General features: G+C 32.3%; 3 protein-coding genes across 5 annotated transcripts; 1 reads left to right on the forward strand and 2 right to left on the reverse strand.

Annotated features, from left to right (window-relative positions):
• Positions 1-14,469: 14,469 nt before the first annotated feature.
• LOC129908770 (serine/arginine repetitive matrix protein 2) lies at positions 14,470-33,594 on the forward strand. 3 transcript variants are annotated; one of them, XM_055985522.1, is made up of 7 exons: positions 14,470-14,743; positions 14,809-15,248; positions 19,067-19,490; positions 19,550-19,636; positions 26,118-29,584; positions 30,874-31,828; positions 31,901-33,594. In XM_055985522.1, the coding sequence occupies exons 2-7, from the start codon at positions 14,822-14,824 to the stop codon at positions 33,360-33,362; spliced, it is 6,822 nt and encodes a 2,273-aa protein (XP_055841497.1). In that variant the 5' UTR covers positions 14,470-14,743; positions 14,809-14,821; the 3' UTR covers positions 33,363-33,594. The 3 variants fall into 3 exon arrangements, with proteins under 3 accessions (XP_055841497.1, XP_055841499.1, XP_055841498.1); XM_055985524.1 differs by lacking the exons at positions 14,470-14,743; positions 14,809-15,248; positions 19,067-19,490; positions 19,550-19,636 and adding an exon at positions 25,710-25,741; XM_055985523.1 differs by lacking the exons at positions 14,470-14,743; positions 14,809-15,248; positions 19,067-19,490; positions 19,550-19,636 and adding an exon at positions 25,941-25,978.
• Positions 33,595-36,609: 3,015 nt separating this feature from the next.
• Positions 36,610-44,469, reverse strand: LOC129908425 (transmembrane 9 superfamily member 3). The gene is made up of 8 exons (XM_055984887.1): positions 44,174-44,469; positions 43,888-44,083; positions 43,474-43,835; positions 43,284-43,415; positions 37,675-37,841; positions 37,173-37,607; positions 36,877-37,107; positions 36,610-36,818 (listed from the first exon to the last, which is right to left on the reverse strand). Exons 1-8 carry the CDS (start codon positions 44,243-44,245, stop codon positions 36,674-36,676), a joined length of 1,740 nt encoding a protein of 579 aa, XP_055840862.1. The 5' UTR covers positions 44,246-44,469; the 3' UTR covers positions 36,610-36,673.
• Positions 44,470-48,546: 4,077 nt separating this feature from the next.
• LOC129908424 (multidrug resistance protein homolog 65-like) lies at positions 48,547-60,668 on the reverse strand. The gene is made up of 14 exons (XM_055984886.1): positions 60,472-60,668; positions 54,468-54,722; positions 54,167-54,412; positions 53,939-54,110; positions 53,571-53,885; positions 53,057-53,513; positions 52,903-53,003; positions 51,747-52,125; positions 51,271-51,694; positions 50,949-51,212; positions 50,121-50,417; positions 49,699-50,059; positions 49,287-49,643; positions 48,547-48,886 (listed from the first exon to the last, which is right to left on the reverse strand). Coding segments are annotated over exons 1-14 (3,831 nt in total). The 5' UTR covers positions 60,474-60,668; the 3' UTR covers positions 48,547-48,685.
• Positions 60,669-61,827: the final 1,159 nt, after the last annotated feature.

The raw sequence follows: 61,827 nt of genomic DNA on the forward strand, positions 1-61,827 counted from the left end.
GTTTTTATACTTATCTGAGTATATGGGAAAGAGGCAACGGGAACCACCAATATTTTAAACTGTTACTTATACTCTTCAAATTGCCTCCGTGGTTGAAATGCTTTACACTGTTTATAATAAATATTGTCTTTTATTCACAAACTTTTATAACTTGTTTCGGCAACAACCGTCCACTTTGAATATCAGATTTTAAATGAAATCCTCAAAGAAATCTTTCTGAGGCATAGATTCAGAACAACAGTTATTATTTTATAGATTGATGAAAAAGTACATAGACTTTAAGAAAATATACTTAAACAGTCAAAACGTAAGAATTTTTTCATAAATTATGTGTATACTTTCATAATATTTAATGAATTAATTCTTAAATTTTGGAAAAATATGAATTTCGAACTTAAAAAGTATGAACAGATTCTTAAATTTTAAGAATAAATTCTTAATACCGAATACAGGATAACGGTAAAATATTCGTTATTTTTCTATTAATGAAAAAATACATTCATTTTAAGAAAAAGTACTTAAAAACACAAAATTAATGAACTTCTTACAACACTGTAATTTTGAAAATTGATTTTATCACTTTAAGAACTGAAAAAAAGTCAATTTTAAAAATTATCTTAACTCGAAATACAACTGAATGGAAAATAATAGTGAATTTCGTTCATAAAAGTATGTCCAGATTCTAAGATTCAGTAAAATATTCTTTCGAATTGGGGCTAGAAGTTTATGAATTTATTCATTAACCTTCGTATTTGTTCTTAAAAAAATTCATACAAATATTTTCCATAGGAAGTTTTTTATGAAAACTTATTCTTAAATTTTATGAATTGTTCTTAAAAATAATTTTTTTTTTAAGAATTCGTACTTAAATTCAATGAATATTTCTTAAAAATTTATGAATTTCGGTTTATGAACGAGATTCATAGTTTTTAAGAATAGGTAATAATGTTTTCAGTGTAGGTTAGGTTAGGTTAGGTTAAATGGGCTGTAAGTTGATGTTGTTACCGTCACACTTAGATCAATGTAGATCCCTTGTGATACCCTGAAGTATTTATAACCTCATTAAAAAAGTGTAATCCTATGAATCCTATGGTTTTTCGAGCCACTTGTTAGACTTGACAAAGTTCAGTAGGCTATTGCCTGACAGTTCTGATAGTTCTTCTAATTCATTAAAGTAGTTCCCAAAAAATGTTTTTCTAGTGCGGCAGAGTGCTGGACAGTGACAGAGGAAGTGAGTAGTATATTCCTGTTCGTCCTCATTGCCGCAGCCATCTGTATAAGGGATCTTAAGGAAGGTTTACTGAGTAGTAAGATCTTATTAGATTTTTTCTCGTCATAATTCGGCCAAAGTTTTGCTGGTGTGACCGCCTTTCCATCTTTCCATCTGTGAGTGAATAAATTGGACACTAGTGTTTCTTTTTTTTTAAGATAAGTCAAATTGGAGTCTAATATCCCCGGTCTCCACTACTTTGGAACCCCTTTACTCAGACAAATGATAATTTTCTTTATTAATACTGATAGTAGAAGGTACGTTAGGATGTTAATTTTCAGACGAAATGTACATTCTTTGTAACTACGTTTGAAAAATCAAATATTATTAATTTTTAGAGGCTGTTCATTTTTTCTTGCCCATGATAAGTTTTTACTTTTAAGGGAAATTATCTTTGTGAAATATGTGTAATAAGCATGTTTTATTAATTTATTTTTATGCAACTATAATGGACATAGAAAGTCAGTTAAAAGTTTAACAGAAAACTCATACATTTTATGATAGGTACTTCAGAAAAAAACTTGCACCAGGTAAAAATTAAAAAAGAAAAAGTTGTTTATTTTGCTCCCGTACAAATTATCGAAAAAATTTTGCCGAACTAAAATTTATCCCATACAAATGTATCGATAACTTGTACCTATGGGAATTTTATCTCGGCTAAAATTTAGCTCGATCTGCGTACCAGGCTTTAAGTCTTAAAAGGTAAAGATCATTTTGATCAACATCCATAAGAAAGGATTTGGCTTTTATTTTAAGTTAAAATATTATGAGGATATGTTGCTACTAAAAGAAATTCTATAAAAAAAATGTCCCGTGAAAAATGCAATTAAATACTTTTCCCAATTTCCCAACGCTATTAGCCATTGTTGGCATTTTCGTTAAATTTTGTATCTTATTTTTTTCTGAATATTTTTAAAATGTTAATGTTTAATTAGTTTTATTGAAAATTGAATTTCGAAAACAATTGATAAGGTAAATAAATAAAATCTAGTGTAGGAATTAAATTCAGTACCTTTAGATTTCGTATGATTGCATTTGAATTCAATGTTTTTAGAAAACATAAATAACGTTTGTTTTTATTAATGTTTTTTTAAATTCCTCCTCTACAACGTGTTAAAAACAACTTGAAAAAGAATTTTATTCATTCAAATTTCTCAGTACAAGTATTTTATTTATGTACATTTAAAAAAAAAAAAATATTTTGAATTCCATAAAATAGTGTGTTGTAAATCTGACAGAGTTGAAACTTTTTTAAATTTATTTCGTTGTAAGCTCATTTTAAATCATCATCACACACACAGAGTGGTGATGCAAATTTATAACTTGTCCGACCATTAAAAGGAATTCATTTAAATATCATTAAATCTATAGTGGCGAGAATTAATCCAATACGATTTATATTATATTAACGTGAGAATATGTATATTAAGTTGCATCAGTGTCTGCCGGTGCCGTGTCTGTGCGGTGAGTTCTTTTCATATTATATATACATTATTACACTCTGAACGTGTTCTTTATTGTTTGGAACGATGATGATGGGATGGATAGAGAGCACGGTGGTCTTGAAAACGCGGCAGGTTTTACAAAAATGGACCAAAAAGTAATGATGCAGATTTGTTCGAAATGATCTCAGGATTCAAAATTTGTAAATTTCAAAATCGTACCTGATCCCTTTTTTGAGTTACAGGCATTATACATATATATATGTACATACATTTGACTTAGAATGGGAAAAAAATTAAACAAAAGCACATTACAATGTCCTATACCTTTTTTGAAAGCTAAAATATACTCCTTGAATTTGATGTTTATTTGAAGTTAATTGAGTAACTAACTTTTGAGAAATTTAATTTCAAAGTCAAAATTTTTAAAAAAAATAATTTTTTGTATATTTAAGTTCATTTTTAAATTTGAATTACAAGGTATACATTTTTTTTTCAAAACTGAATGATCTATTTAGTTCTTAGTCAAATCCTTAAAAATAGATGCAAAGAACTATTCTCTAGTTTTTCAAAAATGGAAAAAAAAGATTTGTACTTTTATTTGTGTTTTATTTGTTCCCAAGGAAAAATTTGTGTAATGGTTATTTACTCAACAGATTTGTAAGTTCTAATCACACCTAGCGCGACTTGGATTCAACCCCAAGAACGTAGTGCTATTTTGGCTCCTTTTTTGGGGTTTTTTGTTCAATTTTGGTGTTTTTTTTTTTGCCATTTTTAGAGTTTTGTATTTTTTTTTTTTAATTTTTATATATTTTTTAAATTATTTTTATTACGTTCTGAATATTTCAGGACTATTTTTGAAATGTAAGAGTTATAATGCTACGTATAACAGAAAAATATCCCACATTACATAGGTTTCAGTACAGCTGGGGTCCTCAGGGACCACAAAACCTTTTCTCGATTTTCATCGTGAGAGCCATTTTTCATGAATCCATGTTGACTTTTCGCGTTAATTTAAAAAAAGAAGACGTCCTGATCAGCAGCGGGCTACCGTGACCTTTTTTCCATTTGATTTGAGGCTAATTTGTTTTTTTTTTTATTTAAAAAAAAAATTAGGAAAAAGCTAAAAAAAAAATTTGGGAAAAAAGATATGTACATCTTTCCTTGAATCTCAAAAACTAAGATACTTTTATACATCCGGTTTTTGTTTTTGACTTAAAATCAATGAGAGCATTGGTTTGTGTAAAAAAAACTATGCCCTTTATTAAAAACAATTGAATAAAATAAACTTAAAAAAAAAATATTTTTTTCTAAAATAAATACTTTAAAATTAAATTTCTCAAAAGCTATTTACTTAATCAACTTCAAATAAACATCAAATTCAAGGAGTATATTTTAGCTTTCCAAAAAGGTATAGGACATTATAATGTGCATTTGTTTTTTCTTAAATTTTGTTTTTCCTATTCTAAGTCAAATGTATTTATACGTATAATGCCTGTAACTCAAAAAAGGGATCAGGTGCGATTTGGCATCCTGAGATCATTTCGAACAAATCTGCATCATTACTTTTGAGGTCCATTTTTTTAAAACCTGCCGCGTTTTTGAGACCACCGTGAGAGAGGATATACATGAACACTGGACAGGCCGGTGGACGATATACCCCTACTTGGACATCATATTTAAACAGGACGAGTCACTATCCTGGAGTTTGTGTCTGAATCTGAACTATGGACGTTACGTTGTTCAAGTATTACCACGCCGACCACGCCGTTGATGATGTTAATCAGATGTAGTGTTTAATTATCGTAAAAATATTTTTACATCAAAAAACAACATGTACACAGACAAACACACAAACATTGTACATATCTAAAGGATAGACTTTTGTTAAATGTCATGTAGTTTGTGAAGGTTAAACATTGCATGCCCATCAATGTTGAATATAATCAGAGCTTATTTATTATATACACCAATTTATACAAATACAAACCTTTCCTTTTTTGCATATGACTATATAAAGGTCTCTCGTATACAATCAGTCTGTCTGTTTATTCAGTTGTGAATCAAAATCGAAATCAAAAATTATTCTAAATTTACCTATTTTAAGGATTAAATTTTGTCTAACTAAAAAAAAAAAACAAAAACAACAACAAATTCGACAAATGAAATGTTTGGTTGATGTATTTACCGTTGTTGTGGTCTTATAGTTGTAAATTTGTTTTTAATGAGATTAATTTAAATGGATTGGTTGTATGCCATTTACCAATAGGTTTATGCACTCACATGAATAGGTCTAAATTAACTTGGAATAATGATGAAAAAATAATTCTCTAATTTTTTTATCATTTTCATTTTCGTCTATTAGAGTCCATCCAACCGAAGTAGACATAATAAAAAACATATTCAAAAAATACTAGTACTAGTACTTTTCTATTTGTAAAGATATTTGCTTTGTTTCCATTGCCAATCCGAGTCCGCACCACCGCCGTTTGGCGGAAAATTTCAAAGTAACAACCGCCGCACCACGACTGCACCACGTCCGCACCATTTCATTTTGAATGAAAAATTCTGTGTACCACCGCAGCACCACGACTGCACCACGTCCGCACCATTTCATTTGAATGAAAAATTCTGTGTACTATTGCAGCACCACGACTGCACCACGTCCGCAACATTTCATTTTGTATGAAAAATTCGCTGCATCATGATAAATTTTTTTTGGAGTATTGAAAAATAAAAAAAAAACAACCAACGAGAAGGAGATTCGAGCGCGAGTATCCAGAGCACTTTCAATTAGAAGTCCAACGGTGGTGCAGCGGTTTGGAAATTTTTAAAATGGTGCAGATGTGGGGCAGCGGTGGTGCGGCGGTTTAGATTTTTTTATAATGGCGTGGACGTAGAAATTTCTGATAATGGTGCGGACGTGGTGCAGCGGAATTCCATTTTTACTCGGAAAATGCACTGGAAATAAAACCTATGACGGCCAAACTCACAATGTTGCTTCAATTAAGTCTTACAGGAGATGCAGTTCAATCTGCGAAGCTTTATAGAAGCAAAATTGTTAATCGGTGTATTTTCTGAGATACCGAATTTAGGTGTGACAAGCTTTAGTAGTGCTATTTTATATACAAACATTTCTCTCTAGTACACTTATGAGAACAAAAAACACTATCAGCTCTTGATAACAATATTTATCAGAGTATTAGAGTGTACTCCCTTAAAGGGCAAAAGGAGTGAAAAAAGGTTATATTTTGGACCTTTTAGAGTTTTATATCGTGTAAAATTAATCATTCAAAGAAGCTTTTCTGGATCATTATATGAGCATAATTTTGTTAGCTGTTAGTAACCAGCTTCGAAAACTTTACTTAACTTGCGCTTCAGCTTTCACTTCACCATTGTGTTCACAGCCAGTTAATCAGCATTAAGAAGAATACTTCATAGTTTAAATTTTTTTTTGTAAAGGCTATCGCTTTGTCATTTTTTGATGCAAAAACAACTATTGATACGAAAAACATTCAACTATTGATACAAAAAAAAATTGCTTCTTGACTCCTGTCAAAAAATTTAAACTTTTCATACAATTTCACACTTCACCCCCAACAGTTCACATTCACTTTCTGATGTGTATGAGTGAGAGGTTAAATTACACTCTTAAATGTTTATCTTGGCATCAATAAAACTACGGCTCGAATCGGTAAAACCCCTATTTTGTCCAAATAAAATAATAAATTAGCTACAGTTGATCAATCCTTCCATGATATTCCTCAAAATTAAATAAGTTTCTAACATTTGCTTAAAAATCAAAAATTTAACCCTTGAAAAAAGTTTTCAGATTGAATATTCAATACTTTTGGCTTCGTAAAAATCGATAAACCTATCTCTTACACTCCACAAGCATAATAGATCACCAACATCTACATACAAAACATCCTCAAACACATCAACTCTATGTTGTTCAGTTGTCTCAATCAAATTCATATTATAAACAATCAATCCTCAAACCATCTGCGAATTATGGACTTGAAAGTCCACAGTACCTACCACCTAAATTTGCGCTATACGCACCCTTGTCCAAATATCATATTATACTTAAGCAACATATACAAACCTGGTCATTCATTGGAAAATTTATCCTTCATTTCAAATGCAGGTCTTTAACCATCTTCATAAACCTAACCTATACTCCTTCAATTGAGTCTCAATCAGCAGAGTAGATATCTATACTAAACATTTACCAACAATATACCATTACCCACCCACTGACAAGCAAAAATATCTGCAATCATCCAATTGGGTTAAATATTGGTTCACAAATTGTTCTTGAACACAAGGATAGTAGCTTCGTATAGAAGACCTTCTTCCTTATAAACCCAACTCAAATAAATCCGTTTATTGTATATCCTGTCAATATCATTTGCAGGTGACCCCCATTATGAGAATGTTCTCCAGTTTGTTGTCCTACAAAAGCTTCTTCTTCATCGCTTCACTTCGATTAGAATTGAATTCAAAACCCAATTGAGCATTTAGTTTCGAAATCCATAATGTATTCATGGTTAATCATGGACATTATAATTTCACAATGAACTTCATCTTCATCTTTCTCAAGAAAATGTCATTACTAGCATGCAGAGCTATTGAAATTGAAACTTTTTGTTCTTATTCATTTTGAGAAATGATGAGAAGGACATTTTAAGCTCGAGTAAAAGCTTTTGATGTACCTAAACATGTTTATGTCATAGAAGAACTAGGAAATGGGTACTTTTGGAATGCAGAAGTTGTTGTTAAAGTACTACTTCATTCAATAAGATTTATGCCGAGGTATTAACTAACTAAGTATTAAATTAATTAACTTTACAGAAATCAATATGAACTCATGACTGAGTAAGTTTGATAGAAAACATAACTTTGCAATTTATCTGTCGTCTAGACTAAATAGGAAGATTAAATTAAGATTAATTGATATTTCTTTGAGAAAGAGAGTTCCAGAATGAGTTTAAGTCCAGTGCATTTATAATTTGACCCAGCAGTTTGTAGCACACCCAACTTTTTTTGCTCATACGATAAAAGGTTGGGTGAATATCATAACCCTGATTTTTGGCACTCGTGAAATTCACCTTTTGGCCGCCATCTTGTCTTGGATATTAGTTTTTATTAAATATCTCTCTCTGAATATTAAAAAAGTAACAAAAGCCAAAATAGTAAAAACGAAAAAAAAATGATAATTTTTTTAGGTTTTGAGCACTTTTTATTAGAGCTGTGTAAATCGATAATTTCAAAAGATTCAATCGTTCAGTTCAATGCTTCGTTCTTTTCAATCGTTCATTTTTCCGATCATTTTGGTTTATTTTCTTTTTGGTTTAATGTTAGCCTTGTTCCATTGGAGGTAAGGTTCCCAACCGTACTATAATATATAGTACTATATTTGGGCTTTACGTACTATATACTAGGTGTGTTTTTTATTACCACCGGTCTTAACTGGTTAAAAAAAACGCCTCGGGGCTTAGCGAGAAAAATTGGCAGCACTGCATACTAAATGTTCCGAAATCAGCTGAAACAAAAAAATATAAAGTTGTCGTATTTTTCGCTTTTGGGGTTTCTTGTGTGTTTTTGAAAAAAAAGTTTAACTAACTGTTAAATAAATATTTAAAATAATAATTGTCATTCCAAACATCAGTTTTGATGTTTTTAAACAAATTCTAAACAATTTACGAACAAGTTAATTTGGTAGCACAGATTTAAATCTGTTGAAAAAGTTAAGCCCAGAGAATTCTCCGGGCTAAACAACTAAGCCCAAGGGGCTAAAATGTTGTTGCATTTAACATGTAAATTGCTTAGCCCCAACTGTGTTTTTTTTGTCCAGTTAAGACCGGTGGTAATAAAAAACACACCTACTGTTAAAGAAATATATAGTACGCAAAAATACTATATTTTAATGAGGTGAACGAAATCAAAAACAAAAATATTTCTTATGTTGATTGAACTTTATTGCTTTATATTGTCCATGTACATATCTGAACTCGCCTAAACCTAGCCTACTAAGGCCGTGTGTTGATTGAGTTAATTTTTAAGTTAAAGTTTTCATCTTCGGTAAAATTTTAGCCTTCTCTACAGGAGGATACATTTAAACCTATTTTATTCACAACGCTAGTGTCAAAATTAAACCTAGGTTAAAATTGTCACCTAAATTTTAACGCAATTAAAACACCTCCTAAATGTTTTTAAGATATTTTATATTCCATTTCTGCTAGTGAAGAGTTCACAAAAAGTATTTTTTCAATCATGATTCATGAACTCAAAACGGCGAAAATTGAAATGTTGAATATGAAAAACCTTATGATAATTTTTTGTCTACAAAAAAATTTTGAATAATATCTACAAGAAGTGCAAAAAATAAAGGTTTTACAAACAATAATATGCAACAACTTTAACAAAAATTCCTTGACTTCTTTATTTACTTATAAATACTATATTTGTGTGGAAAGTACTATATTTTTTTACAGTTTTTCCTCAAAATACAATAATCGGTTCCGAAAATGTTGGGAACCCTAATTGGAGGTGGTATTATACTAGCCCCGTTCCATTGGAGGTGGTACCTAGTTTACTCATGAGTAGATCTAGTACTAGAATTAACACATGATCTTCTACTCGAGGAGATAGGAATCATTGTATATATATTTCCATAGTACTATCATAAAGTGAAACGATCTTAGGAACTCTAGTGGTGACTTGAAAAAGCAGAATTTGTATGAAAAAAACACACTGAGCTCCGCCTCAAAAAAGTGGCGACATGAACTAACACTAAATTCTACTTCATGATAGTACTATAGAAATGTATTTACAATGATAGGAATGTGTAGTTGTTGTACTAGATTACTACTCACGAGTAAACTACCACCTCCAATGGAACAGGGCTAAATAGTAGATGTATTGGTTAATCTAGTACTATCTATCATCTACTCATGCTCTTCTTCCCGAGTAGATACGATTTGTATTGAATTCGATGAAAGTGCGTTCTATTGGAAATCGCTAGTAAACTACTAGTAGTACTTTGCCAACTCTCAAAGGAACAGGGCTTTTGTTTTCAATGCTATGAAGCGTAGATTTTTGAAGTTATACTTCTTTTGCGGCGATGAGCCATATAAATTTTCATTTTTGATAAGAATGTCAAAGGGATTATTATACACGATCGTCATCTCCGAAACTAACAATTGGGCAGCAGGGCTGTCGTTTCACCTTTAGAGTTGGCGGTACTTTAATATTTAAAAATGCAGTACACCGCAGTACGGCAAAACAAACACGTGGCAAGATGCATGTTTTATGTCGCAAGTCGCATGTGGCATGTGGCAAGTACCATGTACCATGGATATGTCTGGGACTCTTAATTGTTGTTGTTCCTATCATGCAGGTGATATCCCCGACAGCGTTTTTCGTCCGTGAGCTTGAAAAAAAAAAAAAAAAAAATCTATTGATGGTCCCAGTTTCTTGAGCACATTGAACATGAATTTAACTCCGCTTCGGTTTAAAGCTTTTTTTAACAGAAAGAAAAAATATATTTCAGTACCTACAACTTATATGGGTAATGTAATAGCAACTGTACTTCTATTAGGTACAAGAAATCCAATAGAATTGAAGGACCTGCAGCAAATAGTGTCAGTAAGTCAAATGACTTGATAAATTTGATTGTTATATGTATTTATGGCGGATATCATTCCATTAAAGTGATTTATCCAACTGTGTTCTACTAATAAATTTCACTCAGTCACTCCTAGGTCCTAGGACATAAAAACAAAACAATAAAACAGAAAAAAAAAGTACACAGAAAAAGAAGAACATTATTCGAGTTAAATGGCTTCAACCGTTTCCCCAGTTAAACTAGATCCTAGGACCAAAAGCATCCGCCATCAACATATAACATCTATATATACATACTGCCTGGAAAAACCTCAGACAAATTCATATGCCAAAAGAGATTTCACGAAGGAAATTTATTATGATTGTCTTCTGCAGGATGCCATTTGGTGAACTGCTGGACACGGGCAGTACATATACCCTCGCTCGTAATAGTTCAAGAACTCTCATGGTTGCAGTTCCATGTAACAAAAAAATACTATGACCTGGCATGCGTTATAATTGATTGATTCATATTTTTGTGTAGATTTTTTTTTTTGTTTCTACTCTCTTGTGTCCTTGTAACTATGAAAGTTAATAAAATCTAAAACATTCCCATGAGATGTAGTTTGGTCACAGACATGACATTTAATACAACACCATCAATCTCGAAATAAAGTCCATGTCACAGAAACCAAAAAAGAAACATGCATATCATACCAAGAGTTTATGATTTGACCAGCTTTATGGTAAAGGTTAAAGAAAAAATGATTCCTGTATTAAAAGCTGATTTTCGGACTAAATAACTAAAAAAAGAAAACTATTTTTAAAGTTCGCTCGTATAAAGTTGGAATGTGAATGTGCTTAATATGTTAATTTGGGGGGTTAACAAAGTACTTTTAGTTAGTTTGCTAGCGATTTTCAATGGAGCGTATCTGCTGTAAACGAAATCAATGAAATTCCCATCTACTCGGGCATAAGAGCATGAAGTTTTAGTAGTTAACTTACTGAAATTAAATTTGTGTTTAAAAATTTTATTAGTAAATCAGCAATTGCAAAAAGTGAATGTGAACTATTCAATGTGAAACGTAAAATCGTATGAGAATTTTTAGTATTTTCTTTCAAAGGTTTGAGAATCAGATCCTGCAATACATCAACCTCTCCTTACAGTCACAAAACAAAATTTTGCAGTGTGCAATAATTTTTTGTGCCGAAATAAATAAAAAAAAGGTGCTAGGGTTACCATTTGTTATGTTTTATCTTTATCAAGTTTGAATATACTAGAGCCTAAGTGAAATAATTTCGTAAATTAGGTCATTCAAAAAAATTCTATAGGTACGATTTAACATTCGAAATGAGATAATTTGCGAAAACAGGCTTTAAATTGTACGCACAAATGCAAGTTATATTATATTGCATCAAAAATTAGCATAGGGTAACCTTAACAAAAATTTACATGTAGAATACTGTTGCTGCGATTTTTAACTTCTTTTTTTCTTCATGTTGATTAAACTGCAAGAAATAAAAGGAAAGGATATTTTTTGTATGTGAATGTTCGCATATTTGAAAAATTTACGGAGAAAGAGGACTAGTTTTGTTTTTGAAACTAACTTTTTACATACAAAAAAAATCCATACTAAATTTAGAACTCTGAAAAAAACAGTTTTTTTTAGTTATGACAGTGTTCAAGTAAATGAGCGATATATTCACATTTTTGACCCTTCAAAAGTGAAAGATGTTTACTAACTAATGTAAACAGAGCACAGTTATTATACTATGTTTCCACCTACGCTAAATCCAAGATTTAGCTAAGTAGATTTAAAATATCTCGAGATTTATTTTAAATCTAAGATGTTCACCTACTTTTAATCCGAGATTTAGAATAAAACTCTAGATTTATGCTAAATCTACTTAGCCAAATCTCGGATTTAGAGTAGGTAGAAACGTAGTATTACCAATAAAACACGACAATTGATTAATTTCAACTCTCAATGATTTCATGACTATTCATTTTTGTATTATGTTGTATGTTAAACCCATTTAAAATTAACGGTCACAGACACAAAATCATTTTTAAAAAAAGTAGTAAACCTTTCTTACATATGATATTGTAATAGATCCTAATTGAAATGCACAGTGCTGCCAGAAAGCAAGTTAAATCAATGGTACTTTTTGAATTTTTGTTTTTATATTTTTTTTTTTATTTATTGCAGTTATGTACTCTTCTTTTTCGGCTTTTGTATCAGAGTGAACATTAATTTTTTGACAAAAAATGTCGAAATGGAGAATTTTTAGTTATTCTTCTCCATTTCGACATTTAAATTTTTGGCGAACAACACTCTTTTTTTCATTATATAAATTGTGGATGTACTTTTATTTGTAGGTAGTGTAATTGTATGAAGAAAGTTATGGGGACTTTTCACGAGTCGATTTTTGCCGTGCGGCGAAGCTTTTCGACTCGTGTGAACGTAAGCAGGCGACTAAAGTGACATTCCCCATAGAAAAATCCTAGTCGACCGATATATCGTGCGGCTAAAATTGACTCGTGAAAAGTCGGCACAAATGTATGAAGAAAGAAATAAGAAGAGAAATCTGGAAGACTGAAAGGTCAATTTTCAGTTGTGTAATTTTGGTCATACAATTTCCCATCATCAATGCCTCTCCTTCATACGTACATATTGTACGTATTGTATCTATCGCCCTTTAATTTTCTGCATGCAGACGTATGTAAATCCAGCATAAAAGTAAAATCTGGATAATTATCTGGATATTTCAAATATCTATACAGATAATAAGGTTGTTGTTGTTTGTTATACGTAAAATTTTTAATACGTAAAATTAAATAAATGTTTTAATTTCAAAAATCTCGATGTAAATTTTGTTCAAAATCTATATATGTAGATAAATAAAAAAACACACCTAATATTTTCACTTTTGTATTTTTGCTAAAAGTGGCCAGTAAAGTTAAGGTTTTTACTTCCCAAACTTGTCCTATAAAAATGTTTTTAAATCTAAAATGCATCTCGTAAATAATGCTGGATTTACATATACGTCTGAATGCAGAAAAGTAAAGGGGGATAGATACAATACGCACAATCCGTACATATCTAACGTCTGTGGTTCTTAAATACTGTGTTTCCATTCAATCATAGAGGAAGGTATTTCTTTCTCTATGCTTTCAATGCAGATCTGGAAATGCAGAAGTATGTTAATCCAGCATAAAGCCTTAACTACATTGGCTCAAAAAGTGAAAAAGTACAAAAGTGAAAATTTTCAAAAGCATTTTTGTATAGTTTTTCAGCCTGAAAAATTAAAACAAATGATGGAGAAAGCTTAGTTTTTGGTCTTATAAACAATTTATATACTCTTTTTCACAAAACTATTGGGCTTTTAAGCAATCTGTCTTTGTCTTTTTCCTTTCTATCATAACTGTTTATTAAAGAAGTACAAGAAAAAACCAACCAATCAAATCGAGTCAATTCTGAGGAAAACAAAAGCGTACATGCATAATACACGCCACTGGCTTAAAAGCCCAATTGGGCTTTTAAGCCAGACGTCAGTGTCAAAAATGAAAAAAAAAATTGAAAAAAAAGTTTTGACAGTTCAATTCTGAGGAAGATTTCAAGGCGCAATTTGATTTGATCGAATGTAAAAGAAAGTTGTGAAGTTTTGGAAAATCATTTTTTTAGTGGCAATATTTATTAAAAAATAAAAAAAACTACTATTTATTTAAAATTGTTATAAACAAATAAAAAAACAAGTTAAGTGAAAATGGTGATTTCTTGTTGTTTTATAAGAGAAATTTACTTTTGCATTGAAAATCGCATTTATTTTGTTTTCCTCAGAATTGCTTCGATTTGATTGGTTGGTTTTGTCTTGTTCTTCTTTAATGAAAAAGTTAGAAAGTCAAGTTAGAAAAGAAAAAGACAAAGACAGATTGCTTAAAAGCGAAATTGCGTTAGCCAGAAAAAAAATATTTTCACTTTTGTACTTTTTCAAAAAGTGGTGTATGTAGTTAAGCCTTAATACCCTTTTATTTTATATTTGCACACTAAAATAGAATTATCTTGGCACCACTTTCCAAAAAATTTCCCATTTTCATTCGACATATGGGAACAAAATGCATTTTTCTCTACTTGTCAAACTTTTCGTCCGTGTTTTGTAGTGCTGCACTACTGCGAGCAAGTTTAGAAATTTTTTGTATTTTTAATTCATAAAAATTAAATAAAATACACATTTAACTATCAAACACCATTCCTAAAAACAATACAAACTATAAACTTGATAAGTTTAAACCAACTTGAATCTTATTAAAGTGCATTCTTCCTAAATAAAACGAATGAAATGTGCTCCAAGACACAATTAATTACCAACCCAAAATAGACCATTTGGATTATCAAATTGATCTACGAATAAAAAAAATGTATGTTTAGATATTTACTCAATAAAATGTTTAATTAATTAATAAAGTTTATAAATTTTATTTAGTTTTGACATAACAATGCTACCAATAAAAGAAAAAATACCCGAACTAACTAAAACCGATATAACAGTGTCAGCCGATGGAGTCGCCAAATTGAATTTTGGTTTTCTCGATGAACAACATGGAGACAGTAGTCGAAGTAGTCTAGAACCGGGTGAGGTTAAAACTCCTCCATCTAGTCCAGCTGTCAAACCTAAACCTGTCCTCTCACCTTTGACCCTAAACGAATCGGTCATGGATGAGGCAAAAAAGAGGGAAGAACTGAAGTCAGCTTCTCAAGCTGAAGCTGCTTTATGCCAAGATAAAGTTCGTGCGATAATGGAACTCGATGCTATTCGAGAAAAGAAAGAAGCCGAACGTAAGAAGATATTAGAAGATATAAAGATTGCAAAGCAAGTCCGATTGCACAAAAAGAAGAAGAAAAAAGAAAAGGAGAAGGAAAAAGGTAAGAATTTTTAGAAAATTATAAATTGAAGGGAAGACCTTCAAACATTGCAAATACTCTAGCTTCGTCAAATAAGTCATTTGAAGTCATTTGATTAAAACTTAGTATTAGTTTAGTTTGTAAATACTGTCAGAACAAGAAAGAACAGAAAAGTTCAACTTTGTATTTAACAAGATCGACAGGTTGTCTACAGTGGTAAATATTCGTTTAAGCGCATTGCAATATTTTCATGTTTTCGCCTTGGTATGAGTGATTTGTCTTTTTTCTCCCACAAGTTGTTACCAAAAAGTTTCGTTGCAGTAAGTTACTTTGAAAAAAAAAAATGATAAACAATAAAAATCTATGCAGTTTGGATTATTTTATAGACAAATAAAATGCATTCCTTATTAGTCTGTACTCTCAAATAAATTATCGTTTAAACGCAGCAGCTTATTCCTTAAAAATAACAGTTATCCAATTAAATTTTTTTAATTTTTGGATATTAGATGGTAAATTCATATTATTTCTAGAAGATAAAGTGAAAAAAGTAGGTAAATAATTTAAAGTTTTCAGCAATCATGGCAAAGGGAAAACGCTTGAATGTTCAAGAAATTGATAAATTTAAGTTTCTTACGTCTCAAACCCATGTTTCACTTTCTTACGGACAAATCGCAAAGGAAATACAAAGATCAGAGTGTTTTGTTAGCAATTTCTTGAAAAAAAATTTAAGTTATGGAATAAAATTGAAAAAAGGCAATACAAAGCAGCCTCGAAGAAAAAAAGGCCAAGTTTTTCAAGACGCTACTAAAAATCGGCTTAACTGTAGGCAAATCAAGAACAAATTAGATTTGCCAATAGCAAAACAACACATTCCCAGAATCCTTCTCCAATCCAGAGGGGTAAAATTGCATAAAATGATGATAAAACCCAAACTTACAGCCTTACACAATGTAAAAATGATGATAAAACCCAAACTTACAGCCTTACACAATGTAAAAAGATTAGATTCTGCAAGAAATATTATGCATTGGAAAGATGAATGGAAAAATGTATTTTTTTTCACATGAAAACAAGTTTAACTTGGATGTTACTGACTGTAACAGTTGTAATTGGCATGATATTTCGAAGAAAAGTGCTCTCCGAAGACAGCAGAACTTCGGCAGTGATATGGAGAGCATTTTCAATTAATTTAGAGCTGCCTATTTGTTTCATATTTCAATAAACATAAACTCCAAAATGTTCACAGAATTGTTGGACGATGTTTTCCCTTCATTTATGGATGAACAGTAAGAAAAAAAAGTTGATTGATCAACAAGACAATGCTCTAATCCATGTATCTAAGGAGTCGAAAAAATGGTTTCTTCAGAAAAACATCGCTTTATTGGATTGGCCAGTTTGTAGTACTGATTGTAATTCAATGAAAAATCATTGGGGGATACTTGCATCAAATGTTTATAAAAATGGAAGACAATATGATACCATTTGGGGGTTTAAAAAATGTATCCAGACATGTTGGGAAGAAATAGACCCGGAAGCTAAAAAAACTGACGCATTCAAATGTCAAGCTAGGTTTTTGAACTTATTACATATTAGTCTATTAGGCTGAAAAAGCAATCTTTACGCTTAAAACTTGGTGAGAGCTCGTCATAAAATTGATGTCCAAGAAGTTTCACATAAAAACTAAACAAACGTAACGAAAATATTCACAGACAAAGACGGTAACGGAGAAGACACGTACGGTCTCCTCCGTTACCGTTTTTAATTGTGAATAACTTGTCAATAATTGCGAAGAAAAAAATAACAAAAATAATAAAAAATTATAAAAATTATTTTTATTTTAAGTGGAGTGATTGAATATAATTCAATATAAGTTCAAGTGACCTCAACTCCAAAAATTAATAAAGCGTTTCGCCCAGGTACGACAGTGGGCTCATCAGTTAGATCTGTCGTACCCTTACTAAGACGCCTTATTTTGGTCGATGTTTACCGACACTATATAAAACTCACAGCATGAATATACTGTGAATTATAATATTCTAAGGGAATTTGTTTAAATTCAGACACTTAGAAATTGTATGCCCGTGGTCAGGCTTATATAATAACGAAGAAAAAAATAACAAAAATAATAAAAAATTATTAAAATTATTTTTATTTTAAGTGGAGTGATTGAATATAATTCAATATAAGTTTAAGTGACCTCAACTCCAAAAATTAATAAAGCGTTTCGACCAGGTACGACAGTGGGCTCATCAATAATTGGTTGAGTTTTCTTATAAATTTCTTTGACACAAACTTTATGATGAGCCTTAACGACTCACCAAGTTACCAGAAAACAGATTGCTTTTTCAGCCAAATAGACTGGATAACAAGCGTAAATATGTCCTCTTGTTATTAATCAAAAACTCTTAAGAAATTAACTTTTTAAAATCTTATTTACTCTTACTTTTATCACAATCAAACAAACAGCTGATAATTATTGACACTTTTCACTCACTTGCTTTATCTCAAAAGTAGGAGCAGAAAAACTTGAACTTTTCTGTGCTGAACAAATTCATGAAACATAAAATGAGAGATTGTAGAAAAAGTTAAGGTGAGTTTTTTTTCATGAAACACAAAAACTTGTACCTTTTGGATCTTTTCTGTTTTTTTCTGTGTGGATCAGTTTAATTAAACAGACCTATTGTTTTAAAAATTAACATTTTTAAGTTCAAAAGTATGCTTAAAATCGAGGTTTAAGTGGAGAAAATGTCGTAAAAAACACAATTTTTAAAATTCTTGAGATTTTATTAACTAAAGCTTATTAATTAAAATATGTATATACTTTATAGATATTGTTGGAAAGGTTAAAATATCTTCTCTAAAGGTTCAAAAATTAAAATCGGTTAGAAATTGACGAAGCTAGAGTATTTGCAGTGTTTGGAGGTCTTAAAACCGTTTTTTGCCCCTAAATCCAGATGTTGAAAATCAAAGTATGCAGTTTTGATATATTCAATTCAAAAATTTGGCTGATACGTGTCATGTTATTTTATTTTTGCTCTCTAATAAAATAAATATTACTTCAAATACCTTTCGTGCTGTTTTTTGGGGAATTATTTCTCAAACATCGAACTTCACGGTTTTGACTTTTAAACGTCTATATCTCGAGTTTCAGATTTCTTACATTTTTTGTTTGTATGTGTGACTTCTATATATTAACAATATCTATCGATATGAGTTTTAAGGTTTTCGCGGTTGTTAAGACATGACATTATTAGGGTTTTTAGGAAACGTTCGGGGTGAGTACAGTAGTGAACTCACTTTATAATTACATATATATAACGCGGATAATCCTAAAAACCCTAATAATGTAATATCTATCGATTCCAGTATCAATCTTTTTTCTATCACTTTTTGTTAAGAAAATAGGTTTTTAGCCATTTTCTAAATTTTCTGTTTTTTTTAGACATAATAACATAACTCTCAACTGGTATAACGTTGATGGTAGTTCGTCCTATGGCGGGATCTTCTACTATCAAGTGACAATATTTTTTGTGTTCACCGCTGAATAGCAAAAAAAAAAAAATTAATAACATCTTGTTTGTAGAGAATTTTGTAAGCTTTATTTTATACTTTGCCATCTTTGCGATCGGGTTGCAAATAACAGAGATATGATGAAAAAACTAGATTAGGTCCCCTTTTTGTCAATATTGCCGATCCGGGCCTGGAGGTAGAGGTCAGGACTTTAACTACGTTCAATAGTATGCCTTTATTTATGTCTCCACCAATTTTCAGTTTTTACCTAATTAATTTTGCTATTTTTGCTAATTTGACTGGACTAAAGACTGTATTTTCTATTCTAGAAACACCGCTTGAAATCAGTGAGAGCGATGATATAAGTGAAGGTGAATTGCCAAGGAAGCGACACTTGGGCACTGGTAAACTCACTTATGATAGTCCCGATGATGATGAAGAAGATCTGCATAGCAGCCGGGCGAGTAGTATTGAACGAGGAGGAGGTAGCAAAGAGCCGCCAATGAATTATCAAATGGGTTATCCTCAGGATAATTTTAAAAGATTTAGGCCAGTTGGTCCACCAATGCATCCATTTATGCGAGGTGGTGGTCGAGGAAACTTTCATCAGATGAGACCACATCATCGACCTAGATTTGATGGTCGCGGTGGAATGAGAGGTGGGATGAGAGGATTTTTTCGACCTCATGCTCCTTTTGGGGGAATGGGTGGTGGTGGTCCGAAGCATCGGTTTCCTGCACCGCATTATCGAGAGTATTTATTTAATTTGAGATTTTTAGTGAAAATGGATTTAATATAAAAATTTATTTCAGAACTTTTGTCGATCAACGCCCTAATAGTCCAGTTAATAGAATACAAAGTTCTGTTGTACATCCGCCAGCTGATAAATCTACTCTCAAGTAAGTTTAAATAATTTTTTAACTTGCCAAAAATTTTCAACTTTTTAAAATATTCCAAAAAGATTTATATCAAATTTTATAGATTTAGGTTCAGTAAGCTCATTTGATGTATTTAATTCTTCACATTTGGGGTAATGTTCATATACTAATTTTTAAGTTTTTCTTTATTTTTAGCGTTTATAAAAATTTTCCAGAAAAATGTATACTAAACTTAATGTATTCGGAGTCAGAAAGCATAAAACTGACATTCATTAATTTTTAGAAGCTCTATTTTTTGAAATATTTTAGTTTTTCACATTTTTGTAGTAATTTCGTACTAATTTTAATGTTATGATTATTATTTAACTGTTTGTTAACAACTTCCAGAAAATTTTTTATCGAACCTAATGCATTTGGGTTCACTAGCCTAAAAATCAGACTGGTTCCTTTCTAGGAGCTCTAATTTTTTATATATTTTCATTTTTCACATTTTTGGGGGTAGTTTCACACCATTTTTTTAGTTTTTCTTATCACAAGCGTTTTTACTTCGAATGCAATGTATTTCGGTTCACTAAGTAAAATACAAGAAAAAAGTATGAATTTGTATGCCTTTTTATGTATGAATTATTTAAAAACTAGAGCTGGTAGAAAAAAAACTAATGTTGTTTTCCGATCAGCAACCTCCATTTAGTAAAAAATGATAAACAACTTCTATTCTGTTCTCCATACGATCCGGATTTTAAACATAAATTCATCTGTCCCGCTGGGACATCTTTTTTTCCGTGTTGGGGAACGGCTAGAGTCAAAACTCAGAAAGTTTCGACTTTGAATATTCAAATTTGTAAAGTCTACATTCCACAGTGGTACCGATTTCTAAGAAGGGCTGCCATAGGGGATTATGGTTAGGATAGCAACAAAATATACTTGAATATGTGTGAGAATATATTTTTTTAGCAATAAAAAATGAATTAATTTAAAAACAATTGTTTTATTAAGAAATCTTGTATATATTTAATAAATAACAAAATGTAAAAAGAAGCCTTGAATCTACATACAAACAAATGATAAGTTATTTTTTAAAATTATTTATTTGGTTTTTTTTTCAATTTCAGTCATAATTTTTATGTTACATTTCAGATTTAAAGCTTGCTTAATATCATATATTTTTATAAAAATATGTGCAAAAACTTAAGGAAAACATAAAAACTTAAAAAAAAAAAATTTTTTTTTGAAAAAGTTTTAAATATGAGAAATATGGGTAAAATTGAAACAATGAGTGTGAAAGAGTCAGTCGTAGCCCGTCGCACTTACTCGCAGACAGATTCAATTGTTTAAGAAACTACACGTGCGAGAGAAAATTTATGTATATGAATCATGTATTTATATTGATGACAACATAGTTAAAAGTTTCGGTAAAGTAAGAAGAAAAACAAAAGTATGGAATTTAAACCTGTAATTTTCTAGTCCGTTTTTTATTGAAAATTTTAAATAAAATTGAATTGTAAACTCTTTAAATAAAGTACATACCTTCAACTTTAAGTTCAATAACAAAAAAAAAACTTTAAAAATAATTTTAACCGAAAAATACACTTAAAAGTTTAAGTTGATTCGGGACCAAAAATAAAGCATTGAAATCAGACTTTTTTCGACAACTTTTCATGGTCGATATGAAAAGTTGCGTTATTTTCTCAAAATGTCTGTTATACTATCTTAAAGAATATGCTTTTTATAACAAACTAGCTAACCCCACCCGCTTCGCTGAGTGCATTTGAATCATTTATTTTCAAAACATGATAAGTCCACTTTTTTTCAAAATTCGTTTTTTTTTTTGACTAAATTGTTACTCTAGGGATAACCACGTCTATCTTCAAAATAATGTAGTATCTACTCCATCTATATCCGATCTTACAGCTAAGCGAAATATTTTTTTAGTATCAAAAACAGGATAAGTCCCGGACTTATCATCTTTTGAAAATAAACAACAGCTTTTTATGTGTAAATGCTATATTAAGCTACTGGCTGAAAATCTTAAGTTTAAAGCTTCTTTAAAGTTAAAGAAGCACTCCGAACATTATACATTATTTTTTAATCTCAAATACTATTTTGTGATAGACTGGAGATGAAAGCAAAATTGTGTACCCATTTTAAAAGTAATTTCACATCCGTATATTTTCAAAGTATGATAAGTCCAAAAGCGTTTTTTTTTTTGAAGTTATACTTCTTTTGCGGCGTTGGGTATGAAAATTTACTTTTGGAAAAGAAATGTCAAAGGGATTAGCAAGTAGCACCATCTACCGCTCATAATAATTGTAAAACAGTTTTGTTATGGTATGAACCAACTTTGTGAATTTTAAAGTGGCGTATTCAAAAAAAAATTTGGAGGGGGCTGGAAAATTTTTCAAAAATTTTTTAGAAGGGTACGAAAAATTTTTCTTTCTAATTTATTTAACTTTGATCGAGAGTGAAGCACTGTGCTGCGGTACTGACAGTGGTATAGTAGCATTTAACTGCTCTCGACGTTTACATATTCGTACTACTGTCTCCTGTTTATAAAGTTCTTGTGTCCCAAACATTTTACAGCAGGAAGTTGAGTTATCCTTAAAAAAACACTTTATTTTGTTATGTTCCGCAATTCGACCGAAAGTGAATTGAAATCATAGTCTTCATTTCGGTTGATTTCGAAAACTTCGAAATTATTTCGAACTGTCAAAACTGAAAGATCATCCATTTTTATTTGTTTCTGAAGTTAAATTATTACTGCTGGATGCAATTTTATCGGAAATTTTAATGAAAAAAAAGAAGAATTCAAAGGAATAAATAAGGAGACACACATAATGTAAGTTTTGATAATATTAAAAAGGCACCAAATCCACGAACAGAAATAAAGTGAATTGAATGCGATCAGAAAATCTAAATGAGTGAAAAATCCAGAAAATGAAAGTCTGAAAAGCTAATTTTTCATTAAATTATTTTTGATGTTTAATCCGAAATATATATTTTTTCGAAATATGTTGCTTTTTTAATCCAAATTCGAAGCCCAAACTGAAATTTGCTGAAACAAACAATTGTGTTGACCACTGAGAAATTCAATTTCCAATAGCTTTGAGAAATATGTATATTATTTTTGAAAAAAAGTGTTTATTGAGATTGCATAAGAACTTTTTCAAAATTAAACGGTGATGTTATTCGACGTACCCCCCTCAATACGCCACTGAATTAGAAGTATAACTTCAATCGCGTGTACGTACATTTGTGTACACACCCTCTTTTTTTTTATCTTTTGAACTATCGCTCCAAAAATTAAAAACGAAACGGTATTTTGTACCTAGGCAAAAGTTCTACAAAATATATTTTTTATAAATTTTGCTACACACATCAAAAGAAAATAGAACGTTTTTTTCTTCTCCTGCAAAATTTTAAATCATGGACTTATTATGTTTTGAAAATAATGATTCATTTATAAAAAAAATTTAACCTGTGTGAAAATATGTTAACAATTGCGCTCATGGGCAGTCTTGCCCCAGTCATATCATATCTGATGTACTGGGGTCGAATTACAGCATACGATTACGATCATTCGTTAACGTTTTTACTATTTAAGAAAAAGTTAAAAATTTTATTTTTTCACTGAAAAATACAACTGACATGACACATGAACAATTTGATGAAAAATCACAAAATTTACCATAATTCTTCGGCGCCTCAACTGAGCTTGGTAAAACTTACAGACGTGTTCGATTATACTAAAAGGCACGTATTTTATATTGCAAGTGTTGCCAATTTTACTTTTTTTCATACAACGTAGTACAAAAATGGTCTTGCCCTAGGGCCGCCAGATAAAATAATATTAATGTCGGGACAACAGGTTTTAAAAGTCGGGACAAATCGGGACACCAAACAAACTTATTTCCTACATTTTTTCGGATGGTAAAAATTCCCTGTTTTGACAGTTTTCTAATTTTGAATGCGGACCTAAAATATAATGGAGTGTGAATAAATTAAGGCTAACAGCTTTTTATCTAAAGCTGGAAGTTTTTCATTTTGGAAATTCTAAGCTTTTGGCATTTACCAGATTTCAATTGTCTGAACTCTAACGAAAGTTATAGTGCTTACAAACATCAAGACGCCACAAAATATCTCAAAAACATGTTTGTAAATTTGGGCCGGTAGTTTTACTATTCATTTATACACGTGTAATAATAAAAGTGGTAATATATTTTCACCAAAAGGGAAACAACACGTAGCAAATGTTTTTAGGAAGAAAATGTCACCTCAGCTAAATGTTTTCGAGAGAGAACAAAAATCATTTTCATCAATTTCAAGGGTAAAGCCATTATGAATGTGTTATATCTGAGGTTTCAAAAACTTACTTTTCATTGACATTTCAACATTGTATTTCTGTTTTAACGGTTTAAAAAAAAGATCAAAATGTTTGATGAATATGATTGTTCGAAATCAATTGAAATTGCTGCACATCAATAGTGATTCATTACGCAGTCACATTTTTTTCTTGCCGAACGATTTCAAACAAAGACAGATTAAAAAAACAGAATGTCGGGACAATATCGGGACATTTTGTCAATCGGGACGTCTGGCAGACCCCATAGGCGGTCTTGAACCCCATTTCCACTATACTTTTTTATTTAAACACGAACATTGTTCCAATATTTTTTGTAAAAATAAGACCGAGGATCAGAATGTGTGTATTGCAAATGTGGATTAAATGACGACGCTTTTGCTGATCCTGAGTAATGTTATCTTAACAATAATACCAAAGTCAGGATTTAAACGATAATAATTAATAATTATTTTGAAGCCTGTCTTAATTAATTTATTAACAAATTAAGCTAAGTTAGAATTTTAAGAAATCGAGAGTGTTTCTTCACTCGTACAAATTAACAGCAATGTAAAGATGGAAGAAAAGGTATTATTTTTTTTGATACAAACCATCTACATATTAATACCTTTCAAACAAAAAAAAAATTACCAAAATCGGACCAGCCAAACTCGAGTTTATCGGCCACACACACTTAACGAACTCATTTTTATATATAAGATATAACGAAAAATGACGTCATTATATTGACATCGATATTTCGGCCTATGGCCTACTACGGAACCACTGTGCATTCGTGCGAAATCTGCAGAAATCTTGTTATCAAATGCATATGTTTTCAAATGGCCTCTTTCTAAATCTGGATAAGTCCCAACTAATTGCAATACCTAAAAAGCATATTGAGACATCATTTTCGTTTTTGTTATGCTATTTTTGTATGGGATTTTTTGTTTCGCATCCTCAGCGAACTATCTGAAGACATTAATTGTTTTCGAAAAAATGTCGATTGAGTTTATTTTTGTTGTTTATTTTGCCATTTCATGCCTCTCTGAGCTTCGTGTTTGCTTTAAATTGATTATTTTGTATTCCAATTTTTGATACGTTACTGGGTAACAAAATGAGCAACAAAAACAAAAAAAAAACTCAAGCTTCATTTCTAAACACAAAATTAATGTCTCCAACAATTATTTGTTTTCGAAAATGAGGTGGAGACTTCTCGAAATAAACTGGTCGAACAGAGTGCTGTTGATGGAAAAGCAAAACCATTGAATGAGAATACATTCACTTTTTGTATGGGATTTTTTGTTTCGCATCAGCATCGTACTAGGCTTTATGTATAAATGCAACAACTATAAATTGTTTTATAGAATTCAGTGCTCACGTCAATTCAATAATGTGAACAGGGCAATTTTTTTTAGTTAACCTTTTTTGTTTTTTGTTTAAATTTGCAAATAAATATACGTGATTCACATCAATAACAATAGAACCTTTCTTTTTTTAAAAAGAACTCAAGAATAACAACAATTGCTGATAAAATTTTGAAAAAAAAGACAATTCATACCATTTTTTGACACTTTTCTCATTTTTTTAACTTTTAATTTTTCTTTGCTTTATTCAAAATTTAAATAATTTGGGTTTGCTCATGTAATAGTGATTGCAAAATTGTGGTGTTTTATTTCATCTCAAAAGTTTTATCTTTCAAAATAAAAAAAACTGTTTATTGACTAAATCTGTAGGTTTGCAGATTTGATTTACGTATATTACGTTCAAGGAATGACCTCACCACACAGGTATTCGGTAGCGATACGGGTAATTGTATGAAAACAATCCAAATCGGAATTTCAACGTTTAGAAGTGGATTTTTTTCATAATATTGCCAGTACTGCTACCGCATACTTTTCTGGTGTGATCGTTTCTTAAATCTTATCGTCCATAGTTGTAAAATAGCGATAAATGTTGCATTAAAAAAAAAACGAAAAAAGACCTTTTTGATGTTTTTTCTAAATGGATCTCACATTTCCTACAGAGTAGACTTTATTTTATTGTTTTAGGGCTTGTTCAATTTTGTAGCATCCGAATTGTGTTTCAAGGCTACCAGCAACACTAATGATCTTGTATATTTTCTTCATACTTAGTACAATAAAAACCATTTTTTCTTTTTTTCAGATGGACAAAAACTGAACCATCAATTTCCTATTCCTTCAATGCCTCCACCATCAACACTGGAATTGAAAAAGGAATTGAAAAGATGCGTAAAGCTGCAAAGAAAAAGAAAAAAGTAAAGAAAACCAAAAGCCGAAAAAACAAAACTCATGAAAAATCCAGAAAGAAGAAACCAGAAAAACCAAAATCAAAGAAAAAATCACGAAAGAAGCAAAAAGAGAGTAAAAGTAAAAGATCTTCAAAAAAACATAAAACTGATGATGAACCACTTCTATTTGAGGATCAAATCAAAGAAGAACCTACCCCCCTAAAGATTAAAATTAAAAAAGAAGACAATGAAGAGTGTTGGGATGAAAATAAGGAATCAACTCCAAAAGTTCGTCCAGCAACTCCACCAAAAAGTTACAAGCACATGAATGAAAATGAAAAATCCTTAGAAGAAAGTCAAACAGAATCACCACCTCGTCGACATAAGAAGAAAAAGAAGGACAGCAAGAAAAGAAAACCGAAAAAATCAAGGTCTAAAGAGAAACCCGATGAGTCATTTAGTCCAAACCCATTGGAACTTATACAGCAGCTTCGAGATTCTGTTGATTCTCCACAAGGAAGAAAGTCTGAATTGAAAAAAATCATAAACATAGAAATTAACAAGGAAATATCTCTAATTCAGGGAGATGAAGGAAATATATTGATCAAAATCGAAAATGACGTTCAGGCAGCACCGATATCGATTCCAGATGAATCCAATAAAAGCTCTATTGTCTCCCCGGAGCTAGCAGTCACTTCTAAGAAGGTGATTGAAGAACGCCCAAAACCACGTAAAAAGTCATCATCAATTGAGTCACAATTTGGCTCTACTCCTCCTATGCCAAGTGAGAAAGAACAAAAGCAAGAAACTCCTAAGGAAGACATTAGGCTGAAAAGTAGGTCACCAATTAAAACCCCCATTGCGTCGAATGAAAAGAAAAATCTTTCCTTCGAGAAGAAATCCGATGAGGTCGTGGTCAAAACAAAACCGATCACTCCAACCGAGCGTCGGAACCCATTCACTGGCAAGCCAATACAAAACCGATCTCGATCAAATTCTAGAAAACGCATGTCCACCCCAGAAAAACGAAATCCATTTGCATCACGCAAAGATGAAAGTATGGACAGACAACATCCTAAAAGCAATCGTCGATCTCGTTCAAATACTCCCTTAGGTGGATCTGCAGGTAAAAAATGGACAAGATCACGATCAACTTCGATGGATAAGTACGATCGACCATGGAATCGTTCCATGGAAAGGCAAAAAAAGTCATTTGACAGATCCTTTTCCAAAGGCAGACGGTCTAGATCTCCAAAAAGAGGTTCTAGAGACATATACAATAAACATACACCTGATCGCAAGTTTGATCGGTCATTTTCCAAATCCAGTAAGTCGCCTGCAAGTAATCCATTCAGCTCGAAAGAACGAATTCCTCCTCGCGGCAAATCACCGTTTTCTTCTAAAGATCGCAAGGAATTTAACCGACGATCACGATCACGTAACCGTTCAATGTCAACTGATAGACGAAATACCTCCCTGGAGACACCAAAAAATCAATCAGATAAAAGACAATCATCTTTATCGCCCATGCAATTATCAATGGAAGAGCAGAAAAAATCTTCACCAGGCAAAAAACCCCCTGAGTTGGTGAATAAAACCGAAAAGACCTCAAAATCTGATTTAGTATTTGATATGTTCGCTGAAGATGTACCCGAGGCTCCAAAGAAACCACTGAATAATCCTTTCAAAACCAGGCGATCTCGTTCCCGAACCCCGCCGCCATTTGGAAAAAATACAAACTCAAAACCCAAGACCCCATCCTCAGATAGACGTGAAACTTCTTCAACAGAATTTCGAAAATCTGCCAATAGATCGCTCTCTCGTGATAAGCAAGCAAGACCTTTCCACAATAAATCTCGATCAAAAAGTAACGAACTCTCGACTCCTAAACCTAAAATAACCCATACTCCAAAAACACCCAAATCTGACAAACCCAGTGTGAAGAAATTGACTTCGGAACGTCTTTCATTTATCGATGATCTTATACCGATAAAAGATAGAAAAGATAAAATATCAGGAGTCGAGAGTCCAGACACTGACGATTACATGGACAATTGGGAGAATGACGTTGATTTTATGTCAAATCAAGATAGTTCAACGCCAACAAAACGTTTGGACATAAAAAAAGTCCTAAAAATAGATCAACCAAAGAAACAACAACCATCTCCTTTGGTCATAGAAAGTGAGAAGATCAATGATGGATTTGAAAATCCTCTCCTTGTTAATCCAAGTCCACCACCTGCAAAGGAAGGTGACGATCAAATGAAGCATGTTGATGTTTCTGTGGTCAGTTTACCTCCTGCTCAGGAAGTGGTCAAAATTAAAGTAGAATTGACAGAAACAAATGAAATTGATCAACCAAAAACTCCTACGAATGTAGTAAAGAATCCAGTTGCTGGAGAAGATAGAAGTGTTCTCTTTGGAATGCAAGAGCTGTATGATCAATTTATAAAAAGTGTAGAAGGAACCGGTGTGGATATGTCAAAGATTAAGCCGAAAGATAAAACACCAGAAACGGATATTTCCCATGCAGAATCAGAATCCACCGATCATAAAGAGAGTAACAGCTCATCGACTTCGACTACATCAACCATTTCCACTTCATCGTCGTCTTCATCATCCAGCTCGAGTTCATCGTCATCATCTTCATCTGAAGAAGAGAAAGACGAACCAGATACATCAAAGAAAAAGACCAAGAAACGTAGTAATCGAGTTGCAAGTGATTTCAAGAAAATCCAACAATTGGAAGAGAATCTTGCAAATATACAAAGTATGCGAGCAAATTATGATTCAGGTGATGAGATTGTCGAGGAGTTGAGGAAGATGGAAAATCTTCTCCTCCAAGAAAAGAACTTAATTTTACAGAAATATGCTAAAGATCTAACAACAACTGATTCGGGTGTTGATTCCACGAAGAGTAGTTGCGAAAATTTAGCTGTACAGCCCCAGTTTATACCCACTCTACAAGAAGCCAGTATGGACGATACGAAGGTATCCGAGCAAGAAGACATTAAAATATTCGATGCTAATCGAGAGGCAATTAAATTGACAATATCACCAATGAAGAAACCCAAAGCAGGTGTGGCTAGTACTTCATCGTCAATTAAAGCAATTGAACCTTTGAAGCATGAAGAAGATGCAGATTTTACAGAGAAACTTCTAGCTAAGCCGGTAAAAGAAGTGGCAATTGTAAAGCCAATGATTGATACAAACTCGTCAAGGTCAAGTGAAGATCGTCGTTCGAGTGGTGAGAGGTATAGCAGACGGGAAACTCGATCTTCGTCGAGAACGAGGGCTGTGAGGCCGAGAATGCGTTCACTATCTGTAAGTCCGCGGAGAAGAGGAAGGTTTTCATCGCCTCAACCACGACGTGGCCCAAATGGTGAGTAATTTCATGTTTTTTTTTACTATTTCTCGCAGTATTTTCCTTAGGTCAACGAAGCTATCATTTTTTAGACAATTTTATCAATCAAATACTTCCGCCTGATCTTCATCTTTCTATTACATATTCATACGTCACTTCTTCACCCTCCCATATTCTGCACACTCTCTCCTCCTTTTGAATACAGTACCATATTTCTCTCACCTCATTTATAAGTGTGACATTTGCTTTTCTCCTTGTTCTTTCAGTCTTCCATCATGCTTCCAAATTCCTTCTTTGTACCACCTGTTATATCTTGAGTCTTTGATTGGCTCCCGTCTCTAATTTTCCTGTCCATTGTCCAATCCCTCGTATCCGTTCATATTGTCTTGTCTTCCCTCCATTCATTTCACTTCTTCTCTTCCTTGTTCCCATTGTGATCCTCTCCCCCGTCCATCTCTCTGTCCTTATTTTATTTACTCTAAACATTTTCTCTTCTCTTCCTGCTCTTATCATCTTTTTGTTTCCTGTTTCACCATGTATCCTGGAGTTTGCCATTCTACCAATAACGTCCATTTGAGGTACATCTCTTGTAGCGTTTCCATTACTCCTCAATCGGGCACATGCCAGCGTTCCCCGATACGTTTGGTAAAAATTCGTTTGCTTTATATTTAAACCCCATGACTTCTTGTTTAAAACTTCCTTGTATCACAAAGTCAAAGGCAAACAGAAACTATTTCTCCTACCTCTGGCACTTTTCAATGTAGATATCGGGTGTTTTCATCTTTCGTTTGTTTTATACATCACTCAAACTTCCCAAGCCTTTTAGTTGTTGTGTCAGTCATTTACGTCAGCGGTAAGAGCCCAGGAACTGTAAAAAATCCAATTGCTAGAGGATGTCGTGAAAGCTCCTTAGAGGCCTGTGGTCGAAATAACCCATATAAAAAGTTTACTGAGAACTTCGGCCTTACTAAAATTAGTGACTATACAGTTGATTCTGTGAATGAATTCTTTCGCTAGTGCCATCTTTTGGGCCTACAACCTTCCTATTTGCAAAAGCTTGCACCGGTTACTGCCTTGAGAAATGTTTTAACTGAAATACCCCTTCCCTTTTCCACTCTTCAGGATAGTGTCGATGTCGTTGGCTCTGCTTGTAACTTTTTGGGAATACCGCCGATTCCTACCACCTCTTATTGTTTTCCATCACATTTCGTGATGCAACGCCATATTTGGTCATATTTTACAATACAAACTATTTAACGCCAACAAAACCTAAACAATTTCCTAATCCATATCGAATATCATTACAGCTCGGTACAGGGGTCGTCGAAGCCGCAGTCGCTCCCCTCTACGTCGTCGACGTCGACCGGATCCTATGCCACGTAAAGGTCGAACTCACTCACGCTCCCGGTCACTATCACCATGTCCACCAGGACGACGTCGATCACGAAGTAGCTCATACGACAGACCATTCTCTAGGTCTCCACTCCCATTCAAACCACCATCACCGCCGATGCAAAGAAGTTCATCACGAAGTCGTAGCATTTCTCCCACCGGACGTAATTCTCAATCCATATCGCCTTCTTATCACTACAACTCACATCGTTCGTCGTACATCCCCCAAGATTCGTCCTACTACTACCCAGATCCATCAAATCGCATATCCCTCGATGCCCGAATAAATATCGTCCTCAACGGTCAGGATGGTTCAGCACAAAATCCTTATGGCGGCTACAACTACAGTACATATGGATACATGTCTTTGCCACCTCAACCAGGTGGTCCGCCATCAAATTATCAACACATGAACTATGCCAATCAGTATGTCAACACCTCCGATCAACAAGTCTATTCTAATATACCAACTATCAGCTCAGGAATGAATAATTCCCAATTTTTCTACGATGAACAACAACCCTACCCACAGCCATCACAATCACAACCATCGTCTTTGTTAAAAGAACTGCCCAAAGCTACTGCTGTAGCTGTGCAAAAGGGTAATGTACTGGAAATTGTTCCAAGCATGGAAATGCCATCGATCAAACCGTCAGAGGAAAAGAAGGATCAACCACCGGAACCCACAGTCGAAGTTAAGATTGAAAAAGTTAGTCCTGAGAAACCAAAAGCGAAAAAAGTTAAAAAGATTTCTGCAATTTCGTGGAGAGAAGAAGTCAGTAATAGACACATTGCATCGGCTGTTTTGAGACTTGGCAAAGAATCTGATGGAAATGCAAGAGGAATTCTCAAAAAAATGGCAATGGAAGAGTAAGTTTTGTATATATTTGTGTTTCTTTCAATTTAAATTCATATTTTCTCCTTTTCTTTCTTTTTCTACAGAAAAGCTCTAAGGAAAAAGGTTTACTTCGAAGATGGTATTTTCCCAAATCGTGACAGTGACGAAGAAGATCGAAAAGCTGTTGATACCAAAATTCGTCGAAAATTGAAGGCTTTACGCAAGAAACACGGTCTAAAGCCAGCTAAAGAAATCGAGGTGGTAAAGCCTGAATCCAAGAAAGATGTAGATCCCGTGGAAGATGAGCTAAACTTTAAGATTGATCCAGAACTCGACAGTCTACCACCACCTCCGCCACCACCTGGCTCACCTCCGGCTAATTTAGAACAACCAGTCTATTTGAGACCTCCCACACCAACTCCCCTGTTCTATTTCCATTTCGATGCAGTTGTACATTCAATGTATGTCTCGCAAATGGAAAATCCCATTCCGCCGCGTCTCCTCAATCCCAAATTAGTTCCGCCAAACTTAAATGCTGCTCCTGGAACTGCTGGAGCTACAACAGCAACAACTGCTGCTGCAACAACAACTGCACCTGCAGCTCCATCTCCCTCGACTACAGTCTCACCACCATCTTCAAATTCTAAAAAAGATTCAAATCGAGATTATTCTTCACCGAAGCAGAGCAAAGTGGCAGTTCCACCTGCAACAAGGCGAGAAAGTCCATCAATCAAATCAAATGCTATTGCAACGCCACCACCTCAACGACCTGCATCACCCAAAATATCGCCAGGCATTTCCCCAACCCAAGTAGCTTCACCGAAATTCACAAGTGCATTTGTTAGCGCAAGTGGACCTCCTGCTCGTCAATCGCCAATTGGATTCTCTGGTGTTCGACCGGCGGGACTAACTCGACTGCCCCAATCACCTCTTGCTAGAGCTGGACCTCTACCTGTTATACCGCATCAGTTTAATGTACCACCTCCTAATATGACTGCCCCACATCCAGGGCCACATTCTGGATCACATACTGGACCAGTCCATAAGATGATGCATGGTACACCTCCTCCACAGTTTTTCATGCGAGGGCAAGCTCCCATGGACCTGCACAATATGAGAAATATGCCACCGATGATGCGCAATATGATGCCACCAAACCATCTTTTACCCGGAAATGGCCAATCTCATCACCAAATGCATCCGCAACAGCAACATCCACAACAGCAGCATCCACAACAACACCCCAACCAACATCCCCAACAAAAGCATTCGCAACAACAGCAAATGCTCCAACATCCTTCTCAAATGTCCCAACAACACCATCCGCTCCAACACCAGCAAATAAGTGGTCCGCCGCATATGAAACAACATATCCCGCAGCATGTACAACTACATCCCACACAACATTCTCAACAAATGATGCAACAACTGCCCCCACAACACCAACAACAGTTGCCACCTCAAATTATGCACCATCAGCATTCGCATTTACCACATCCGGGTCATCAATCTCATGCCCCACATCCACAGGCAATGGTCGCCCCATTTAATATCCAGAGAAAATAGTTGTAAGAGTCTTTAATTAGGCCTAGTCTGAGAGGGGGCGTTAAGAACACTCCTTTAATTAATTTTTTATTTGTTTTTGCAATATGCACATGAAGTAATGTAATGAATTTTAAAACACAACTGAAACATGTCAGTGAGATGGAAAATAGAATAATTTGTATTAAATAAGAAAATATATGCGACATTTAAGAGCGCAGTCTTAGAAATAAACGAAAGTTATACATTAAACTTACTGTTAGTGTTTTTTTTTTTTATAAAAATCAATTTCTAAATGGCTAAAGTCTAAGAGTTTTAAACAACGTGGCAGAGGAAGACATCATTTTAGATGTAGGTGGGCTTAACTAGAGACCTCAAGATAGCGACTGATCAAGAGAGCTTCTCGTCCTCGTTTTTAAATTTCCGTATAGTGTTAGTATTATTTTTGTGTTGAGGTCCAAAAATGCTAGTTCTGCTAGAATCATTTCTAGGTACGATTTGAGAAAATTGAATGGTTCGTAGGTAGAACTGAACAAAATGGAGTGAAATCGGAGAAATGAGAGGCAACGTTTTAAGCCTAATTACAATAGAAGTCATGTTTGTACTTTTATTTCATTATTTTAAAAACGAAACACGGATCTTTGCAGACCCTAATTAACGTTAGCCTTGATTTGAAACAAAATATATATATACATACAGCTTTTAAACTAAAACTAAAAGATTAAAAAATATTTTTCGATTATGCGATTCATTTTCGAAATATTTACGGCTGTTCTGATTTCCATTCGAATCCTATTTTCTTCCGTTTTTAAACTCCGTATTCGAATTCGAACACATTTTGCGAATTCATAGGTGTTTCGAAAAACGAACGGTTCTTCAATCCGACAAATTTTGGCCGTTTTCAATCCGGGTAGCAATTTTCTATCGGAAAACAATATTCTCCAACAACAAAAAAGTCGAATGGAAATCAGAACAACCGTTTTCAATCCGTACGCATTAATATTCGTTTCCGTTTTCATATTCGAACGAATATAAGAACAGCTGCAATTGATGCAAATGACAAATCAATTTTGGGCGTCTTAAAACTAAAGGACTCAATTTATGTGATTTCTTTCATTTGAAGAAAGCACCCTTATATAAATAAATTTAAATGTAAATTTTAAAAGCATAACGTGAACTTTGAACAAAAACTACGTTTTTCGATCTTCTAAAAAAAATATTAATAAACACCTAAAAACTAATTACTTAAAGAAAGAAACTTTAGAGCTTTTGTGTAGAAAAAAAAAAACATTCAAACTGGTTCTGCCATTAATCACAGTGATCAATCATGAATAGCAAGTGCCCAACACACAAATTTTTCCAGACCGTTGTTTATCATTTCTTACTAAAAAAAGGGTGCTGATTCCGAAAACAACAGTTTTTTTTCTAGCAGTTCTAGTTTTTAAATTATGCATATATGAAAAAGCATACAAATTCATACAATTTTTTTTATTAAAAAAATTTGTTTGTATTTTTATTTTACTAACTGATCCGAAATACATAACATTTGAAATAAATTTTTCCAACAAAACTTTAAAAACGCATGTGATAAGAAAAACTAAAAAAAATAAAATGCACGACTGGGGTCGCACGTAGATTTTACGAGGTGCCTCTAAAATAAATTTTAAAGAAATTTTGTTGAGGTTGGGGAAGAGCCGACATTTAGACTAAATTTTTTTCATATAAAAATTTTTTTTTTTTTGTATTTGACTTTTATATAAATATTACGTATACAAAGTTTAATCAAAATCGTTAGAGTCGTTTTCGAGAAATTCGCAATATCGTATTTTTTTTGTATGGGAGGTATACGTTCTAAACGAGATATAAAAAAACAAAAAAAAACAACTTTCAGAATTCCATAAAAATCATCTGTACCAAATTTGAAAAAAATCCATCCACGCGTTAAGACTGTGGAAATGTGTACAGATGGACGTACCGACGCACGGACGGATTTGCGAGACCCACTTTTTTGGAATTCTCTATCATCGTAATATTGGTTTTGATTAAAACCTCAAATTTTTTTTTCGACACGAAACCAATACTTGCCCTATAGAGCAAGTAAAAATAGTATGAAATTACCCCCAAAACGTGAAAAATGTAAATATCAAAAAAAATTAGAGCTCCTAGTGTGGTTTAGGTTTAGTGAACCCAAATGCATTAGTTTCTATAAAAAAAAACTCTGGAGAATGTAAACATACAGTTAAAATATGCATACACAACTTTAAAATTAGTACGAAATTACCCCCAAAATGTGTAAAACTAAATAAATATTTTAAAAAATAGAGATCCTAGAAATTAATGAATGTGATTTTTAGGCATAAATCCATACAATTTGATATATGGAAATCTTTCTGGAAATTTTTAAAAAGTTGAAAATTGTTGTCCAGTGTAATTAACTAATTGGAAACTTTTGTTAGGAGCTGAGCAAGAGATTAAAATGACATCTGGGGATCAATTTAGCCCTTCAAATTATATCTTATCGTATTTCCTGTTAATTTTAAACTTTAATTGAAATAAAAAAAACGCATTTCTTTTTACTCCTTCATCAGTATCTACTTTTCATTATATTTTTTATTAAACCTAATTATTCAATAATATTATTAATTATGTAATTTTGTATTGTTTTCCATATTATTTCTTGTTTTTTCTTTTTCATTATATTATTTATTTATTATTATTACAATTGTCCAGTGATTTGCATAATTTATTTTGTGTATCGTTCACAAAATTTGCTTGCTTGCATTTGCGTGTGTTAATTAAGGAAAAACTTTATTTAAAAGAAAAAAATTATAAATATTTTTTTAATAATTTTACATTTTGCGATATATTATAGTCTATTTTTGTGATCAAGTTTTTTTTTTATTATTATTTAAATACTAAAAAACGCTCACTAGTACAAAATAATCAAGGAAAACAAAAACAAATTCTAAAAAAAAAAAAAATGCAAAAAGACCCTAAAACGCATAACTTTTTAAGCAAATCGAAATATTTTAAACAACTTATCTTTAAAAAAAAAATAATAATTAATAATAATATGTATTACTTTTTTTTTTTGTATAGAATACTTATAAACTAATTATACAGAACTTTCTTTTGCGGATAAAGGACTGGTCAAGATTAGAACATGGTTGTGGTGTGTGAGATAAAGAGCCAAAGAAGTACATCGTAGAATCAAGTCATCACAATTTATTAATAATTAATTACTTTTTTTTATATTCACCGAGGAAAAAACTTTAGTTTTTTTTTTTTTGTTAATTGGTTTTTTTTACTTTTTTTGTGATGCGATATACAAAAATTTAATCGATTTTCACATTTGAATAGATTTTTCTCACAAAAAAGTTTGTACCGGCATATCCAACGGTGCCGCAAATGAGACCTAGCGCTCCGCTGAAAAGCGCCATGTAGCCAAAATAGAATGCCGTTTGGAAGAGGCCATACATCCTGAAATTCATTAAGCATTAGAATATTTATAAAAAAAAAGCCAACATTTTAAACATACTTGGTTTTAAAGAAGAAATAATAAAATGAATACGCATAGACGTAAATTGACGTTGATGCGGCCGACAGAAAACTCGTCCACTGCCACCGGTAATCCTCGGCATTTAGCAAGAAATACGTGCATACAATGGTTACACATACGGTGACGATTGTTAGAATAGTAAAGACCAAAAGCATAAAACCGTAAACGTAGTATATTTTGTAAGCCCAGAATGACGTAAAAATGAAGTACCTAGAAAAGATTGTTTTCAAATTAAAATTATCCGCTTTTGATTGAGTAGATTTATGTTCAAGTACATTTCAATGAAAATCGAACCAAATGGTAAGACACCTCCAAGGAGAATAATAATCGCTGGCTCCATAAACCACTTCTTCTCGGGTATGGGCCTAGGTACAGCATTCACGCGGCACGGATAGTCTGGTTGGCCATCTAAATTGCGTCCGACTACTGTTCCCACAAGGGTTAGTGGAAGAATAACGAAGAAACAGATGCAGGTGACGGCAACCATTGTACCGAATGGAATTGCTCTCGAGGCGTGATAGTAAATAGCGATGAAATTGATGAAAAACGCTGTCCCACAGACAAAGACAGGTACCAAAAATGCCGACATTACCATTTGTCGTATCCACATGCGTCCGCCGAGACGAGCATACAAAGAACCACCAAAATAGCCATTGATTGGGGATGTGGCGGCATAAACAAATATCGCAGTTGACAAAAGAGATCCTCGTCTTTAAATAGAAATATTAATTATTTTTTTTCAAAGGAATGTTATTCTTTTTATTTTTGTTTGCTTACTCTGTATATAGTTCTCCTACAATTGCAAAAATAATTACACAAAATACAACTGAGATCAATTGATATCCAGCGCCGATTAGAGCGGAGAAGAATAAACTATGTTGTGGAGTTCGAAAAACATCCCCATGAACTTGTTTCCAACCATATTCGTCACCCAAGTCTCGTTCCTGTGAATAAATTTATATCATTAATAACGTGTTGCAATACACCAAAAATAAATAAAAGGGTCGATGTTCAATACCCTTTCAAACTGTCTGATGAGTTATCTCAGTCTTTGTCATAAAAAAGTAAACATTAGTAGATAAAGATAAATATTTTGGGTAATTACTATATCGAAGCTACAAATAATGATGACAGCAAAGGGGAATAGTATTAAAACAAAATTCTTATTGATTTTACTATTATTATAGATTTGTTTTAATTTTGTTTTCTTTATTGATTTTAAAAAAATGTATTACAAAAGGACACTTTCGAAAGCAAAAATACAACTAAAACTTAAAAAAAGGACCATGAAACCATGATAATTTAGCGAATTAATTTACAGTTTTCAGGATCATTATGTATGTTTCGAAAAAAAGAATAGTTGTAAGAAAATGCGGTCTTTAGTGATTTTGTGTTATTATGTACATACATTATGTTTTTATCGCATACTTATTCAGACCTATTCTGAATGAAAACTTTCGGTGAAATATGTTGGAGAAAAGGCTCTTAATTAAAAAGCTTTTATTTTTGATCTCTTTTCGCTTTTTCATCAATATTAACGAAAAGGGAACAATAGAAAAGAAACGATATTTTTTGAATTTATGGATTGGGAGCATTTAATTCACAAGAAATATTTTTACTTCGAAATTTATGATGCGAAAATTCCCACTAACATTTTTATTTGTAATATTCCCCATTTCAGCCAAGCCTAATTAGGTGATGTACTCTTGATAGTTGTGACCCTGCTTGCCAGGTGAGATCGTCACTTAACTTGCAAATCGCTCCTAATATTATTTGTAAATTGAGCCTTTCAAAAAAAAAATTCGAAGTTCGGAAATGGATATCGGACGTCCTGAAATGCAAAACCTGATGGTCCACTTCTAGACTGATCTATAAAAGTTTCCGGAGAGAATTTCTTTTTTTTTCAGTACTTTTGATAGATGTTAAAAAAATATTTTAATTTACAATTTAATCAATTGGAGCTTTTTAAATAAGAATAAAACTATTGCAAGATATTTGATTTATAAGCCCATTTTATACTTTTTTTTTTTAATTTTCAATGCGAATGCGCGAATTCTAGCGGTCATTTCAAAAATTAAAATAAAAAAAAACTTAATACTTTTTTGTACCCAATGAAACTTTTACGGTGGGTTTGTTTTTATTTATCAATTTCATTTTTTACAATGTCGCTCCGGTCTAATGGGTATCCAGATCCACTATCATAGACAAAAAAAGTGCTATGAAATTCGGCAGCATATTTTTCTCTTTTTTCCATTCATTGGCATTGTTATAATCATTGTCTATATATTTCTATAGTGCTATCATGAAGGCGAATTTAGTTTTAGCTCATGTCACCCCTTTTTTTAAGTGGCGCTCATAGTGTATTTATTTCATAAAAATTCTGCTTTTCCTAAGATAGTTTCTTTTCAAGAAATATTGAAATACATATGTAAACAATGGTTATAATAGCAATCTCAACGTTGAAAAAACGGTTTACCTACGAAAAGCCGCAGTTCTTAAACGAGCATTTAAAAATTTTGCAATTTTTAACATTGAAATTTTGAAATCTTAAATGTCATTTAAATGATTTGCATCGACATCGACCTAACTTTTTCGCGATCACGCAACGATAGTCCAAGGAAATTTTAAATGCAAGTTTTTTTTTTTAAATTTTGATTGATGCTGCGAGACTTTTAAATAAAAGATTTTTAAAAGTTTTTTTTTAATATCACTCCAATTTATTTTCTATTGACCTTTATTAGTTCAGAAGAGGATATTTTGTTTTAAACTTAAGCTAAGTATACACGATTGGAAGATCTTTCAATGAGCATCCAATGAGCTGCAAACTTATAATTTTTTACCAATTGGCAATTGTATGTTTATACCGTTGTATCATTTTATTTAAAATCTAGACAAATCATTGGTAGAAAATCGGCCGACAATTTTTTGTCTTCCAATTAAAAAAAATCTGTTTACATGGTTGGAAGGCTACCAATTTTTTTTGTCTCTTTTGACATATAAAATTAAATTTTTACACAGTTGATAAATGTGTATGATGAAAATTGGTGAAAATTCGTTGCGAAAAATCGACCAATATTGGAAGATCTTCCAATCGTGTATACAAAGGGCGTGTTCAAGACTAAAGATTCAGCCAAGGTCATTTCTGAATGAAAATTTAGGTAGACGAGTAGTAGACAAGTTAGGGAGATTTTTATTGTGTAACTTTCTAGTCAACTTTATAACAAAATTGCATGAATTGGAACGATATTTTTTACAAATAACCAAGCAGAAACTCGAAATTTGACTAAATATTTAGTCCCTAATGTTTCTCAACCTGCCCAAAGCTTTACAGCTATACTTTTTTTCTTTTGATAAAAAATGCCATAAGAATCTTCAATTGTAGAATTAAAACAGAACTAGATTTTCATCAATTTGCTTGTGTTAAAGGTCATCATCATCATAAAATCAAACACATTAATGCACTACGCTGTGTTCTACACTAGCTATGTGATTCAAATTATTTTTTTTTTTTTGTAATTATTCAAATATTACAAAAATAACAATGTACGTTAGATGTCAATAACCTCGTAAAATGCTAAACCCTTGAGGAGTACCTATCATATTTTACATATTTTTCAATAAAATAAAAATGAATAAATTAAATATTCTGCTCGTTAACTATAATAAATTTGTCTATCAATAATTTTGTTCACACCATCTCTGTCTATACCTTCCTTATGATACAGCAAAATGATATACACTAGAATAATAGATGCTAAAATAATAAAATGCACGACTAGGTCGCACGTACTTGATCTTGCAGTTTAAAACAATTTTATGTTAGTTTACTTGTAGAATTTAAGTACAGTACACATAAGAGCTGCTTTTATTTAATGAAATTTTGTTGATGTTAGGGAGTCGACATTTAGGGCAAAATTTTGTTAAATAAAAAATTTTTTTTTTGTTATTTGACTTTTTTGAGAATATTTAAAAATGCAGTTTTATTACACATTTGATTTAAATATTACGTTTTCAAAGTTTAATCAAAAACGTTAGAGCCGTTTTCGAGTATTTTGCTATAACTTGAAAAATTTGTATGGGAGAAACACTCTCTAAGCGAGATAATAACTTTCAGAATTCTATAAAAATCATCTGTACCAAATTTAGAGAAAATCCGTCCACCCCTTTAGGCTGTGTACACTAGGGTGGAGTGAAACTGCACTTTTTTTTCTTTTTTTTTTTTTCTTCTTCTACATACCAGGGACGGGTGGCATTAGTCATCAAAAAAGAGCATACCAAATCTCAGCCCGATCAAAAAATATCTTGAGGGTTCACAACGCCCTTTAAAATGTACATGCTTGTTGGAAGTAATGTACTGGGAGCAATTTTCAAAAGAGATGAAGCAATGTGCCAAAAAGTTAGAGCGTGTAGGTTCGGTCGAGACAAGAAAAAAATCGTATGGGAGGAGGGTCTATTCCCCTTCGTTTAGCGGGGAGGGGCAATTTAAAAAAGAAATTATTTAATTTGAAACAAAAAAATATTAAAAATCAACGGTTATACTTACAATAACGTGCTATTTTTGCCTTTTTGTAAAGCCAAAAACCTAGTCTTTTACAAAAATGTTTTATATGGCCATTTTCTGGCACAGTTTTTGAAAAATTAATTTTCGAAATCAAAATTTTGAAAAAAAAAACATTTCAAACTAATTTTTTTCAAAATTTTATGTAAATAAGTACTACTTAAGTTTTTAAAATTCGATGCTGTTATTTGTTTTTAAAGAAAAACAGAAAACTGCATCCAAAAACATCTTGTCATTTTCGAGAAATTAACAAAAAACCGAAACTATTTTTGTCTAAGAAATTTCTTTATTTTTTGTTTTTACGTGGCTGGATCATGGGGGTTGGGAGTGCTCGCCGCCAATGGATTCTTGCAGTATGGGCCTTAAGTCAATAAAATCGCAATTTTTTAATGAAAATTGAACAATAAATAATAATGTACATGTTTTTCGAGTCAAAAAAACTGAGTAAAACAGTAAAAACTCAAAAAAAACTCCATAAATTTACCTCTATGTTGTTTTCATTTTTTTCAACTGATTTGTGAACAGTGAAAGTGAACAAAAAATAAGACAACTTTTTTTTCACTCCACCCTAGTGTACACAGACTCACGAACGGAATTGCGAGACCCACCTTTTCGGACTTCTACATCATCGTAATGTTGGTTTTGATTAAAACCTCAAATTTTTTTTCGACACGAAACCAATACTTGCCCTATAGATACGGTGACCATATTTCTAGAAGCAAAACCCGGGACGGATACAAAATTTGTTGGATCGTTTTGAAAATAATGATTTTCAAAATAAAAAAAAAAATTGAAATGAAATTTATGTAGCTGGGTTCTTTACTCTTCCATATGTTGTCCATTATTCGAAAAAAAAAAAACTTTTCCTAGTATAGCTTTTCAACTTGACAAATACAAGGTGGAATTAAAAAATTGACGAAAAATTTTAAAAACTAAAGCCTAGTCTAGAGGCGAAACGAAAATTTTCATACAGCACAACGAAATCGTAAACGAAAATTTTGCTTTTCGTTGCACATTACGCAGCTTACCCAACGAAATTTGACCAGTGCTGGAATATTTGGAGTTTTCTGTCGTTTGTCACTCACATTTAGCTGTCCAGGTAATTTTTCTTGCTCCAACAGAGTTTTTTACTTGGAAAAATTTTCGTTTTGTTTCAGCAGCATACTAGACTTAATGCTTTGATCCGAAAAATTAGAAAAACTTTTAATTTTCAATCACTGTTTTCTTGTTCTAGTTTTCCGTACATTTTTTTTTAATTTTGAGTAAAACAAAAATCAGAGAATTTTCAAATACGGGACAAACACGGGACAAATTACAAAATACGGGACACTTATACGTCCCGGGTTTCCTGAATAAAACCCGGGACAAGCTGTAGAAATACGGGACAGTCCCGGGTAAACCGGGACGGATGGTCACCGTACCTATAGAGCAAGTAAAAATGTACCTACGTAAAGAGTTATTAACGCTGGAATGTTAAGCTGTATATAAAAAACAGAATGTCTGTTGCATTAGAAGCTTAAACTCTTCACACAACCAAATTGTATTTCTTTCTATTTACCCAGCTGTTTACATTCTACGATCACAGCAAACAAAATAATGTTAGCCTTGATCGTATTAGATAAATGACGCAGTCTATTTATACTCTGTTTGGCTTTTCTTTAAAAAAGTACATCATTTTGCAATTTGATTTAAAATTGTTAAAAAATTATCTCTTATCACAAAGACAAAAAAAAAGATACCGATAAAAAAGTTAACGCTACTCGCATTGTTGGCACTTTTTTTTCGATCGCGAGCTAATAAACTCTAATAAACCATTATTTGAACTCACCATATCGTCCATTTCTTCATCTTTGCTATATCGTGCATAGTCTTTGCGCAAAGTCCTCATCAAAATCATCGACACGAGTCCAACCAAAAAGATAACCATCATAAAACTATTAAATATGCTAAACCAATGAATCTGAAACAGAAGAATTTGATTATAAAATGGACAGAGAATCATTTGATAGTGTAATTACTCTATGTTGGAAGAAATTTGGATCCAAATACTTGTCGAAACGGTTTTCAAACTTAACCGGTGTCAACTTCCAAATGACTTCATAAGAGAACTTAATCTTGGCTCCAGGGACAAGAAGCTCCTTCTTCTCTGTGGTAAGATTGATGTCAACAATCTGTTTGCCATTGTAACCGATTTCGAACTTTTTGTGGGTGTAAATAAAGTATTTGTTCTCCCTCTCGGAACGTTCACCAACTTTACCCCAAATTGGCAGACCGTCGATATACATTTGATACCAGTACTCATTCTTAACGGCATAAGTGAAAGCTTTGACTTTGTCTTCAGTCAAATCGACCATGCAAATGACAGTCGTCGAGACGTCGACTGTGAAAAAAAAGTTAATCACTTTTTTGTTGACTATTTTAATGGATTTTACCTTTGAAATCAATCTCATAGCCACTGAATTCTAATTCAACACCCTGCAGAGCCTCACTGAGTGTCTCATGGTAATGGCTAATGCTTTGTTTCGATCCCGAGCAGAAGGGCAATGAGAAATATGCATAAGTTTCTTGGCGATTGTGATAGGGGCCGACAGTGTTCATCCAGAGAACAACTTCTTCTCGGTCATTGTACTTTAACAAATTAATGAATCATTTAATTTCATTGAATTTTAACAAATTCCCTTTTTATAATATGTAGATAGAAAAAAAAGAAAAACTTACAATATGATTATGCTCATCGGAAATTGCTCCAAACACGCATAAACAAATTATGAATACGTGGGCAAAAAACATTTTTTTCTGCAACAATTTTACAATAAATAACAAATAACTTGGATTATTGTTGAATTTTTAAGTTATTTGGGACTTTAGATTTTTTGCATTTTTTGTGTAGATTTGATTGCAAAAAAAAATAATAAGAGAAAAAAATTGATTTCGGTTATGGATGTGAAGAAGATGTGAAAATTCTAAACACGTCAACTGACAGGCGGGGGACGATTTTTTTTGTGGTGGTATGGTTTTTTTTTTTTTTTTTTTTGATTTTGTGCAGGCGTTGACTCGATGTGCAGGCGTTGATTTCGATATTTTGACAGCTGTTTTAGTGGTGAATATTTTTGACATTTTCTGGTAGCCATCTAGAGGGGAGTAGAAAAAAAAAACAACTTTGAGGTGAATAAAATAATTTCTGATGGCACGTCTGCACTATGAAAATTGTTATTTTTCCTTAAGGCAGATGCCACACTCAGTATAGTGTGAAATTTTTGGAATAATAGCCCTGTTCCATTGGAGGTTGTAGTTTACTAATAGTAGATGTAATCTAGTACTATCATCTACTCATGCTCTTCTTCAAGAGTAGATACGATTTGTACCTATATGAATTTGTTGAAAGTGCGTTCCATTGAAAATTACTAGTAAACTACTTGTAGTACTTTTCCACCTCCCAAAGGGTTAATATAATAGGTGTGTTTTTTTGTTTATCTATATAGATTTTGTGCAAAAAAACGACATCGAGATTTTTGAAATCAAAACAATTTACGTGTTAAAAACAACAAAAACTTTATCTGTATAGATTTTTGAAAAATCCAGATAATTATCCAGATTTTACTTTCTCTCGATAAAAGCAGTAGTGCCAAGGTAGTTTAATTGTTGTGTTCATACAGAAATATCTGAAAATATTAACAAAAAAAAAAAAAAGCGGAGAAAACGAGGTTTGAAAAAAACTCGCATAGAAAAAAATAATCAAAAATTTGTTTGACATGGTTGCATTGAAATGTTAATATCTCGAGATACACGCAATGCACTTTTCAGATAAAAGTCTTAAATGGATCCTGATAAGATTGTTGAACAGATATGTATTTAAAATTACCAAAGTTTTTTCGAAAAATTAGAAATAAAAATAAAAAAGTTTTCACATTTGATTTTTAAAAAATCGAAAAAAAATTCAATATGGCTACCTTCAAACACTTATAACACAAGAACGACGCAACTAATGTTAATGGTCATGGTCTTAAAATGTAGCTAAGAATATACAGATAATTTTTGGTTTTTTGTGAAAAAACAATTTTTTTGAATCCAACATGGATGCCATGGCCATATGAAATTTTTGTTTGCATCCAACATGGATGTAATGGCCTTCCCACTTCGGAGTTAAAATAAAAAAAAAACAAAAGCAACATTTTTGACAGACAGCTGCCAAAGTATATGTACAGTGGTGCCAAATGTTTGCATGGATTTCAAAAATCCCGATGTCGTTTTTTTGCACAAAATCTATATAGATAAACAAAAAAACACACCTAATAAATACAAGATGAGTGTGGCAAGTAATGCTGTCTTCAAGAATTAAATTATCATAATGCTTCTGTAACGAAAATGAGTTCCGGTTACAGTCAGAAGCGATCTCAGGGTGATGTTATGGTTTTTGCAATGTTTTTGCAGCTCTCGAAACCTAATAATTGACACGATCGTTGTTAGTGAGCTGTCATATCGTAGATTTTGTCCAAATATTTGACAGGGTCCAGTTGTACAAACGTCGCCGATTTCAGCGGATTAGCTGTAGATCAACTGTGGTTCAAGGATGAATTTAGTTATTTCAACCTATATGGACCTAGAACCAGTGCTAAAAATCAATTTTACCACCGAATTCAGAAAAAAAAGTTGCTGAACCACGGATTAAATATTTCTACAACTGGCCCTAGGGGTATTCAGTGTAAACTCTGGGTAAATCTGGTAAAATGGTAAATGTGACAAACAAACTGTCAAATCTACACAAAATATGTATGACACGTTAACCACTTTACCACGTTCAACAGGGTTAAGCCTGGTACGCTGCTCGCGCTAAATTTTAGCTGAGATAAAATTCCCATACAAGTTATCGATAACTTGTATGGGATCCATTTTATCTCGGCTAAAAATTTTCGATAATTTGTATGGGAGCTAAAATTTAGCGCGAGCAGCGTACCAGGCTTTAAGCGTTAAAGCTGAAACACAATCACGCTTTGCCGTCGATTTTGACAACTGCCAGAAGTTCAACCATACGAAACCTGTGTAACCTCACACAATGACGCTTTTTCTACGTACGCTTTTTTGACAATCGTAAGGACCCGTAATAAAGCGAGCAAAAGTTCAACCAGACTGAACTTTTGCTCGCTTTCTGACATTTATCAGACATAGTTACATTCACCCACATAATTATTGGGCCAAATGTGAATACAAAAAATTAATTATTACAAAACTAGGTGTTTTTTTGTTTCTCTATATAGATTTTGCACAAAAAAACGACATCGAGATATTTTAAATAAAAACGTATTAAAAACAACAATAATTTAATGATGTTGTAGACTGAGTTTTATTGTTTGTTCCGTTTAAAAAACAATTTATTTTGATTGGTTTTGTTTTTATAACTATATGATTAAAGAATAAACAAATTTCTATGCATTTTTTAAACACATTAATATCCTTCTTTATTTTCCCACTTTTTAAATCAAGATAAAGACTTGGCCCAATAATTTTGTAAGTCACTGTGTTTTTTTTATTTGACAGCAGATTTTATGTTTCAATCAGCTGTTCGAAGTCAAAGTGACAGAAGCGCGCTTTAAGAATTTCTCAACGTAACGCGATGACGCGTCTGGCAAAGCGTGATTGTGTTTCTGCTTTTAAGCCTAGCACGCAGCTGAAACAAAACGAAACATTTTCAAGTCTCCAAAGTAGATTTAAGACTTAACTACATTGGCCACTTTTTGCAGAAGTTAAAAAGTGAAAATATTTCTTTTCTCGTTATCGCAAATTGTTTGTAAAAAAGAGTATTCAAATTCACAGTACACATAAAAAGGTAATATATTCCGAACTGACATTGGTCGCCAGATTGTCAAAACATGACACTTTGGCGACCAATGTCAGCTACCGAATTCTTAATTGTTTAAAATACCGACGAAAAACGCACAAAAACCGATAAACCACGCACACCACTAATTTTTAAACAATTATTTACCATTTTCCGCGATGAAACACGAAGAAAATTTGTTATTTTTCAATTTATAATATTTTTAAATGACATTTTATAAATTAAAACAAATTTCCTGTTTACTGCGATTGAAATATAAAAATTAAAGGCCGACCTGACAGATTGGTGCCCATTTTTGACAAACAAATTTTGACAACGTTCGGAATATATTACCTTATTATGTGTACTGTGATTCAAATTGTTTTTTTTTTTAGATCGAAAAATAAGCTTTCTGTATCGTTTTTCTAAATTTTTAATTTCGGTACATCATCACAACATCAGTTTGAGAATTTTCACTTTTGAACTTTTTCACTTTTTAGGCCAATGTAGTTAAGGCTTTACTCAGAGTATGCACCGTTTCATGAAAACCCCTACTGCCGGACAAAATAAGATAAGTGACGTGAACAAATGAACCAGAACCATCTTGGGTTATGTTTTTCGATGTGCTGATTCAGAGTCCGAAGTCCGTTTGGCGCAGTCAGTCCTTTGTTTTAAGTAATGTCCAAAATACCACTTAAAAAAACAATTTTTTGTGGTTTCACTCAAAACCTGGCTTTTACGGTATAAACTATACCAAAGTAACAATTTAGGTTCAATGAAAGCTATTTTTTGGCTTCTATTAGAAGTTCTATAAGAAGAAAGCTCATACCACGCTCGTAATTTTAAAATCGCATGTTAACAGAATTCAAAAAAGTTTTAATAAAAGTGAATTTTTGTGAGTTAGAAATAGCCACTGGAATAGTGGATTCATATAAAAATGTTGACTCAAAATGAGGAACTATTATACCTAATCAGTTATGATCTCTTTTTTTCTTTTATAAAAGTGATAAAGAATATATCGCATTAGTACCACTTCAGTACAACATCTTTTGTGTTATTTGTCTGTGGCAATAAAGATAAGTGACTCTGTCTCACTTTTTTCTGTTTATATAGAAAGAGATGGCCAATTTTAAAAGTACCAGGTCAAAACATCAATAGGAGTCAAGAAATTTGGTATAATTTGTTTGAAATCCACTATCCAGTGTATTATTAGGAGATAGAGCTTAGAAACCAACAGTTGATTGCGGTTAACAAAAATCAAATTCACTTCATCCTGTGAGGTTTTCTTGGGTTTTCCAGAATCGTGGTATTTATTAAATTTTAAAAATCTTTTCCATAAGTGCTTAAACTTTATTTTAAACAATTTTAAGAATCTTACAAAATAGTACACAATTTGACGGTTTAATCTGGGCATCTTAACTAATAGCAGGCTGACTTTTATATAATTTTGCGTAAATACCATCTTTGGCTAGTAACTGTTGATGATTGCCTTGTTCGACTATTTTTCCATTTTGTAAAACACAAATCAAATCTGCATTATGAATGGTCGTAAGTCGATGAGCAACAACAATGCAAGTTCTTCCTTTGCAAGCTGTATCTAGAGCTGATTGTACAATCTGTAAAATATTCAAATTTATTAAATTTAATTTTTGAAATATTTCAAAAACTAATGATAGTTTATAACAGTTTATAACACGATAAAACAATTATTATGAGCGCCTTCTTAAGTAAGCTCATCCCATTAACAAATTTGCTTCTATAAAGCCTTACATGAGCTAAAGAATCATAATGCTCTATAGAAGCAAAATTGCAAGTCGCCCGACAAACAATTTTGGTTCTATAAAGCTTTACAGATGCAATTGTTGCTTCTGTAAAGCATTATAGAAGCAAAATTTTTATCAAAATTGTTAGTAGGGCGGGTTGACACGGATGTCTTTGGTTACGGATTCCCTGTTATAGATGCACACAAACTATTATAAATTGTTATACCTGCATTTTTAAAGAGATTTAACTTACCCTTTCACTTTGCAAATCTAATGCAGACGTAGCCTCATCCAACAATAAAATTTGTGGATTCCTAACCAAAGCTCTAGCAATGGCAATTCTTTGTTTCTGCCCACCCGACAGCTGTGTACCTTTCGCTCCAAGTTTCGTTTCAAATCCATTTGGCAATGCAACAATAAACGAATGTGCATTGGCAAGTTTTGCAGCTTCAATAATTTCATTCATTGAAACTTCTCTGTAATTATCACCATAGGCTATATTCTCAGCAATTGTCTTTTCAAACAATACTGGTTCTTGAGAAACAATACCCAATCGACGACGAAGTGTTGGCAATGCCATGTCCTGTTCAATATCCCTACCATCTATGCACTAAAAATAATAAATTCTGTTATACACGTCATTACGTCAGTTTGACATTTCTTACGATTTGTCCTTTATCAGCATCGTAATATCGTAGTAAAAGTTGAATGCAAGTTGATTTTCCACAACCAGATGCTCCAACCAATGCAACTGTTTTTCCCTGTAAGATTCCCAAATTTAAACCATTCAAGACTTGGACATCAGGCCGCGTTGGATAACGGAACGAAACGTCATTATACGTCACTCCATTCACTGACGTATCGATTTTTAAGTTATTCTCTGAATGACGTGATGATTTTATTCGTGGTTTTCTATCAACAATTCGAAGTAATCGATGACCAGATATGAGAGCTGTTGTAAATGATGGAGCAAATGCTAGAGATGTTGCCAATATTAAAAGACCATAAAGTAGAGATTCAGAAACTCTATGTAGAAGAATAAAAAAAGCTAATTAGAGGAAAAAAAATGCCGAAATAAAAATTTTACTTAATAATGTTGTAGTATTTGATCTTTCCTTCTGAACAAAGAATTCCACCATATGTCAATGCCACAGCATATCCAAAATACAGTATTGCCATACCACTGGAATTGACAATTCCTCTAAAACGAAGCCTCTTCTTTAGAAGCGCTTTGTATTTTTCGACATCTTTGTTGTATTCTACTATTAGCTGAGGCTCTCGACGAAGTCCAGCTACAGTTCTGATGTTGGCAATAGCTTCTGTTGCAATTCGACTTGTTTCTTCGAGAGTCCGTTTTTCGTGAATTGCTGAACTTGCTGTGTATCTGAAGTTAAAAAAAGGATATAAAGATGCCAATTAAGCTTACTATCATAAAATTTTATTTCTAGCCTCTATAGACTTGTTAGTTGCATTATTCAATAAATAAGTTTAAGGTCGGTAAGGCAGTTCTAATTTTTCCATGGGAAGTGGCATTAAAGTTTCCAATATCGGCCACTTACGTGGCACTTACTCGAATGTGCAAATGGTAATGAGGATTGTTAAGAACCAGTTTCCTGGTCTCCACTGTTAAGGTTAGAGATGGTAATGCAGTGTGTATTTAAAAAGACAGGAAGCGATTCGCTGTAGTTTTTAATGTTGGCCACTTAAGTGTCAATCGTCTCTATGTATTGTAATTCAAGTTATTGCCGTTTAAAGTGCCCAATATTACAGATTTTGAAAGCCATTTTGAAAGTAAAACAATTTTGGAAAACTGTCACTACTTTGCCGACTTTACTGTAAAACTGCAGCCCTTAATCCCATTTCTGATATGTTAGATTCTTAACATCTAAATGAAAGAATCAAACACAAATCTTACCTTGCTTCAAAAACGATTGACCCCACCATAAATGGCGATGTACATAGACACGCCAACGCCATCTCCCAGGAAAAATAAAAAGCCAATGCAATACAGCAAACGAAATTCGATACTGCTTGAATCATTCCACTCATCGGTTGTCCAATTGCACCTTGAACACTGGCAGCATCTCCCGATAACCTGGCTGAGAGTATACCAACACTATTATCCTCATCATCAAACCATCCGATTTCTTGTGCAAGAATAGATTTGAAAGTTAATGATCTGCAAAGAATAAACCTTATGTTATAAACTTCCATAAAAAAAGGGATTCAACGTGAACCTTAATTTAGTTGTAAGTCCAATACCAGCCAAATTGAAAATATATGTTTGAATAAAACAAATTGCCGCTACAACAACTCCAACACATGCACAAATTATTGACAAAAGAGCTGTCCTTGATATAACCTTTTCAGGATCAGTTTCTGCCAAAGCTGCATAGAATTCTCCAAATATATAAGCATAAGCTGGTTGAATACAACCATAAAGTATGGCACAAAAAGTTCCAAATATCAAATAACACCATTCACTCCGAGCAATTTTCAAAAGTCTTGTAAATGTCCTCCAAAATTGAGTTTCCTCTTGCAAATCATCATCACTGAAAATACTTCTGGCAATAGTTGATGCATTTGAAAATCGATGTTTGTTTAGTTGGTTCTTTTCAAAATTGATACTTGTCTGATCAAAGGTTATGTCAAAATTCTTATCTAAAATTGAAGATTATGTTTGTATTCATTAGTTTATTCTAATTTTTTTTACCTTTTTCGAGAATATCTTCTTCATTTGCATCTCCATCGTTGTATTCATGAGCTGTTACCATGTCATAATATTTACCACGCAATTCCATTAAATCTTCATGAGAGCCTTCTTCGACTGCCTTGCCCTCATGAATGAAGACAATTCTATCAGCGTCTTTGATGGCTGAAAGACGATGAGAAACAACAATTGTTGTCCTGCCTTTACTGGCTGCGTTGAGAGCTTTCTGGACTATCTTTTCAGAATTATAATCGAGAGCTGAGGTAGCTTCGTCGAGAAGTAGAATTTTTGGATTTTGAATCAAAGCTCGGGCAATTGCAATTCTTTGCTTCTGTCCACCAGACAATTGAATGCCCTTCTCACTGATTGAAGTCTCGTAACTCTGAAAGTAAAAAAAAAAAAAAAAAAACAGTATTGAACGCAAAATATCCATGCTAGTATGAAAAAGAATTTCTTAATTGGCGCCCAACACCGGATTTTTCTTGGTAATTTAAGAAAAAATTCAATATGTTGTATCTTTTATGCAGTTTAAGCCAACATATGATAGTTCTCTAAGTCCAAAAATAGTAAATTAGCTCAAAGAAAATTATCTTAGCATTGTTAAAAGATCTTAACTGGCGCCCAACGTATACCTACTTTAAAATGGCGACCAATAAAAGCCTTTTTTTTAGGCAACTTAACTTTTTTGTGACTTTAATCAATTTTCAATTTGTATAATCTTGGTTACATATGTCAAAGACTTGTATCCTTAAAAAAACATAAAATTAGACCAAAGAAAAATAGTTCTACAACGATCAAAAATATAAAATGGCGCCCAATGTTCTTATATTGAAGTCCCGTATCTCTGAATATTATTAGGATTTTGATGTTGGGACGTCAAAAAATATGCCTAAAACTTTAAACTCGAAATATGTACTAGCGAATTAAAAAAAAAAATTGTTAAATGGCGCTCAACGAAATTTTTTTCTTGAGAAATATTTGCAGCTTCTACCTAAGTATCAATCCAGTAAAAAAAAATAAAAAAAGGCGTAGACAACTTTAAGGCTTACAATGTTTGAAAATCTTAAATGGCGCCCAACTTATGTTCATTTTATGAAATATGACTTTTTTAGGCATTTTGTTTAATAGTTATTCATTAAAAGCATTTTTTTTTACTTACAAATGGTAAATCAATGATGAAATCATGTGCTCCAGCAGCTCTGGCAGCTGATTCGATTTCCTTTTGCGAAGCATCTGGTTTGCCATGTCTAATATTTTCTCCTAATACAAAAGAAGTATGATTATCAAAAGTATTTTTTGCAAACCTAACTTACCGATTGTGCCTTGAAATAAAACAGGTTCCTGACCCACAACAGCAATATTTGATCGCAACCATGCTACATTATATTTCCTAATGTCCAATTGATCTAGAATCACATTCCCAAATACTGGATCATAGAATCTTTGTAAAAGTTGAATACAAGTTGACTTTCCACAACCAGAGTGACCAACAAAAGCCACAGTTTGTCCAGCTTCAACTTTCAAGTTTAGTCCCCTTAAAACAATTACATCTTCACGGGAAGGATATCTAAAGAAGACATCTTGAAATTCAATATCTCCCTTAAGTCCATAATTGAGAATCTTTCCATCTGCAGACATTGGATCGATATTTGTCGATGAGTCAATAACTTCATATATCGGTAATGCAGAGCCTCTTGCTGATGAAAAATTATCCAAAAACGGTGAACATCTAGCAATGTGATCGGCTCCAACAAGAATTCCAAAGAAAGCCTAGAATATTAAAGTGAACAATGAGTTTGGGGTTCTTATGGCCAAGATTTTTCATACAATCATTAAAACAGCTGGTGTATACTCGGGATCGGTTTTTCCACGATCTTCCAACACTAGAATTACTCCATAGTAAAACGCAGATGCAACTGCGAAAAACAACATTGATCTGGTGATTGCATCTCCTGTCCCAGTGAAGACTCCTTTTAATTTACTGGCTTTGTGAGCTGGAAGAAGGAGTTTATCAAAACGTTCAGACTCGAGTTTCTCTCCACCAAATGCAACAACAGTTCGAACTGCACCGATTATTTCTTCAACCAAACTACCAGCCACTACGTAAGAATCTTGTTCACGTATCGTAAGTTTGCTTTGGTACTGAAAATAAATACATTCAAATCCTCTTTCAAAAACTAGATAGGTAAACTAACCTTGGCTACAATATAATTTGAGCATAAAACCAAAGGAATATACGAACTAATAGCTAGAGTTAGTTTCCAACCATAGACGAAGGAAATAACCACAACAATTATGCAACCGAGACCTAAATTGGTAAAATGACCAATTTTTTCCGATATTCCGTCACGAATTTTTTCCATATTGCTAAGAGATGACAAAATTATATAGTTTCTTTTAAATAAATCACTCTTAAAATTTACTCTGTGATTCGGACAGCAAAATTTTGATTTGATGCAACATCATGCCAACCGATGTCCTTTCTTAATGTTGCTTCAAAAAATTTCCTTCTCATTGTTGAAGTGATTCTAAGAGCAACAATATTAAGAATATCAACGAAAATGACTCCCGAAACAAATAAAACAATGGAAATAATGGTCAAAATGTATCCAAAAGCCCACGAATCATTTCGTAGTTCAGCCATGTTTTCTTGTTTTGTTGCATTTGTTCTATGAAAATAATAATTTTGTTTCAAATTTTATGTAGGGCATTTATAAGACTTACAATATTTTTCCACCACCAAACAAAGGTAATGAAATAGTTTTTGATGAAGTTCCAAAACCAAGATTACGATCGACAAACATTGCAACCAATTCACTGTAGACTATTATACCAGCTGGATAAACTAACGCCTTGACGAGGCACGAAATAAATGCAATGAAGATGAGAAAATAATCCAATGATGTAGCATAGCGAAATAGTTGAAAGTAGCTGATAGATTTGTTCTTGTTTTTGTCATTTTTTGTGTCCTTGGAGCCCCTAGAATTAGAAAATAGAATAGCTCAATTAGTTTAAATCAAACTTGTTTTAGAGCGGGTGAAAGGGAAACAAGTTACTAGTGTAAAAATGGCGCCCAACGCAAGTGTGTTTTGTTCTGTATTATCTTTGGGATTTCAAGAAAGCATATAAACATTTATTTGTTTTTAAAAAGTTCTCTAAAAATTTCAAAATGGTAATAGTTCTAATCGTATCTAGCGTAATCAGGAAATATAGGAATACGTCAAACAGTAAAAGTAACTTGAAGTAAAAAATCCCTACAAAAGTTGACTTAGTCCTTAAAAAATGACATTACACGCAGCGTTGCCAACCCAATCAGTCAAAATTATTCCTCACTTGAAAAAAATTATGCCTTTTCAAAAAAATTATGCCTCAATTTAGATTTCTTAGTTTAAGTTTGAAAAATTATATACAAAAACTGCAAGTACACAAAACAAAATGTTTTATTAACTAATATTTATACATTAAGGCTACTTATTTGTCACGAAATGGCAACTTATTTTCGTCGAAAGGAATTTTTCAAGGGAACTAAAATAATTATAATAATTTTTTTTACCTGTAGTCCAATAATCACCTATTTGCAAGCGTTTTACACCTTTTTATAGCAACAAAATCGCTTTTTAAAGATTCTTTTCTTGTAAAATTGATTAGTGTGGACAAAATTCTTCGAAAAATTAAACACTACCAAGAACTAAATGGTAAAAACAAATTCTGTAAATAAAATTTCGAACGTTTATTTAAAAAATACCTATATAATTTAACAGTTTTTTTTAAATATATTTTTTAAAAAATATAAGAAACTTTTAAAATATAAATCAAGAGTGTAATAAACAAATTTATGCCTTTTCGCCAAAAAATAAGCCTCAATGACTTAGCTAATCAAGGGGCACGGTAGTGCCCATCCAAGTTCTCTAGCAACTTTGGCACTACACCCTTATTTACAGGAAACAACTCAGGCCATTTTCGACCCCCCTCTAACTTCCACACCAAAGATGCCAGAAATTTCAAACTCGCTTGTTGAGCTCGCCGAACCCAAATTCCTCACAAAATTTCAGCTTCTTACGATGAGTAGTTTCTGAGATAAAGGACTTCAAAAATCGCGAAAACCGTAACTGACTCACTGACAGATCATCAAAATTATGGAGACCTTCCCGCTATCGTAGAAACTTGAAATTTTACATGGTGATAGGACTTGTGGTGTATACAAAGGAAAAAATCGAAAATTTAAGATTTTCAATTCAGGGGGCGTGGTAACCGCCCATTTTCGCCGAATTTTCATCAATTATTATAGAGCACTTCTGATTATCGTAGAATCTTGAAATTTGGTAGAATGGTAGAGCTGATAGTTTATACAAAGGACAAAATTTAAAATTTGAGAATTTTAGCCAGGGGGCGTGGCAACCGCCCATTTTCACTGAATTTTCATCAAATATTATAGAGCACTTCTGATTATCGTAGAATGTTGAAATTTGGTAGAATGGTAGAGCAAGTAGCTTATACAAAGGAAAAAATTTAGAATTTGAGAATTTTAGCCAGGAGGCGTGGCAACCGCCCATTTCTGCTGAATTTTCATCAAATATTATAGAGCACTTCTGATTATCGTAGAATCTTGAAATTTGGTAGAATGGTAGAGCTGGTAATTTATACAAAGGAAAAAATTTAAAATTTGAGAATTTTAGCCAGGGGGCGTGGCAACCGCCCATTTCCGCTGAATTTTCATTAAATATCTTAGAGCCCTTCTGATTATCGGAGTATCTTGAAATTTGGTAGAATGGTAGAGATGGTAGTTTATACAAAGGAAAAAAATTAAAGTTTGTGAATTTCAGCCAGGGGGCGTGGCAACCGCCCATTTTCACTGAATTTTCATCAAATATAGAGATTTTCAATTCTACAGCCATACGTTGCAAAAAGTAGTGAAATCACAACAAAAACATTACTGTTAAAAAAAGAGCCAAGTTATCCCATGTTGAAATTATGCTGGCACAAAAAGTATTGAGATATAAAAGTGTACCAAGTTCTAAAGCTTGGGTTCAAATTCGTATCAATAAAATTTTGATTGTTTACTTGGCAAATTTTTGAAATAACTTTAAAAATCGGTATTTAAAACAAAAATTGTCAAGTAAGCAATCAAAATTTTATTGATACGAATTTGAACCCAAGCCTTAGAACTTGGTACACTTTTATATCTCAATACTTTTTGTGCCAGCATAATTTCAACATGGGATAACTTGGCTCTTTTTTTAACAGTAATGTTTTTGTTGTGATTACTGATTACACGATTCTAAGCTACTTTTGGAACAAGAGCAAAATATGTGCAATCCACTTACATAAAATATTTTATTAAAAAACTAAATCAATTAAATATAATATTTTTGTTAACTGCAATCAAACGTTATTTAAATTTATTCATAAATGTAGACATATCAAAGTCTCATAAACCATATTATTTCTAATTTGAACAATATTACAATACATTTTAGTGCAAATTAATTAACTTGACATTTAATACCTAGTGCAAATTTAGTTAGAAGTAGAAAGTAGAGATTTTCCCGAGTTCGAAGAGAATTCAATTGAACTACGGTGTCGATGGTTACAAACAATTTACATACATAATATTTGTTTAGGTTTTTCTTAATCGATGCGAATGGTGGCTCGTGAACCGTGAGTCATCGGTAGCACTACTCATGAGTAATGTGTCAACATTTGGTTTTTCTTACCAACATACATAATTAAACATTGGGCACGTTCAAAGAGCTAACATAAAGCTATCGGATAGCTTTTTGTTGTTGTAAACAATGTTAAAAATTAGCAAGGAAACGAACCATTTTCTGTCAAAAAATAATCTGAAGGTATCCGAGAATTTCTGGTATACCTCAGGTATTCAAGTGATCAGCTGATAAACATTTAGTTTTTTTTTATTTTGATTACTTTTCGGGCTTAAAAATAAATACAAATTTGCAAGAAATAAAGTCAAAGCGATTGTGCAAGTACTATTCAACAATAAAAAAAAATGTAATTTGCTCAAAATAAACAGTTTCCTCTTCTCAATATTTTTTGGTAGCTGCTTGGGCAAGCTATCTGGATAGCTCTTCGTTCAAAAAGATATTCCAGATACGGGTATCCCAGATAGCCTATCCGATAGGTGTTTGAACGTGCCCATTGTCTTTCTGAATGTAAATAACACTTCTATTTTGTTATACTTCTTGCAGTATAAACATTTTTTTTCGGGGTAAGAAGGAGTGAAATCACTGAAAAAATTCATTGTTTAGAAATTTATGATCAGAACTAAAGTTACTTAAGCTAACCTAAAACAAAAATCTTTTGTTTTCTAAAATTTCTACCAAACCATATGTCGAGCATGACTTTATCGATATTCTGCGTTACAGCGTTACATTAAAAAAAAAAACAATCCTTCAACCCTTCAAGTACCATAAATGAGCGACAAATTTAAAGGAAATCATCCAAAATTGGATAAGTGATGATTCCTCGAAAGACGCACAAGGAGAATCTTCAAACAAAAATGGTAGCCTAGTCCCTAGTGCCTTAAACTGACTCCTCCGAAATCACGCTCTAAAAATAATGAAAAAAGAAAAAAACCTCATCCAAAGTTAATAATGTTATGTTCATTAATTCGATAGCCTTGAAATCGATGAAATAGAATATTGGTATCGATTTGATGTTCCTGGGTTTTATTTAAAAATCTGACGTAAATTAGATATTTGGACGATGGTGAACTTTAAAGGTCTAGGAAATTAAGACTTTCAAATAATTTGGCAGAGAGAAAAACTACTTCATAACTATTGCCACTATATGTCATCACAATCAACTTGGTGCAACTTCACAAAGCATTTGTCAAATTACGAAAAGTAATTTAAAAGATATGATGCCACAGATGACCACACATGTATACATACCGGTCAAGCACACAACAAAATAGCTCACACAATCATCAGCATCATCGAAAAATAAATAAAGCAGAATTTTCAGACAGTGGCGTATTAAGAAAAAATTTGGGAGGGGGCTGAAAAATGTTTCAACAATTTTTTAGAGGGTAAATGTGCGAGAAATTTTTCTCTATTTTTATTCATCTTTCATCGAGAGTGAAGCGCTGTGCTGTAATACTGAAAGTGGTGTAGTAGGATTTTACTGCTCTCGACAGATTCGTACTAGTGTCTCCTCCTTTCACATTCAGAGTACCTAGAAATTTTTTCAAAGTTCTTGTGTCCCAAAAATTTTACACAAACAGCAAGGAGTTGAGTCATCCTTAAAAAAACAACACTTTATTTCGTTCGAACTTAGTCATGTGCTGAATTCAAAACTGTTTACAGATTTATTCCTATCACGTCTATAGTTTTTGAACTATACTCACCACTATTTTCGATATATACGCCCATGTTCCGCAATTCTACCAAAAGTGAATTCAAATCTCTTTTCAATTTCACGTGAAATGAAATATCTATATTCGTCATTTCGATCGATTTCGAAAACTTCCAAATTGCTTCGAACTGTCAAAACTGAAAGATATTCAATTTTTATTTCGTTTCTAAAGTGAAATTACTGCTGCTTCAATTGCAGATTCAATGAAATAGGCCCAAAATTCACGAACAGAAACATGGTGAATTGAATTCGATCAGAAAATCTAAATGAGTAAAAAAATGCAAAACACCTAATTTTACTTTCGGCAAGTGAATGCGCAAAAAGTGAAATGCAGAACGTGAAATTCTCAGAAACTTATTTTGAATGAATTTCTTTTTGATGTTTAATCCGAAATATATGTTTATATTTGTTCGTAATATGTTGCTTTTTTAATCCAAATCACCTGTTGAATTTCTATTTCCGATATCTTTGAGAAAAATATTATTTGAAAAAAGTAAATATAGGTACATAAAAAGTTTTTCAAAATTAAACGGTGATGTAATTCGACGTCAAAATACTAAACAAATGATCTGAAGAATTCGGAATTGAATAAAATCCAAAAAAAAAATTACCCCAACCCTCAACGTCAGCTAAGGTTCTTACTCAAACAAACACAAACAGCCGTTTCAGAATTTGGAGGGGGCTCGAGAATCTGTGCTGCTTCTAAATCAAACTAACACGTTTCAGTTAATCATGCACATTATGATGAAATCAGCAAAATAATAACATGATCTTGAAACCTTGGGGGGGCTTGAGCCCCCTGAGAGAGTATTTTTTTGTTAATTTTCTTAACCCTAATAATGGGTTCAATTCAATTCAATCTACATTTACATATGTTTAGTTTCTTTTCGAAAATTATGTTAAAATTGACTTTGTTCATTTTTGTGGTTTTAGTTTTCCTTAACCAAAATTTAATAACTTATTTAATTTTTTTTTTTTTGGAACGCTTTTGCTACAGATAATACCTATGGTGGAAAACTTTAAATCTGAATTAAAGGGACTATTACTAAAGTATTTTTACACTTGCACTCTTGTTGATTAAAAACAAAAACCTAGCCAATATCCAAACACTCTGAAAAAAGTTATCAGTTTGATCTTTCTTGTTATAAAATAAGAGTTCAATAGTTAAAACATTATTCTTAAACTGTCGAAATTTTGCACAAACAAAGCAATCAACAGAATTTCATTTAACTCAAAGACATACAGTTTAACATGAATCAATAAAGATCCAATGTCAAGGTCTTAATTTATTTTTAATTAGTTAAAGTCAACTATAAATTAATACAAATTTAACAGAAAAAATCTATTCACTCACATTTTAATTCACTTATAGAAAGTGCACTTTAGTAATCCGTAATTGTTTTGATAAGAAACACCACAACATTTATATCTTAAACTTTATTAAAATAAATAAAAAACCGTTATCTGCTTAATAAACTTTGCATTCGTCGAGGTGCAAAATTCTTTCAACAGAATGGCTAGAGATCTAAACAAGAACTGATAGCTTTCTAGACAGAAAGTTTGTGGACATGCTGTTTCAAGACCCTAGGAAGACTTTTTTTTGTTCATATATAAATTTGACTACGTCAATTATTTATTAATTCGAAACTTAATTGTTTGAATTGAACAGTAAGATAATAAATCATACGACAGTGTCGTATGTTATTGCTTATATTTTTAAAATTATATTTTTAACATAAATTTAATGAATATGTTTTTATCGAAAAATAAGTAAAAATCAGATTGGTGGTTTTCAAAACAAAATTTTTAGACACAATATTCTATTTTAAAATAACAAAATAAAACTTCCTTCAAATAACAAGTAATTTTTTATATGAATGCAGACGTGTCCCATTAAACATACATCACAAGTAAAAACTAAATGCGAATGGCACGTTTTGTCCAGACAAATTTACGGTATAATTTCAATACAATGATAGTTTCAATTGATTTTATTCACTATAGTTAATTATTATGCCACAATGTAGAATATTATATTTAAAAAAAACTGAGACAATTTGATTTGATTATAGTTTTTGTGTGGGAGATCTAACAAGGATTTTTTTTTTAAACTACAACTGAGAGCAAATATTTGAGTTGAGGTGTTATTATATTGATCATCGAGTATTTAACCTTTATAATATTAACTCAATTTGTTTTTTATAAATTCAATCGAATGTTAAATGTAGTAGATTAAATATTATATAAAAAATTAATATTTAGAGAGCAGATGATTATAGAGGTATTCCAATTATTAATTGATTATATCTTGAACTTGAAAACTTCCAGGGTTGTCATATAATAAATTAAGGATTTTATGAGTAGTTACATCATGTTAATAAAATCATCATATAAAATTTTATTAATTTAGATTAGATCTGACAGCTTATCCATTCAACACAATTTGACAGCCCATACTTCACGATTTGCTTATACCTTCATCAAATATGTTAAGGATTAGTTACAAAAGCCATCCTACATTTTATGACATTTTAGTCTTATAGATTTTGTACTGTCATTTTTTATTGTCTGTTTGGCAGGTGTCCAAGAATGTCAGATAACAGAATTTAAATTTGATATTAGGATGAAACACTGCGGCACTTCAATTTCTAAATGGGTTACCTATGTAACAATTTTACTTGCATAAGGTCCATTTTCTTCGATTCGGCAA

This window comes from Episyrphus balteatus, chromosome 2 (assembly GCF_945859705.1).
Source record: "Episyrphus balteatus chromosome 2, idEpiBalt1.1, whole genome shotgun sequence".
NCBI classification, from domain to species: Eukaryota; Metazoa; Arthropoda; class Insecta; order Diptera; family Syrphidae; genus Episyrphus; species Episyrphus balteatus.

Excerpts from the sequence above, each read along its gene's own strand:
- LOC129908424 (XM_055984886.1), bottom strand. Across the intron at positions 54,111-54,166 it reads TTTGCTGTCCGAATCACAGA|CAATATGGAAAAAATTCGTG; the intron begins GTAAATTTTAAG and ends GTCATCTCTTAG. Across the intron at positions 53,514-53,570 it reads CACCAGCTGTTTTAATGATT|GCTTTCTTTGGAATTCTTGT; the intron begins GTATGAAAAATC and ends TTAATATTCTAG.
- LOC129908770 (XM_055985522.1), top strand. The coding sequence starts at position 14,822 with ATGCTACCAATAAAAGAAAAAATACCCGAACTAACTAAAACCGATATA. Across the intron at positions 19,491-19,549 it reads CCTGCACCGCATTATCGAGA|AACTTTTGTCGATCAACGCC; the intron begins GTATTTATTTAA and ends AATTTATTTCAG. Across the intron at positions 31,829-31,900 it reads AAAAAAATGGCAATGGAAGA|AAAAGCTCTAAGGAAAAAGG; the intron begins GTAAGTTTTGTA and ends CTTTTTCTACAG.
- LOC129908425 (XM_055984887.1), bottom strand. The coding sequence starts at position 44,245 with ATGTTTTTTGCCCACGTATTCATAATTTGTTTATGCGTGTTTGGAGCA. Across the intron at positions 44,084-44,173 it reads CCGATGAGCATAATCATATT|TACAATGACCGAGAAGAAGT; the intron begins GTAAGTTTTTCT and ends AATTTGTTAAAG. Across the intron at positions 43,416-43,473 it reads CAAATTTCTTCCAACATAGA|ATTCATTGGTTTAGCATATT; the intron begins GTAATTACACTA and ends CTTCTGTTTCAG.